Genomic DNA, 69084 nt, shown 5'->3' with positions numbered 1-69084 from the left:
TCAGTTTAAAATAACCGACTCCGAAAGCCAGACACAGGTGGCGTTTTAAAACAATTTGACTCGAAAGCTGTGTCGTTACCAGGTAGTAGGTGCAATAGTATACTTGAGCACAATCAAAATGTTTTAATAAAACACAAAGTCCAAAATCCCAGTGAAATTTTGCATTAGCAAATAAACAGCAAACTTGTGTATTAGTCTCTTTGGTTTATATCTATGTCCACATAATGACTCAAATAACTTTTAGGAAACGGAGGTAGAAATAAGTACATATATATACATATGCATATATATGTGTGTGTATTTATATATGTAACTTTTAAGAAACGTATATATATATATATATATATATATATATATATATATATATATATATATATATATATATATATATATACTTTTCCCCAAGCTGGTATTAAAGTGATGCCAAACTGCTCTTCCGATTTAACAATTGTGTGTGTATATATATATATATATATATATATATATATATATATATATATATATATATATATATATATATATATATCTATCTATATATATGTACATTATATATATATATATATATATATATATATATATATATATTATATATATATATATATATATATATATATATATATATATATATATTCTAAATACAGAAAACAATAATTTAGCATCACTTCCATGCCAGCTTGGGAAAGGGTAGAAATAAGTTCTTATCCCTCAGTTTTACTCTTCGTAAGACCCCAATTTCCTGTGGGCCATTCTCAAAGTGTCTGATGGAAAACCCCGTCACTGTAAATTACAGAAAACTGTCGAAGTGTACCGAAAATTGTTATATATAAAACACTGGTTACGTAACGGTTACGTAAGGAAGTCAAAGGAGCCGAGTTCCTCCAACTCATAATTTTAAAGTGAATCTATAAGATCATAAAAATGCCAAACTAATCAAATTAATTCAACTACAAATTGTTCCTTGACAAAGTTGTTTGTTGGAATTTCTTCTTTGCTGACGTATCGCTTTTTATTTTTTCTCGGGTTTTAAGAAACCACGGTAAATGGTCGTAATTACTGTGCTGGGAAAATAATAATAAAAAATCTGCCTGTTGGATATAGAAAATTGAAGAGGTGCGCCATAAAGTGATATATGATACTCGTTACGTAAGAAATTTATAGACGACGCTCCTTTACTCATAATTCCAAACGGATCCTACAAGAACACAGGAATGACAAACTGGTTGAATCAATTTACTGATACATATCAAATTGTAAGGATTCTATTTTCAATTTTGGGGGTTTTGTGTGTGTGTTTTTTTTTTTTTTTTTTTGTGGTGATCTGCTATTTTCTAAGACATTTTTTTCACATTTCTTTCTTCCTTCATGAATATTCCATGAGCCTTCCTGCTTGCAATAAATATCTCTATCTACTATACATTTCAGTCTCTGAGATCATGCTACCACAATCTCTTTTTCTTCTTCTCCTTCTTCTCATTCTTATTCTTCAGTTCTTAGTACTTATCGGAAAATCTTCCTCTAGCACCCACCAACCTACTCAAGGTTTGGTCGTCGCTGTGTGGCTCAGTTGAGAGCTTTCAGAACTTTCTTAAACGAAGTTCTTCCAACCTTTTTCGATGACGGTTACGTAGGCCGAGAGGATAAATTGCAACGATAAGTATGAGAGGCTGTGAAGGGAGATAGCTGGAAGAAGCAATCGCACGTAGAGAGAGAGAGAGAGAGAGAGAGAGAGAGAGAGAGAGAGAGAGAGAGAGAGGGAGTGATCGAGGTCGATAACAGGCAGGAACAAACATTATCTGATTTATTTTTTATTGAACTGATGAACTGAATATAGAATTTAGGCCAAATGTCAAGCGCTGGGACCTATGAAGTCATTCAGCGCTGAAACGGAAATTGAAAGTAAAAACGTTTGAAAGGTGTAACAGGAGGAAAACCTCGCAGTTGCACTATGAATCAATTGTTAGAAGAGGGGTGGTCATTCATAACTAAAAGTAAGATGGAAGAAAGAGAATAGAGAGAAAGGAGGTATAGGAAAAGTAAGATAAAGAGAAAAGAAAGGAGGTTGCAGTTCAGGGACCGAAAGCACGCTGCAAAGAACCTTAAGTAATGCCTACAGTGCACCGCATGAGGTGCACTGACGGCACTACCTCCCTACGGGGGATTTCTTTTTTATTTTCTATGTGGACTGAGCTGACCTTAAGCCATCACAGGGTCTTGCTCCTAGAGTAGCCCGTAATAAAAGATAGTAATAACTGCAGTAAATCTGTATTGTCTCCACGGATTTTCTTACTATACAATCTTTTCCATCCGCGAGTAATAATCGCACTATTGATGGAAAATAGTCATCCTAACTGTCTCGGCCATTCATGTACAGTACTTGTACAGTTGGACTAAGGCAGTGGCCACGCTGGGCGTATGTGGGGTTTTCCTTTGCTATAATATTTTTGTTGGCTTCAACAATACAAATATTCGTTGTACGGCTTGACCTTTAGTGGAAATAATAAGACAGCAATCGCCATCAAAATCATCATCATAATCATCTAAGCCACAATGGAATGTGAGACACAACAGGTGTATGTTTCAGATAAACCGAGTGCATCTTTGATGGACTGAAGAAAAAGGCCATAGGAAGGAAATGAGAGATCATGCCCAAATCTCAAGAGAATGCTACACTGCATTACTTTGGTGTTTATAACTTGCTTCTTATATGTAATAAGGCTTCAACATAAGAGTTCCAGAGTAGCTTTAACGTATCCAAAAAGTTATTGGATGAGATTTCATCTTCAAGTTACTCCATGTGACACCCCATACTTCACACACATGCCTATATCTGACCAGTACAAGGGAGAGTGAGGATATACCCATAAGAGACTGGCACGAGCAAGCTTGCATCCCGGAGAAAGGAGAGGACAAGACAGGAGGGTTGGAGGAGCGCATATGCCTACTCAACCTTTCATCAAGATCCTCTTCTAGCCTACTGGAAGGCTCTGTGAAAAGTATGCTGCACGAACATGTGTAGCACTGAAATCACGTATATATGGATCTAAATGAACTCCCCTAATACAGCAACATTTTCAGTGGGTTTGATGGTTTATTGCTTGTGAGTTGCAGTTTTCTGCCATTCTTGCTCCAGTTTATGATATGAAGAAGTCACCTACAAAAAGTTAATGAAGAATGTCCAGGAAGGGTAGAGGGATGATAGATGGTATCGTATTTAATACACGAGAAAACAAGGCCACAGTCTGCACGCTACCCTGGGGAACCCCTTCCTCCAGACATTTTCTATTAGACAAAGTACTGCCAACCTTAAGCCAAATGAAGCGGAAAACCCAAAATTATTTGAATAAGTAACAGTAATTCCTGTCTCATTCTGAAATCATTGACAGTTCTAAGGATCCCATACTTCCGGGAAGTGTCGTATGCATTTTTGAGGCAAAAATATCTTGTTATATACAGTAGTGTTGCTCAAAAACAAATGCTTCACATGTAGAAGAATCTAGATGTGTCCATACATCATTTGTTGAATGCTTTCTTCTATAGCCGCATTGGATTGGCAACAAAATATATACCTCACTTTCCCAAGTGCAACACCAGTACTGAATTGACCATCTTCTCCATGATTTTACATACATAACATACGGTGGTAACTTACTGCTGGAAGCTGATCCTTGCTTGGTTTTAAAAAAGCTAAAATAATAACCAGTTCCCATACTGTTGTGTAACTGTTGTCTCGCCATATTTTATTCATAATGTTTAACCTAACTTAGAAGGCTTTGGTATCCTTTGACATGCTCTAATGAATTAGTTCCGATCTGTTAAAATTATTTTCTTACTTTATAAAAAAAAAACTTATTAGAATAAAAAAAAATATCAAATTCAAAAGTGTAAATCCCACCTTATGAATCGGGAATTCCGTGTAAAGATTGGTTAAATTGGCAGATGCTCGCTGAATTCACAATACATAGCAAGTTAATTTGGCACTTATGTATTTTAAACGAACGAATGAAACCGTGAAATTTAGGCCAGATGGCCCGAGGCTGGGGACGAATAAGCCATTCAGGGTCATCATCGCAATGTAGAGATGAAAGATTTTTTATTGAAAAAAAAAAACTTTATCAAAAACTCACACAGATTCTCAAATACCAAAGCATAAAAATTATACATATTTACACATTCATGCATTTTAAAAAACAGCTATATTTAAAATCAACTGTTTAAATTTTTTTGAAAATATCGTTTTTTTCGCATTCCATTGTTTGTTATACACCAAGGTCCTTTAAATATCCTAAGAGTATATTTAAAGGGCCTTGGTTATATCTCTTCATTCTGCTCGTATGTACCTGTATTATGATTTCCTTTAAAAAATTAAGAGATAATTTTTTTCAAAATCCTTTTCAAGTGAGAGACCAATATGTAAATGAAGATTCATTCACCTAACTCTGCCGCACTTTTATGATACGTGCAGTGCATATGAGTCTACCACTTGAAAAACATGCTATGAGCCATTATTTAAATTCCACGTAAATCGTAACTGAAAACCGAAAATTTTCAAATCGAGATAACATCGTTCTTTAACGCTATGACCTTACATTTTTTTTCTTATAGAAGCTAATGCCATGTACATTACGCCTACGTAACAAATTTCTGAATCACGATTATTACTCTTTTAAATATCAAAAATGTGTAAATAATGTCTTTTTTTGCACAAATTCCATCGTTTAAACACTAAAATGTGTTTTACCACATTTTTATGGTATAAAATTCCCAAGATATTGATTCAAATGCCTACTTTATGTTGTTTTGCAATGTTATATGATGATGATAAAAAAATTTCGCATGATACCCGCCCCTAAATTTTTTTTAACAAAATTCCCAGTCATTTCCAAATACATTGTCACACACAGTTAATAAACACCAATAAACATGGATAAACATGGCATGGAGCATGTTAATAGTAATCCTACCAAACATGTGAATAATGATCAACAACAAAGATAATGGTAATTAAAGCAAACAATTTTTCAGAAATAGTTATTATGGTCACAGACACCAAATAAACATTGTTATCAATGTTAATAATAATCATAAAAAACTGTGAATAATGGTTAATGATGAAGATGATGGTGATTAATGCAAAATTATAAAAGAAAACAAAAATACCCAAAATAATAACATGTCATACATAGTTATTAAACTTTGATAAACATGGAGTATACTAATAATAATCCCTAAACACTTTGAATAATAATTACTGACGAAGATAATAGTGATTCGTGCATAAAAATAATTACTAATGGATGAAATGGCATGAAAAATGGATAATGGCAAAAAATGGTTGTACTCACCAAAATTTGGGGAGTTCTTGTCTTGTTTATTATTTTTTTAGAGTAGACAGTTGCACTAATCCGTAGATAGGCATCAACAAGGTCATCAACAAGGAGTGAGGGGAAGCTGGCAATGTTAAAAGACGAGGGCATAGCATGGTCTGCTGTAAGACCATGGCAACACAAACTCAGACGTCGTCACAGAATTTGGCAGTCTTCATGGCACTGGGAGCCATTGATATTTTTTCACCAAGTGCCTTTTGTTATTGTTGATGGTGACAGACATCTGTTCCAGCTTGCATTCCTGAGCCACTCACAGGTGTTGCTGGCACCCTTCTTCAGTGTGACTGAAAATCTTGTCATATTTTAACTTCACCACGGCAACATCAGAGTGACTTATATCCACCTGGGCGTAATCGAGGAAGTTTTCGTATTGCGCTCTGATGCTGAGGTGGGGCTCCAAATATTGCCATTTTGGGGTGTATTGAAGGGCATAGTGTTGGGTGCATTACCCTCAGGTCTTTCATTGCTTTACTTTCCTCAGACAACTTTTCCATAGCAACTTGAGTCATCACAGCAGTTATTAAATAAATTGAGAGGAAGGCAGCCTTGTAGTTTGTTATACCCTTGCCATTAAGGGTAACGCTGTAGCTCAATGCCCACTTCTTCTTGCTTTCTTCGGCCTTAGGTCGCCTTCTAATGACGTACTTCCTGCGAATATTTTTTGGGGGGTATGCTGTCTGCAAGGTGCTGTGCACTATTGACCAGTATGCCTTGAAGATCACATTAATTGCCCCAACCCCCACTTTGGAAAAACACTCGAATCTTGCAACTGCACGGGGATAGACCTCCTTACTGGAATAGTTTCCTTGGTAATAATCTCTTGAACTAAGCTTTGGTAGAGTAAGCAAAGGTTCTTTTTGTCTTTTAGCAACATCAGTCTCTTCAATAGAAGGTTCCACGTGTTAGGACTACCGCTGGTGATGGCACTGGCACCGACTTCAAAAGTCATGTGGGTGGCACACTTGGCCACACGTGGGGGGTTGCTAGAGGAACAACGAGAAGGATCATCCCTTTTTGCGTTGCTATGACTGCTATAAGCCTAGGGATAGACCCACTCGTCATCTTAGGTGTCACTGTCACTGTCGTCGTATTACTAACATCTTTTTCTCATTCTTTTCACTATAGGAATGGAATGGAATGGAATGGAATATGTGATTTAGGCATAAAGCCAAGCGCTGGGACCCATAGGGTCATTTAGCTCCTCCTCACTATACAAGTCTTCCTCTTATCTTTTCCTTCTTGTCTTTACCACTGCTTTCCTTTGTCATCCTCCACTGTTAACACTCCCTCCTCTATAACAACACTATACCCAAGATCTGTTACCGGGAGAGGCTTATCAGCATCACTATAACCAACGTTTAAACACGAAACATCATCCAAAATTGCTTGACCTTCACCTTACGATGTAAGCCACCGACACTTAAATTTAAAAGATATTTCCCTTTTAGTTTTTTTTCACTATCTGGGACTGCCTGACCACACAAATGCACTTTCATAGAATCTACATAGTCTATAAGTTATTATAGCAGTAATAATAGTGCTCTATGATTAATAATACCGCCGACAATAGAGATAAAGTTATTCATTTACGGATTGGTCCAAGCTTTGTCTGACCGGCGACCGGCAACCGCAACGATAACAAAAGAACGTGTTGGCTAGTAATAGTAGTAGTAATTGCGAAGACTCTCATGGACACGGCTCCCTCGCGCGTTCTATTTTAAGTTTGGTTGTGCTTATTTAAGAATATTTTTCTATAGTACCATATATTTTCGATAAATTTTTAGTCGTCTCTTTAGACAGATCTGTGAACAGTAAGATTTTAGCCATTAGTTCTTCTTTATCTTCCTTTTATGGCTGCTGCACGACTCTAGATCTGGTCCTAATGTTGGTGTATGCTGGGAAATAAAGTCAGATATGCTATAAGACAAACTTTCGCTCACTTCTTCACTGTATAACAATTTATTTTCATTCCCCTTTAATTTTTTCCTGTCACTTAGGTCTAGCATGTTCTGCTAATCAGTAATGTTTTTGTTCGGTGTTGCCATACCAGTTTTGATCTCGATTTTCCTTAATACCGTACAGATTTTCAATGTTGACTTCATTTATTTCTCTTTCCCATGCTTTTTGTCGTAGTATTTCATCATTTTTTATGCTTTCTCCAACCCATACAATTTTGCTTAAATTTAAGATTAACTCTTTCATGTGCTGCATTTTGCAAATTAGCGGTGTTTTCTTGTTTACGCATTGGCCTAAGGTTATCTCATAGCGGAGAATACTCCTGTTACTGTTGTAAAACACAATTTACTGTGTACCATGAGTATTAGCCTGTAAATTTGGTTATCTGTTTTTTTATTCGTCAATTTATTTGCTTTTTGCTGACCTTCAATGTTTATATGGCATAAATACACGGTGGCATTGCTAGTTCCTTCCAATGCAGCTTCCCTACCATCACCCTGCTGCAACTTTTACTTGGGACTCAGATAGCCTTGTTTGTTATCCGTTTTCCGTTGATCCAGGCCATTTTCTGTTGTTGTCTGAAGCATTCAATTGTGTTATTGAATAAAACTTAGTATTTTATCTATTTTACTATTTGTATTCCTTGAATCTTACTGCATGTATTCTTCGTCGTCTACCCCGTAGGGATTATTGCTGTCAGTGCACCTCACGTGGTGCACTGTAGACATTACTGGAGAGTGGTTGCAGCATCCTTTCGGACCCTAGGTGCGTTCACTTTTTAGCCTTTTACTCAACCCCCTCTTATTAAGTATTGCTGAGACATAGTATTGTTGTATCATTTGTGTATTTCTTTGCAACCATTCCAGTAGGGTAGCAGTGCCATCAGTGAACCTCACGTGGTACACTACTGTATAGGCATTACTAAAGGGTATTTACAGCATTCCTTTGGCCCCTAGTTGCATCCACTTTTCAGCCTTTTATTTTACCTCCATTCTTGCTTCTTGTTTTCAGTTTCGCTGTCCAACACCTCTAACAGTTGCTTCTTGGTGCAGTTGTGGGATTTTCTCCCAGTTCTACCTTTAGATCATTGTACTTCATATCTTCTATTTTCCGGCTCTTTATTTTGTTGTCCAACCACTCCAACTTCCCCCTTTTACTGAAAAAAGCTCTGAATGGCCGAAAGTGACCCATTGCTTGGTTTGACAGCCTAAATTTCATAGATCAGTTAATCTTTGCAACTGCATTTATAATTTCTACGTGTAATCTATTTCATCATGATCTCAAAAGGTTTCATTCAATCCACTTAGTCAAAACCTTTCTAGAAATCTGTTAATAATAATAATAATAATAATAATAATAAATAATAATAATAATAATAATAATAATAATAATAATAATAATAATAATAATAATAATAATAGGTTCTATTGAATATTATTGCTGCTTCAGCTGCATTTATTTTGTAGAAGACTTTTTTCTATTTTCCTTATTGCGGACTTCTCTTCAGTGGAGTTTAACCTGCTCGCCTATATTTGTCATTTCATGGGGGAAAAGTCAAAATCAATGCTTCTTTATATATTCTAATGAAATGACAAATAAAATTAAGATCCACTGAAGAGAAGTGGGAGGAAAATAGAAAAAGTTAAATAGCAATAATATTAATAAACCAGAGGGTCTGTTGCCAAATAATAATAATAATAATAATAATAATAAACCCTTTAGTTGCTATAGAGAGATAAACAATGTATAATAAATACAGCACATAAAATTAAATAATGGATAATAGTTATAATAATAAAAGCTGTAATAACCCGTTAATAATAATAATAATAATAATAATTACCGTTAGAGGTGGTATCTTTATAATAATAACTTACTGTTAATTATCTTTACAGACGGAATCTTAATATTAACTACAGGCTATTAATCACCGTTAGAGACGGAATTCATTTGTGGTTTTGTTAAAAAAGAAGGGAGAACAGAAATCACAATAATAATAGAAGGGCCATCTGGATGCCATTGAGTTTATATTGCAGTTTCTCAATTTCTCGCATGAGTGCCTTTGTAGGAGCAGATATCACAGCTGTCCAAAGTTCATTTATTCCTCGACGTTTCGGTAGTATTCTCTAACATTTACTAAAAGGCTCGAATGAAGCCAGGAATTGTCGTTTGAGATTAAATCAGCCTTGTGTTGGCACGGGCTCTTACTCCTAGAGCAGGGGTACAAATGAACCATATTTATACCCGCAAGTAGGCTTACAGAAATTTTAGGCGATATTTTTTATTTGCTGTCAAAAAGGTGGGTGGGGCGGTGGTCTTGCTATTGGCTGGGAGTGGAATGATACTTCAGCCAGCACTCCCTTCAGTCAGAACATCCTGGGTCTCCAGTGCTAATTAGATGATCTTCAAGTTCTGGAGAGAGAGCAAACTAGAAATTAAACATCGTCTTTGGTCTGCAAGTTGCTTTTTGAATTGGTAGGCATGGCAGTAGTTAGTCCTTGAATTGCCAGGGTTGACACAAAAACCATGCAGTTTCTACCAAGATAGTGGCCATACCAAGATAGTGGCGGACGAGTGCTCTCTCTCTCTCTCTATCTCTCTCTCTCTCTCGAGAGAGAGAGAGAGAGAGAGAGAGAGAGAGAGAGAGAGAGAGAGAGAGAGAGAGAGAGAGAGAGAGCACATAGTCGTCCGCCACTATCTTGGTGGAAACTGCATGGTTTTTGTGTCAACCCTGGCAATTCAAGGACTAACTACTGCCATGCCTACCAATTCAAAAAGCAACTTGCAGACCAAAGACGATGTTTAATTTCTAGTCTCTCTCCAGAACTTGAAGATCATCTAATTAGCACTGGAGACCCAGGATGTTCTGACATGGTATCATTTCCCAGCCAATAGCAAGACCACTGGCCACCTTTTTGACAGCAATAAAAAAATATCGCCTAAAATTTCTAGCCATGTATAACCAATCATTTGTCCGTGCCAACACAAGGCTGATTTAATCTCAAACGACAATTCCTGGCTTCAGAGCCTTTTAGTAAATGTTAAGAATACGAAACGTCGAGGAATAAATTAATTTCTAGATATTGTTCTAGACACTCTAGTTTGTTCTAGAACTTAAGCACTGTACTTCTTCAGCATATTAGTGAATTCTTCGTCAGTAGGGCATGGCCATTTTTAATCCATTAGTTGCTAGGGTGTTTATATGAGAACCATGCTGACTTACCAGGTTAAGATACCCATACACAAGAGCGTAGGACACATCTGAACTTTGTTGATGGGATCTGACCCATTTTGATATACCATACAAACGGAGATGTCGTTACAAAACCAGAAATGCTGTTAGGACTGAAGGACAGGTAACATGAGTGATATATGAGCTGGTGTACTGTCACTGGCTGCTGGGCCTGATGGCTAAAGCTGGGTTCAGCGGTGATGCTTGGAAGCTAACAGCCTGAAGTGCTGCAAAAACGGCTGTCCTTTACCAGATTTATCTATAAGTGTGCTGACTTTCATAACACTGACTTAAGCTGTTATGCTGGTATGGAAAATCTTGGATACGCTTGTGGCAACAATTTAAATGCATTATAATGCATAAAAGACTTTATCTGATGGTGGGAATATACATGCATGCATAATCTAAATATTGATAAATGATTCTCCTTCTTGATTGATATATCTCAACATTGCCTATGAAATCTCTCCAGGGCCTGAGGCAACATTATTAGAAGGTGGACAAGCCAAATCAAACTCATTTTCAGTAAACAGTTGATTATAGGATTCTATCTTATTTGTTGTAATATCTAGTCATTTTTGTTCCTTTCTTTGTCAGTAACGATATCCTTGAATGACTTTGGACTCGAGTGATACACCTTCAGAGTGTTTAGCCAAAGTATTGCTTCTGATTTCGGAGGCACTATTTATACACTGGTCCTTTACATTTCATATGGGGATGGCTTCGGTATGAATTCCCCCGCTATTTTCTTTAATTTCCTCCAAACAGCAGATGATGGAGTTCTACTGTACACTGAAGATACATAAGTCACCATGATTGACATTCAGCAGCCTTCTGTAGGTCAGAACTGGGCTCTACGTTTCTTGCTTATAACAATATTTTCTTCACTATGGTGTCAGCAGCATCTAGTCGGTGATTTTCACGTTAGTCTGCACAGGACAAGGAACTGTTCGTCGTCTGGATATACCTGCAGATTTGGGAATACAACTTGTACCCACGGTGTGTGGAGTTCCATTAAATATGTCAGTTCCATTAGCTACTGTCTGGAGCTCTCCTTCAATGTCATTCAACTCCTAAAACTTTAGCCAGTGTGCTTTTCAAGGATTCATCTTCGTGACTTTGGTAATGGTGGATCATTATTGGTCGTAATAATTAGAACAAGTGCAAAGTCACTTGTACGCCAGTCATCTACCATTTGCCAATTAAAATCAATTAGGCAGCTGGAACTTGTGTTTGAAATATCAATAGTTGATAGACTGCCTGTTTGAATCTGGAAATGAGCAGGTTGGCCCATGTTTAGTTAATATTCTCATTTCCTAGTATTATGTTACCATTCTTATTTGATAGACATCACTCAACGAGAGGAATTTGCCACATATTAATATCTCTATATAGGGAGAATAGTTAGGGGAATTGATGAATCAACTCTGCTGCTTCACCACGCGATATATTATAATTCCAAGCTGGGTAAGTGAACACACAGGATATTGCCTTCCAGGATAAACTTGCATTGCTACTGCATGAAGAGAAATAACGGAATATCGTGGCACGCATATTAAACACATCCACCATGACATCATCTTTGTGGGTCGTATGGAGTCCTATAACCAACACGTTCCCTAGGAGATGGGTTATTGCTGTCTCTCTTGCTCTCCAGTAGACAGATGACTGAGGGTAGAAGTTCTTCAACCAAAAAGTTAAGCTCTTCGTCTTTTGCCCTCAGAGCCTGACAATCCCTTTGGGGAATAGAGGAGAAAGTTACCGATTATTTTCTGAAATACTTCTGAAGCAGGGTCTTTCCATTTCTAGAATTGTGGTGGTTATTGTCTACTGTTTCAGTCAAATATGTGGCTTTCCAGTTGTGTTGCTTTCTTTGAAGCATGCAGAGGAGCTGGATGGATCTCAAAATCTTCATATGTGTTGAAGTTACATGATGTCACTTTTTCATCTGGGTGGACACAGTATTTCATTAGTGTTGCTACATGGCAGAACACTGTAGGTGTTACATAGCTATTTTCGAGTGTCTGAATAAGAAATGAAGATTTACCAGAACTAGATTTATTCACCATGACTGGTGCATTTGGTAACTTTGTGCTTGTAAGAATCTCCCCTAGATCAAGCAAACACATTGTATGAGAAATTACTTTAAGGCTGATGCTCGAAGAAGGAAAGACTGGATGGGGTTGACAATGTTTTGGTCTCAGTGGAGGCTGGAAAAGCCTAATGAGGCAGTTCTCCTGCCTTCTCATGCTGCTGATTTTTCTTAAAGGGCAGCCCTTTCATCGTAAGAGGTCAACAAACTGATCTGAGTATAATGGCTGTTCCTTGTTGTAAATTTCCTCTTGGTTGATTACTTTTGTATAGTCTTTGGTCTTCCTTAAAAGTCTTATAGCATATGCAACGATCGTGTCCTGTGCTGGATTTGTTGATGGTTGCTTCTTCTATTTTGTACTGTTGGCAGTTCCTGTCACTGGGTTTATAATTTATGTTATGATTCAAGCAATCTTAATCATCAGTTTAAGAATAAGTGTTACAGAGCCGTTCATTTTAACGTATGCGAGGAGATTACCGAAACTAAAACAACAGTAACATTTCATCGGCTCCTGTTTAAATGGTAAAACTTCTATGTTCATTTGTATGGTAAAGGACACCAGGGCTTTCAAAAGAAAGTTGACTATTGAAGGCCCAGGGACCTCCATACACTTCACGAAAGTCATACGGATCCCTACTAAATGCAATATCCCTCCCATAGCTGAAATCTAGACACGGTTTAAATTCTACTGTCATTTCACATTTCTTCTTAATACAGTCCTGATACATCTCCCTACGGTGTTAGCCACTCGAGCCTTCCTTCTCCACGGAATTCTATTTTGGCATCTATGTGTTCTAAGGCCTGCGATTTCATCTCTCTCTCTACGATGTGACGTCATCTATTTCTCTGCCTATTACTTCTACCCTCCGTGGTCATATCACAAGCTTTCTTAACCAGAGCATCATCATCCTGGGAATGATACCACCTCACCCTACTTTCCCTGGCTTTATCTGTTATTTTACAGACATCCTCCCTTTATTCTATTTGTTCACCTTCAATTCTTTCCAGCAATGACATTCCCTGAATCCAGTTTAACATCCTCATCTCTCTCATTCAAGGGCTCCCTCCTCTAACCTTCCCATTGCCCCATGTTTCTTCACCATACAGAAGCATTGGTCTGATCAGTTTAATGGACCTTAGCCCTAAGTATCAAAGAGATCTTCTTATCAAAGTTCACCTCTAAAACCTCTCGTAATTTAGCCCAAGCTGTTTTAATTCTCTGCAGCATATCCATCTCACGTCCAATCTCTTTGCTTATGACAAAACCCAAGTACTTCAAAATATTTGTTTGCTTTAATTCCTCACCAGTTCTAATACTTATACACAGGTCCTCTCTTCCCTCACTATTGTCGAATTTGAAAATATAAAGCGCTGAACCTAGTATTTAACTTTGTTTAGATGCTCGTGCAATTCCTTCCAAAATGAGAAATGTCCCCAGCTCTAATAAACTTTTTTTTATGCAGGAATTTGCACACTAAAATAATTTACATTGGATCCTTTGTTGTTGCAACTGGTTATACTAGTAGGTATGTTTTCTTGGGAGGGCATAATTAACTAAAAGTTATTTTCATTAATCCAGTTTGCAGGCCAGTAATTATTCAAACCATTTGGTACTCTTTCTTTCACATACAGTACCCATTCTGTATGTGGTGCAGATTTTACTATTCATAATGCTCAAAATGCCTCATTAGCTTTCACGTGGCTTTTAGATGAAATTTACTCATATTTTCCTTTTTGGCTTTTAATATTCATTCTCATTCCATTATATTACCATATGGTTTAAATGAATTATTCAGTAGTACCTCAATATCGGTCTCCAAAGGAATACAGTAAAACAGAGAATCCTTAGTTGTTTGTATTGCTCATATCAACAGGCTGTTCATTACTGATTCTATCTGCTTTTATCAGGCTATTCCATTCCGTGTTACCAGCACACCTGTTACCAACAGAACAGTTGTGTTGGTAACACGAAATGGAATAGTTTGATAAAAGCAGATAGAACCAGTAATGAACAACCTGTTGATATGAGCAATACAAACAACAAAGGATTCGTCCTTCCAAAGCTGCTCCTGTGTCCTGACGGGGGGCCTGGGTCTCTTTTGCCATTCCTTCATTAAATATGGTCATGGCCCCACATTACTGTCCCAAGTGGTTGTCAAAGGGTCCAGGTGTGCTAAATTCGTTTGACCAGTGGTCATCATATTGTTAAAAAAAAAAAAAGGCAAATTTTGAAAAGTTATTAAACTTTCATGAAGTTTATTCCTCCACTAACGTAGCACAGGCAAGAGGTAACTCCCAAATGCCCATTCCCTACCCCACCCCAAAGGTGGAGGGGCTATATCATATGTAATTAAGAGGCCCAAGTTTAAGCAAACCCACTTACTGAAAGCAAGTATTGCAAGAGTATAATTATCCCCAATCTAATTATTAGGATTGGATGGCCTGACAAAATGCCAAAAGACCTCACTTCAGAATGAGCCCACCCTGGAATCTATGGGTCAGTCCTAAAGGATAATTCCTTCTTTTAGGTACTAACACAAGTATTTGTGTTGATATCTTAAGCTCTAACATCATTAGATTGTAGACAACCCCACCAACACTGTAACTGTTAGCTGCAGATATGAAAACCTATCCCAGCCAAGATACCCTTTCTTAGTAGTCAGGTCAGCAGAGAGTTAGAGATGCTGTACAGAAAGATAATGATAAGAAAAATAACTGAAGTAAAAGATTTTAAAGGCATAATTATGGTAAAACCATGCAGTTACATAATGAAGTCACAGAGAGGTTGAACAGTAATATGGGAGATAGCGGAGAAATATTTAGGAGACTGAAGTAATAATGAGAGAGAAAGTGTATACTGTAATAGTTTTAGATTTGAACCAAGAAACAGAGATTCCCCAAGTTCAAGAGACCTGCAGCTATCGGATGGCATCAACAGAATATAAACACTCCAAGTTGAAGCCATGTGACTTTGTCAGACAATGTATTCTGACTGAGAGGACTCCCATCCGTAACATGCAAAGCTTGCCACCTTTTATACAGAAACATCTCTAGGTCCTAAAGAATACATGTAGCAAATTTGATGCATTAGTCAGCTGTCACAATTTCATGTGATAAAATTTTTGGGTGAAGATATGTACTGATCAATTTCACCCTTCTAATTTTAAGCTGTTTGAAATCATATTAAAGACAATTTCATTTCATTATTTAAAGATCACTAAAGTGAGGGACAGAAAAAATTAGGGTAGTGGACAGCAAAAACAAAAGTTAACATTGTAAGGAGTAATTTCACACAAACTGGGAAAAAGGAATTCTAATACTTCTGTAAAGTACTCCAACCACACATAAGAATTCCTCTTGAGAGTAAGTTAATAATGAGGGAAAAGTTATTTTGTCAATAACTTTTTATTCTCTACAGATATAATAATATGGTTAAGCTGAAAAGAAAGGATAATTTAAAGGTGTATCTGATATGGCATCTTTATTTCGTATCAAAACCTTTAATTAATCCAACACATTCATATGAAATATTTCATACATTTACATAAAAATTATTTTCAACCCTCATAAAGCACAATTTTTACGTGGAAAATTACCTACCAACAAAGATAAAACAATGATAACACAGGGTTGACAGCTCTGTTGCAAATACTTTAGCTTTGAGCTTAGGTTACAAATCATGTGCTACAAAGATACATTTTAAGGAGAAATTATCTCAAAAGAGTCATCATCAACGCTTGTCTTGGCACGAACATTCCATATGTGACAATGCAACAACACGCAAGCAAAATTTTGCTAATATGTGTATATATATATATATATGTTATAACAGCATAGGGTGTTCTACATTTAATAGGCAATTTACACAAGGTACATACATACATTCATGAGCATTCATATAAAGTAGAGTATTGTTAGCACCGCTGGGTACTCCTGAATAACGTGGATCACGATTATCTGAACAAAAAACTGAAAGATGTCAAAATAAACTTTAGTCCAAGAAAGCTGGATGCTAAAACAGGAACCAAATGATTGCTGTTAACAAGTTATCAGGATAACTGAATAAATGACTATAACAAATACAAGTCAAAGGAATTTCTATCAAACAGGGAAATAAGTACTGGTCATATGTAACATAAACGTAGTCTGGTACAAATAGCAGAAATAACATCACCTAATTATCCTAACCACTATAAAATAGCATTACACCTTTTAAAATAAAGGATCTCGTACTAAGAATTGTAGTGTCATTTTGTATTTCGTTTTATTCGAGATAAACCGTAAAAAAATCTTCAGTTTCAATTGAAAAGGGGGAATTTTGAGAACTGCAATAAACAAAATTGAGAACACATTACACCAATTGCAAGTGAAAAAACAGGGTAATTTTTCCTTCTAAATATACCTATCACCCTCCTCATTCATACACATATTAGACAATAAGATATACAAAATTACATAACATCCAGTTTCAACATTGGATTTAAGAAAATAGTCAAAGCAAAAGTCACGACAAAAGAAGAGACTTTAAGCACAATTCAAAAAGATGATGGGTAACCAGTCAGAATGTTTGTATTGCAATTAATATTAAATATAATAAAAGTAGGAGAATAGGCAATAAACACAAATCCAACAGCAAAAGCAAAGGTCACTAAGGAAGAAGAGACTTAAAGCATATTTTAAAAACATGATGGGTAACCAGTCACAATGTTTTTATTATAATATATAATAAATATAATTAAAGAAGAATATGTACATAATACTGTAACCACAAATCCAACAGCCAAAGCAAAGGAGATTAGACAATGAACACAAATCCAACATACATCATAAGCCTAAGATCTGGATACATGACTATACATGGGGGGGAGGAGATCTGTCACTCTCTTAGAAAAGGACCTCTATTATAAGTAACGTGTGGTTTCTTATCCACACTTATATTTTTCATCCACAGCAGATCCTTTTCTCTGGAAATCATTCTGATAATAATTAAAACCTCATAATACATTAGATTCCTAAACAAATAAGTGATTCGATACTAAGCAAAAAAAAATAAAAAAAACTTACATAAGGCATTAAAACCTTTCTGAAATATAAAACTCCACATTTTTCATTACTATTATTGTTATGAGAATTAATTTATGAGACTGCCAATCCACATACTTTTAGCTCAAATATACATTATATACTTTATTTAGCCTAAAACTGAGACAATGGGCAATATGACAGCACAGTAACAAAAGTTATTGCAATATAAATGCTGATATGCTAACGAAACAGAATACAATGGAGCACAGAGAATAAAATTCATCCATTAAATAATATTCATAAGAAATATGCAGTTAATACACAAAAGAAGCAATCAATCATTTTGCAAAATAAAAAAACTGCAACAAACATGAGATTCAGACTCTAAAATCATACAGTTCATTTTCCCAAGTTTTCACAAGAAAAGCCGATTACATACGTTATAAACTTAATATGACCCTATGACAGTTTTGAAACTTCTTGTAAAGTTCCAGAAGATCACTTTTATTGAGGCATAGAAATGGCATGCAAACACACCATCATGCCACTAAATTATATATTGGAGCTTTATACAATTCATAATGTCAAAAGTAGTCACTAACACTGTTTTGCTAATACTACTGTGAGCTGTAATTAACCATCTCCTCTTTAAAGTAATAACTCCTACAAATGACCAAAGTTACCACCATGCAACCAGTACTATATGAGTTTTTTTTTGTTTTTTCCTAAGATCAACTGACACTAACAGTACAATTACAAATTAAAAATAAAACTATTACACAGTAAATTAAGTGGACTGATAACCTCAAAATCTTACCTTCTCCAGCAAATTATATTTTCCCTGCTCTAACACAAAGCATTAAGTAGGAAAGCCACCTTCTTTTCATATTTTGCTAAACCACGCAACCCTAATTACACATGAACAACATAAGCTAAAGGAACTATAAGCTGCTTTAACCCTTAATGGACGGGCACCATCATAAGAGTATCTATAACAGGTTTTGAGTGATGGACAGGCTAATTCATATGAGTATTAATATTACACGCCATACGATTTGGATGAATTTAGCATGAAATATGTTCATAGCAATTGTCAGTAAATGACTTATGGTAGTTGTAGTAGCTCAGCACAGGACAGAGGGGGATTAGTGTGCCTTGAGACTTGATGGGGGAATGTACTGCCTTTTTCTACTTCATGATGTCTTTTTATTTACTTGCTCATAAATATACCAAGGGATTGCTGTTGGTTTTAGTCCTTATCTTTTATAATAGTATGTCAGTTATAACTGTAATTTTGCACACAAAAGTGCAAAGAAATATTAGAAAAAACATGTATACCTCACAAAAAGTTACTGCATCTCCACATCTCAGTAAATCTCGTAAATATTTTACAACAAACATGCTCAGAAACTGTAACTGATTTTAGTTCTTACGTGTTATGATATTGTGTGAGCTGTAACTATAATTTTACAAAATAAAATAAAATAAATCATTAGAAAAACATGTATGACTTGGTAAAATTTGCATATTTTTGCAAGTGTCTCATAAAAGAGGCCCCATACAGGGTTGTAAACAGTCACTTTCAACTTCCTGTGAAAGGTAGGGGAAAATTTTTAGAATTTTTTTATTACGCAATGTGCATTTGCATAATATCTCCCTCTTTCCATTGATGTGTTTTTTCTTAAACTGGCCAACCTTAAAGTTTGCCCAGTCTGGGGGTGTGTTTAGTATACTGTATATTTAGCCCATCCCTTAAGGGTTAAAGCTACCATCATGTAACCAGTAATTAAGTTTTTTGGTTTTCCTCCTAGGATCATCTGATGCCAAAAGTAAAATTACAAAAAACTCAGATCCAAAATAAAAATACAACTATTACTTAATAAAACAAAATGTGAAATGACAATCTTACAATCTTGAATGAAGACAGCAATTGATAAATAAATTCCCTGTTACCTTCTCAAGTAAATTATATTTTTCCTACTCTGATACCAAGCATCGAAAAGGCAAACTGCCTATCTTGTTTTACTTTGCTAAGCCACATATGAGACTAATTACTTACACACAACAACATAAATTTAAGGGCATACAAGCCGGTTGAATCTTAAAGCTACAATGGATACAGCAATATCTTGAAAACCCTATTTCTAGATTTATTACTTTTAAAAATGCATCATATCATACTTTTGAACATTTCTCCATTTCATACTAATACCTTATCAAAATACTCTTATAAAGCTTTCATAAAATTCCAATGAAGTTACCTCCCATAAAGCCAAACAAATTTAAGCTGTCCTAATCAAGCAAAGCATGATGAAAAGAAACAATATGTTTAGATAACATTTAACAAGAACTACATTACATTCCATAACTTATCACAGCCTATGGCCAGAAGGACTAGAAACAGAGTAGTTATAGCAGCTATATATATATGTTACATTTAAAATCTACTACAGTATATCTAATAAGTGGCAAACCTTGTCTTTGTCCTCTCAACACCATAATACATAAGAAAAAAATATATGTGAATGGGTAAGCATGGCACCTGGGAGTTAAGAGAAGAGCGTGGGGTAGCAACCTCATCTTTTAACACTTGCTGAGAACAGACAGCTTTACCATTCTGGCAGACCCAAAACCCAAAGAAGGAAAAGGTGAATGGAAAAAAAAAATATGTATATAAATAAACTGTGCACATTTAAAGTCTTTTCTTTCACCACAATATTTTCAAGGGACAGTGCCAGAAGGATAGAGATTTCCAGTCTTAAGAGATGGGGTTGCTAAACCCAAACTCAATTTTTTGACTCCCAAGTAGAGCTGGTACCCGTTTACAGCTGGCCCAACTGGTGGGTGACAGGCTCGGATAGAACCATGGACCTCATGCATAAGACCCAAAGGTTCTACAGGTGAGCTACAACATGTACACATACATGCACACACACACACACTCACATCCCACACACACACCATTAAGACTATCCCCTAAAAGGGTGGGGCTCCAGTTGGAAAACAATATCCAGTAATAGTTACTGTTATGTTCATATTTCAGATGCTGAACCATGGATAAACCCATGCAAGAAACTTCCACAAATTAACTGCTTCATACCCCACACATCACGCCAAACTCACTTCCATTCACTGCACAATTCACTTTGTAGGTCCTACTTCCTTCCTAACACTTTTCAGTAGTCTATCCATATGGCCAAACCACCTCAAAACACTGACATACATTTCCACGTGCAACAACCTTTTTACCAACTCTACCATGTATTTCCAGATTTCTTAGCTTTTCAGTTCTTCATACACAACATATTACAAGCAAAAAATTCATCTCAACAGCTTCTACCTTTTATTTTAATTCACAATCAACAACCCCATTTTATCTGAGGAAAAAGAGCATAATGTTATCAATTCAGCTCACCATATACTATTAAAAAGCCTAAGCTAGACCTCCACCACACAATGCACGATGGAATAGGGAGCCACCACAAGAACTTTATATTTTTTTTGGTTTCATGGCATCTTAATAAGGATGCAGGCCAAAATCTGAGTTTATAAAACAACTGCCTCACAGAAAAAGTAATTAAAACATTCTATGAAAAAAAAGATACGTTCTGCAAAAGAAATGTTACCTCAATGACCCATCATCTTTTTAGAGAGAGCACACATGACCAGAGTAAAGTTTCTGACAAAACAGATTTTCCCTATCACTTTATGAATTGAAAAATGCAAGCATAATTAACTTTTCTTCCCTCCAAGGTTACAGTTCCTTGGTAAGCTCTGAATCAAGAGGTCTTCTTGGCCAAAATGTCATTTCCTGAAGCTTTGTGCTTGCTGCTTGGAGCTTTTGCAGTTTGGCCAATGTTGGCCTCAGGTTGAGAGAGATCCATTCTTTCACAGTATGCTCATCAAATGTATTACTCAATGCCTTTTCTGCATCTACCACTAACTGAGTGAAATCAAAAAGAAGCATAGAGAGATCCTGAAGACCTTGTTCTACATGCTGGGGGCTAGCAAAGTTGTGCTCAATATTATAATCAGTGACCCATCCAGTAACATGTGGATTATGCATCATACTATCAATGTCTTTCTTGAGAATGTAAAGTTTTTGGGACATCTCATATACATCACTTCCAGGGAAGTCACATTTATTGGCATACTCTAAATACTTCAGATCTAAATTAAGGAATGAATTACACTTAAGCAGACTACCAACTTTTCCAAGAGCAGCATGGTCTGCTTTCCTCTCATTGATATACATCAGATTCACAGCAAGTGAAGGAATAGCTTGTGGTAAAAGTTCACATAAGACAGCAAAGTGATCAAATCTCTGCCACCCAGTCAGTGTAATTCCTCTGAAAGGGATAGTGCTCTTATACATATCAAAAACTTCCATCCATTCTTTGTGGTTGGTTAGACGTTCATTTATATCAGTTATATAGCTTTCAGGAGAAGCTGCACCTTTAAAAGCACTTGCTAACCATATACCATTAAATGCTATTGAATACTTTTCCCATATGTCAGACCTTAAGTCAACCATAATTCCCTTGCTGTACTTCCATACCATTATTTCAACTAAGTTACCAATGCCAGCATCCTGAATGGCACGCAAAGGAACTTTGCGAAATTCATCATCCCACATGATAGGCTGTATATCGTAAGTGTCCTTGACATACCTTGCTACTTTTTTAATATGATGCAAAAACAAGTCACTCTTTCCATACCTCTGATGGATCAAGTATTGCTGACATCGAGGACATTCTCCTAAATTATAAACTTCATCTGACCCAATGTGCAACCAGTTGATCCCAGGATGCATTTCTAAAATCTGATCAATCATCATCATTATCAGGGGCATGGTCTTATTATGAGTGGGACAGATAACCTGAGGATAGTTTGGAACCTCCCGCACTTCTGCAAATTCTTTCAACTTCAATACATGTTCCATGTGACCAAACGTCTGGACTAGAGGTATGACTTCTAAATTACTTTTACGAGCTATTTCCATTATATCAGCAATATCTCCTTTAGCATAAGCATTTTGAGCTGACAAAAATTCAAGCTTGCCCCAATATGGAAACATGTCCTCATACTCCATAAGTAAACCTGTAGCCCCTAAAGAACTAAGGAGTGGGAAGAGTTTTTTGAGGTATTCAATCTTAGGAGGTGCTCCTTTCAAATCAAGGTGAACAATTTTGTGCTTGAGCTGGTTTTCCATCACAGCATTATTTCGAAGGGCCAAGTCTTGGCCTTCCATGTCACGAACCCTACCAAGGCCATCTAACAGACCTGGAGTTTTATGCAAAATAACACCCAGAGGATCATGATCCATTTTGCGCTTCAACTGCTTGTGCGCTGTCATCTTCTGAATGTTAGCCAAGATCCTGCTTTCATACTCCTTTTGCTTTCTTACATGATCTGGGCTTTGAGTCATCAGTTCATCATCATCTGAATGAGCTTTCCTAGTTTTGACAATATCACTTATAGGCTCTGGTATTATATGTTTAGGTTCTTCATATGGAGCCGACAGGTATAACACAAATATCACAACAACAGAAAGCAGGCAAAAAAACAGTAACCTAGTGCTCCTTCTTGGAATCATTATTGCTATAATAACTTCTCCAAGGTAAAAAAACAACCAATAGCTGCCTCACAGTGTTAAAGATCCTTCGGTAAATTTTTGTCATTCATTTTCACAGGTCTTCTACACAGGTTTGTTGTCATTAGCAGTGCTAGGTTGAATAGCAGTCAGCATTAACATCTACCCAAATACTGAAGTCTTCACCAAACCTGAAAAGAAAACAGCTAATTAGAAATTGAAAATTCAAGATGTTTAATTTTTTCCTAGATTTATAAACCTGAAGCACTCTTATATGGATGTACCTTCAGTGAAAGCTGCTGCAGTTACTGATGCTAAGGAACAAGGTAGCTAACTAGCAGCAACAGAGAGCAGGGGGGTGGGGACTCACTTACTCACCCAAATGTCTGCATCACTGTTACTTCTGGCAACAGACAAATAAGTAGGAAAAATGCAAATTCAGTATCCTGACTTTGCAATTTGTTCCCATTAGAATACAAACCTGTCTTTTATCTGAAGATTCTCTTTTGGTGACAAGAACTGTCTGAAGAATATAAATGGTGTTGGTTTTCCCACCCAGAAATGACAGTGTCCAGGTCACATATGTGAGCTCTGAGGGTTGACTGCTATAACCACCTGCTTCACTTGGCATACATGACATCAAGGCTGACAAGGGCCCTGTGCCAGAGTTTGCCTTCCGTGAAGCCTTGCTCTGGAAATTTCCCCACTCCCTTGCTAGGATTGTTAAAATGTTAAAAGAGGTGAAGGGAGTCAAATCCACAAACTAAAAATGAAAGTCAGAGAAGATACTTTGGTGTGCTACTCACCTGCATTTGGCCAGACCAGCATGTGCAACATCATCACTTACTGGAGAGAGAGAGAGAGAGAGAGAGAGAGAGAGAGAGAGAGAGAGAGAGAGAGAGAGAGAGAGAGAGAGAGAGAGAGAGAGTCCAATGGAAATTGGGCAAATACACAATATGCTGATTAGCCACCAATGATCTTAAAGAAATGGAGTCCAAGAACTTGTGGGCAACATCCCTGAGGTAGGAGGAGGTAAAGGTGGTCTAAAGGCATCAGCCATCTATCCTCAGTGCCTGAAGAACTGAAAATTTCTACTTAAACACCAAGGAAGGAGCACTACCCCTGACCTCAAGAGCCATCTCCTGGGGTATGGAGCTGTCACCCTATGCCAGTGACTTATACGCCAGCTTGATGATCCTCAAAAGATAAAATGATTTGGTGCTCTTGAATAACTCCCTCTTGTGCCTAGCAGTTTTAAGTCGTCAATACTTAGGCCTAAGATGTGAAGTGTTGTGCAAGTAGTACCAAAAAACTCTTGCCTTGTCTGATACACATCAGGTGTGGACTTATAAGCAGTACAGGACTTCTCATGCAAACCTACAAGAAAAGCTTCTCTCTCTCACATGAGTTGCAAGATAGTCTCCAGGCATAAACTGCATGTCAATTCACAAACTGGAGGCAGCAGAGATGTGGTTACTGAAAAGCAAGGGCCTCAAGAATAACTCTCAGTTTGTGGCCAATGAGAAGCCACTAGGGTTACCCTGAGACCCAGTGTGACCAACAGGCAAAGTGAATGAAACATGCAGACGCTGAGGTTATCCCATGGATGCTAAAAAGCAACCTCCACTGCACCCCTTAGACCCAGAATGGGAGAGCACAGAAACCAGGGACTTCCTGTTTAACCTAGTGGTGACTAGGTCAATTACAAGTGTTCATCACACCTCGAAAGGACTTTCTCCCACAAGCCTATACAGGAACCATTCCAATTGTACAAAATGTCATGAAGTGTATCTGGCTGATGGCCTGATGATTTTATCAACATGCCCCAACCTTATCTCAATGCATTTGAGAACAGAAGCACCTCATGAGGTGGGAGGTTAACAGAACTCCCACAAGGAGATTCCCATTATCAAACCACCTATCAAGATCACCCTTCCCCTTCTGGTTGAGGGACAAGAAGTCTTGGAGGATTGAAAGCATGTGGCCAATGCCACTTCAGACACCACTGAAGCAAACTCAGAAGCAAAGACAGATAACCAAGAATGATGTACCAAATTCAAGTACGTTACTCCTGTTGAGACAGGAACTGCAAATACATTTCCCTGAACTTGCTGACATACTTTGTCTACTATTTAGGCTGAAGGTCCAACTTTTCCCATTTTATCAATCCCAAGATTGTGAAAAGGCCCAAGCAGACAACAGGGTGAACAATCACCTAAACACCTGTGGTACTTCTGAAAATCCTGAGGGATGGGTATCTGGACACATCCTTCAGATCTACTGAACGGCATGAAGTTGCCTTCTCGATAAAGTCAACGAGAAACATGGGATTTCCATCCTGTATGGAACTGAATGGTCAGCAGAGACTCTGATGACTAGCCTCCAGCCACTGGTTAACTTCTCAACCACAGTAAGCTGACCCTTGAAGCCTCAAGAGTAGTCTACAATAGATGCAAGCCTGTACTTCTCCTGCATTGTCTGTACTTCTGCAGACAAGGTGAGAGACTTGGATATTTCTGAAGAATAGGCTGGGAACATGATAAGTCGGAGAGCACTGTTCCTTAGAGGGTAGCCTGTAACTATCCCAAAAGTCTTAGAATACCCAAGGGTCTGCTTACCTCTGCCTTCAATGTCATATTCCTCATTGGCATGATGGCCTTCGCCACATCACAGCAGTGGGAGAGACTTGCTAGTTTCAATGTACTCATCCCTTCTTCCAATTGCCTATCTTTCGGATCTAAGCTTAAGAGGAACACTGAAAGGTCTGGAAAAGGTCCTAATCCTACAATAAGAGGAAAAGAATGGGTGCTCAACCAGACTTTAGAAAATTCCTGACCACTACTCATGTCCAATGTTGATGGTGCAGCCGCCCCGTAAATGCTTTGGAATATAAAGTTTAGGCCAAAGGCCAAGCACTGGGACCTATGAGGTCATTCAGTGCTGAAAGGGAAATTGATAGTAAAAAGGTTTGGAAGGTGTAACAGGAGAAAAACCTTGCAGTTACACTATGAAACAATATTGTCAGGAGAGGGTGGAAAGTAAGATGGAAGAAAGAGAACACAAATGGAGGCAGAGTAAAGGAATGAAAAGGGCTGCAGCTAAGGACTGAAGGGACACTGCAAAGAACTTCAAGTAATGCCCAAAGTGGACCGCACAAGGTGCAGGGCCCTACCCCCCACCTTAGGAACTTTAAATTTTTGGCTGCAGTTCCCTTTGCAGACCCTGGCTTTAAATGAAGCTGCCTGGTGGATACTGGAGTCATAAACACCGTAACACTCTTCTCCAAAGCTGCTACAACCTTATCGTTGGATAGACTGGTCTCAGCCAAAACCCATCTTGAGAACAGCCTACAAATGGCATTGCAGCACCTGAAGATCAGGTTCACCCACAAGTCTGGAGACTAGTGTGACAGGAAAGATAATGCCCTTCAACCTGGCACCGGCAACTTCGAAAGGTCAAATCCCAATGATTCTTGGGATAGAGCCATGGTAACCAATTCCATGGTTCCTGCTTCTGCAGCTGAGAAAGCAATGTCTTTTGCAGGAGCCACTCTAAGGGAGGGTTGTTCGTCAGTCTGCCAGAAGATGAGCCCACTTTGAGGGGGCAGGTCTCTGTGTCCCATGGAGTTTGTATCTTCATTGACATCAGAAGAAGAAAAGGTATTTAGAAGAGTGAGTATACTATAGGCAAGCAGGTTCTCCACTCTGGGGGTCAGGAAATTTACCTCCCAAGCTATAACACATGTAAACAGAGACTAGGGAAGCCAAAATGATGGTGAAGCCTCCAGGGTGAAAGCCAGTGTGCTCAATGGAGGACACCAAGTGGTGAGGAGCCCTGGTCACTTCCCAGGGCCACTGCACTCATATGTAAGCCCTATGATCTCTCAGTGCCCTCCAACTCAGCCTGTAGAGGTTCCATTGGCAAGGGACCTTCAGGCCTTACAGGATTTGCCACTAAATGAGAAGGAACCAAAGCAGGGGGAGAAAATGTATCAGTCTGACCCTGTGCCTGCTACAGAGACCTTAACAAAGAGTGCTTGGAAAGAGTTCTGGACACTGGACACTGCGTCATAATCCAAGGGTGTCAAGGGAGAATCCATCCTGTGCTTCTGCCTGCCCAGAGACAGAAGATTTGGGGATGAAGAGGAAGAAAAGGAGGACAAAACATACCTACGTTTCTTCAACCTCTCATGACCATGGGCCTCTCCAACCTCTCCCAAGTCCACCACATACAGAGTCAAGGCAGGCATCCCCAAAGAAACAGGAGTTATCAAAGCAGTAGTGTCCTCTGAGACACAGACAGGAACGAGCTCTTGCCCATAGCCAAGTGACCCTAGAGGGCAATATAGGACCAATGCACCATTAACCCAGGAGGAGGCCACACAGTTTTCAGCAACTCCTGAATTGTTGGTACAGCAGAAACAGAAGTGGAAATGGGAGAAGGGTTAATGGAAGTCCAAGGAACTGCCATTACACTGTCCAACATTTCATCCTCAGTGCATCCAGGTCAGACATATTCTGGCCAAACAGTACCCTACTTAGACCAAGCACAGGGAACAAGCAGGCACAGAAGCTGAAGCAGGGTCAGTGTAGATGAGCACTGAAGCCTAGTGGGGGAGAATGTAGCTGTATTATCCTATGAAAATACCAACAGCTCTTCTTTGACTTCTTCCTCTTCCATTGGGCAGGCAAAGAAAACAGGCAACAGCTCATAGATGCAAACAATACTGACTTCTGCAAAAAGAACTAACACAATGAGGGGGTCAACCTTCACAGGTGACATAAAGCACCCACACATCCTTTCATGCACCGAACACCTGAGGTGATAGCCATATAAATATCTGCGCTAACTGGACTTGCTTATAGGTGAAGAATCAGGCATTGTAATGTGTAAAACATGCAAACACATTACTACAAGACAAGCCATAGTCACCAACATAAAGTCAGAAACAGGAAAAATCTATTAAATAATAGCTGCCATGACAGAAGTCCAGCAGCAGTGAAGGCATCTGTGGGACAGGAATTGCCAAAGCAGTGACGTCTTCTAAGACTGGGACAAGATTAAGCTATTGCCCATAGCCAAGTGATCCTGAAAAGCAACAGAAGTCCAATCCCCCTTTAACCCAGGAAGAGGCCACACAGTTTTCAGCAACTCTTGAACTTTTGGCATAGCAAAAACAGGAGCGGTGGAAATCGAAGAAGGGTCAATGGAAGTACCAAGAATAGCGTTAAACAACTGTCCAACATTCCATCCTCAAAGCATCCAGATCAGCTATCATTTAGCCATACAAAACCCTCCTCAGACCAAGCATAGGAAACAGGCAGGCACAGTCACAAAAGCTGAAGCTACATCAGAGTAGAGGATCACTGTTGAAAGCTGGTGGAGGAGAAGTTAGCTGTTATCCTAGGAATATGCAAGCAGCACATTCTTTGGCAACCAAGACAGACACTAGCAGCTCACAGAACAACCAATGGTGGCTTATAAAAAAAAAAAAAAAAAAAAAAGAGGCATCAATGTTCACAGGTGCCCACACCTCCTCTCATACACTGAACACCTGTGGAGATCTCCCTGAACATCTGCACTAACCAAACTTGCTCACAGATGAAGCCTCACTCACCATAACACATGTACAATAGGCAAATGCATTACCAGAAGACAAAGTAAAGTCATCAACAAAAAGTCAAGACTCACTTACCATAACACATGTACAATAGGCAAATGCATTACCAGAAGACAAAGTAAAGTCATCAACAAAAAGTCAAGACTCACTTACCATAACACATGTACAATAGGCAAATGCATTACCAGAAGACAAAGTAAAGTCATCAACAAAAAGTCAGACGCAGGAGAAATCTATTAAACAACAGCTGCCATGACAGAGTCCAGCATCAGTGAAGACATCTGTATAACAGTGGACACTGACACTTGAGTGAGTGGGTGGGTACCCAACTCACTTACCACTACTTAACTATCTTGTTACCAAACTACAACAACCAGACCAGCATTTGCTAAGGGTATATCTATATAAAAGAAAACATTTGTATCCTCATAGGAACAAATGTGCATATTCTAAATCAGTCCAGTACAAATTAAGTATTACCATGAATTTTAAAACATAAAAATGATTCCATACTAATACAACCTGGTGAACAAGTGAGCAAAGTCTAAATAACTTCACTACAAATAAACTATTAACATGAATTTCAAAACCTAAAAATGGCTCCATACTACTGTAATTCAACCTGCAGCCTTAAGCTGAGGCCAATTTCAACATCATAAGAGCTAACCATTTTTAACGGTTTTCATTAAGAGATAACTTTAAAACATCTATATAAGAACTTGAGAATCATATTAAAATTTACATTATTAACATTCAGTAGTATGCAAACAGATGTTCAGTTTCCTTGCATGAAGACTGGAGGAGTCATTTTTATTGGCTGTTTAGTGAAAGACCTCTACCATTTGGGATCATCTTAAGGGATAGATGAAGACCTAGACATAACAGGAGTTCAGGCAAAATGAGCAAAGGATAAAGAAGTGTGGAGATAACTAATTTTACATGTCTAACCCCTTAAGGGGAAAAGCAGATGTAGGTTATATACGACAAATATCCATTAAGGATATGGAAGTAGGCGTCAAGTAACAATAATTTTGTAGGTTCAGATCAGAGGTAAGAACCTTCATTCTCTTCAAGCCTTTGTATGTTCTTTAGTCTGCATGTTAACCTCACCTTGACCAAGTGACCTTAAAGAGCTTAATATAGACTCCTGAATGTGTGGCCAATGGAGTAGTGTTGCTGTTCTTCTTCATGATGGTATATACGGGCAGTCCCCAGTTAACGGTGGGGTTCCATTCCCGGCTGAGTAATACTAACTGAAAACCTGTGATAATAGCACTAATAACCTGCTTAACGGCACCATTAACCGGATATCGGCAACGCTAACTGGAGATCTCGTCGCCATTATGCAGAGGTTGGCGCCGAAAGTCCAGTTAACAGTGTTGCTAGACAAGCGCCATAAAACAGGATTGCCGTTAACCGATGCCACCGGTATGCAGGGACTGCCTGTGCTGTGTCTCTTAGAATGGTGACCATACAGTATAGTTAGGGTCATGTTAACTGATGGCTTTGTTGAAAAATAAACTTTGTTTAGGGAACATATTTTCACAAAAAATCCTCTATTTAATGCAAACCCATCAGTTTTCTAATGCTTATCCTGTGTGTTCAGAACTCATCATGCACACTACACGAGACGAATATTAAAAGAACAGGACACAAGGCAGTTTTCTTTTTCCTTCCCAGCCTTTGATTATAATGGTTATCAGGAAATGCAGTGTGCACTTAGGGAGACAGGAAATTGTCTACATTTTGGTGACAAAGTCTCCATGAGTCTGAAGAAAGAAGGGAAACAGTCTTCAACATTACCTTCTTAATGAATCTTTGCCGCAGGGGCTCAACAACCCTATACGTTGATCTGTGAGAATGGGAAGATATGCGCACTTCACCTGTTACAGGTACAGTAAACCGCCAGTGTTCATGGGGGATAGGTACCACAACCCCCCCGCAAATAGCTAAAATCTGCAAATGCTTTACACGCCCAAATGCTTATAACTGTATACTGTATTTAAACAGGTCTGACACCAAAGACTACATGTAAAAACATTTATGACTGCCTATTTAATGGTTCAAACACCAAATGTATACCTTAAACTATCATCCTACAGCAAATATACCTTAAGCTATCATCTTGAAACACTTTAAAATAATTTCAAAGTCATCTTACAGCATTACCCTTATAAATATATGGCTTACCAGTAAGTGTGAAAGCTAAACTCAAGTCCCCCCTACATTCAATCAGAGCCATTTTCTCTCATAGAGTACTGAGGCTGTCTCATTTTCCTTTTACAGAACAGGGGAAACACTAGGAAAAACACTAGGAAGTCACAAATTCAGTATGTACTTGAATACACTGATGAAAAAAACACATTTTATGATAATATGCTGTGTTTACTTTTTAATATTAATATCTGAAAATGAGTAAATCATGCTTTTATTATAAAAAAATGATTTAGTCATGAAAATAACATCAAATTACACTACATTCAATCAGAGCCATTTTCTCTTGTAGAGTATTGAGGCTGTACCATTTTCTTTTTACAGAACAAGGGAAACACTGCAGTTCACAATTCAGTACAGTACAGTATGTACAGTACTTAAATGCATAAAATAAAATACATTTTATGATATTATGCTGTGTTTACTTTAACATTAAAATATCTGAAAATTAGTAAATCATGTTTTTAACATAAAAAAAAAGTGTATTTAGTCATGGAAATAGCATCAAAACGCACTAATCACTGGATATTTCTTGATGAAAAAGTCCATGAATTGCCAAATTTCTTGCAAATAATTTGAGGATATGTTCCACAGAAAAATTTGCGAATCAGTGAAGCCGCGAATTGTGAGACTGTGAATAGTGGGGGTTGACTTAGCTTGTGTTTTGTCAACAATTAAAGGCAAGGGAGAGTTTATGTAGAGGTGCACATCTACACAATTGCAATGCATGCCCAGAATGGGTATGTTCATGGCTCACAGAGGACTGAAAGCCTCTCATAACAGAAGAGTCGTGAAAGTGACCACAAGCTCCTGTGGCTAGAATCAAAGTCCTGCTTAGGAATACCATAATCACTAAATCCTGCCGAGCTACTGGAGGGCATGAGACTAAAGACTTCATATGCAGTATACCACCGGTATTCATAGGGGTTTAGGGACCACAACGACTCACAAATAGCTAAAATTCGTGAATACTTGCGATTCCCCCTCTAAAAATGCTTATAACTGCCTATTTTAATTGTTAAACACCAAATATACCTTAAACTATCATCCTAAAACACTTTAATATAATTTCAGAATCATCTTACAACATTACCCTCAAAAATATATGGCTTACAGCTACGAGTGAACACTCCTACAACTGTTGTTCTTACCAAAGGCAAAAACTAATAAGTTACCCCTATATCCAGGCACATACATTTTCTTTCATAGTATTCATGCCTTACCATTTTCTTGTAAGGAAGATGGGGGTAACATTGGTACATCGTTTGGCAAACATTTTTTAAGAAGAAAAAATTGTATTGAAATTTGCTGCTTATGTTAATGAACCAAACAAAAACTTCTTTCAGTTTTCTTCTGATGATGGAAAGAGAAACCCACAAGATTCCTGTGTATAACTTGTTTACTTGTAAATATTTACATGTTACTTTTAAACTCGAGTACTTTCAGGTCCTAACTGTGACCCTTTTTCAAGAGATCAGCTTATGGGATCTTCTGAGGTAAATCCTTTGTTTCCTTCTATCACTTTAATCTGTCTGATGAGTGCCCCTTCCACTACCCTCCTATGTCTGATGTTATTGCTTTTGTATATAAGCCTACTGTTTTTAAAATCCATCCTATGTTCCTTTTCCCAACAATGCCTAGCTATAGCACTCCCCTGCGAGTTGAGCTGTACTGCCCTCCTGCATTCTTGGATTCTAGTCCTTATTCCCCTACCTGTTTCACCCACATATTTGTCTCCACAATTGTTGCAATTAATTATGTATACTCCCCCTATATCATCTGCATAAATTGGAAGGAGAAGACAGTAATGCAGATGATATAGGGGGAGTATACATAATTAAGTGCAACAATTGTGGAGACAAATATGTGGGTGAAACAGGTAGGGGAATGAGGACTAGAATCCAAGAATGCAGGAGGACAGTACAGCTCAACTCACAGAGGAGTGCTATAGCTAGGCATTGTTGGGAAAAGGACCATAGGATGGATTTTCAAAACAGTAGGCTTATATACAAAAGCAATAACATCAGTCATAGGAGGGTAGTGGAAGGGGCACTCATCAGACAGACTAAAGTGATAGAAGGAAACAAAGGACAGACTAAAGTGATAGAAGGAAACAAAGGATTTACCTCAGAAGATCCCATAAGCCGATCTTTAATATTAAAAGAAGCTAAGATCGACCCTTCTGACCTGGAGGTTAGGTCTCCTGCCCAACAGACCGATGGTAACTACTCACATACCACAAGGGTTAATACCACTGACCATCAGATCAGGATATCAAACCGTCAGGAGGAGATTAACAACTCTCAAGAGAATGGAAACCAGGACAGCCATCATATAAATGACAGCACAGGGAGAAGAAGTTCCAGAAGATTGCTGGGCCTTGAACCAGCCTGACTACCTCATCTCTTGAAAAAGGGTCATAGTTAGGACCTGAAAGTACTCAAGTTTAAAAGTAACATGTAAATATTTACAAGTAAACAAGTTATACACAGGAATCTTGTGGGTTTCTCTTTATATTATTAATATTAATATTTGATTAGTAAATAATTTTTTTATTATAAAAAATAATGCAAGTTTTTTACTTGAGTTAGCAAAACCAGCTTCTTTGTTTTAGCTTATGTGCCAATTGGAATAGTTTCAGTCTGCATTTGTAGACTTGGAAAGTATTCCTGTTGAGTGTGCTGCATTTACTTTTGTCTTATAACCCGATTTTTCATGATAAAACAATTAAATTTCAGGTATTACTTTTCCTTTGTACTGTATTCTTTCACAAAGCTGGAAAACATGCTAACTGTATGTATTTAGCTGAACCTGAGTATACAGTGAATCTGGATTTATGTTCCACAGAAAAATTCACGAATAGGTGAATCCGCGAATCCTGAAACGTGAATAGTTGGGGGTCGACTGTACTGAGGATTGGCACCTCTGAAATCTATTTCTGTCTGCCTCGAAGTCCTTTCTCAAATTACAGGAATGGCTAAAGTCAGGAGACACAACCAAAGACAGTGGGTCATGTAAGAAGTATGGCAAGGGGGAGTCTAGCAGCAACTTGAAGAGTGGAAACACCTATATGCACTTTACTAAAGGAGATTTGAAGATAGGAGTAGCCTGTGTCTCTATAAAAACCAAAGTGTTCTGAAAATAGCATTTCAATGACAAGATTGAGAAGCCTAGGCAAAACTTTCCAAGGTTGCACGAATTACCAGAGAAGTAGTGAGGGCCCCCAAGAGGTAGTAGTCCACTCATTAGACATTAACTGGTGCAAAGGGAATACTTGCAGTGATAGTGCCACCTGAAGTAGTAGGACTCAATCGGCCCCACAGACGCAAAAACAGAGGTCTGTAAAGCACGGAGACCTTAGTAGAAGTAGTAATCATTGCTACGGCCCCAGGAGAGGATAATCTCCAGTGGTGGGAAGGGCTATCATCATCAGGGCCTGAGGGAGGAGCTAAATCCTAAACTAAGTCCTCCAAAAGCTTATATAGGCTTTTCTCCAAATGTTTTTATCCAAAACTTTTCAACTTTGTGCTTGCTAGGGACTTTGAGGCGGTGGCTGACACTGAAGGATCTTACAAGACTAAGAGAATGAACACAAGTCCCTAAAATGATATTTTAATAATAAAATAAAGTTTGTTCATACTTACCTGGCAGATATATATATAGCTGTATTAAAAAGTCCGACAGAATTTCAAAACTCACGGCACACGCAGTGGGCCAGGTGGTTAGTACCCATTCCCGCCGCTGGGAGGCGGTATCAGGAACCATTCCCATTTTCTATTAAGATTTTCTAGTGCCACTGTCTCCTGAGGGGAGGAGGGTGGGCACTATGATTAGAAACATATCTTACAGTTTGTAAAGTATGAACAAACTTTATTTTATTATTAAAATATCATTTTGTTCATGAGACTTACCTGTCAGATATATATATACTGAATCCCACCATTGGAGGTGGGAAGAGACAGAATAGATTTAGGAAACAAATATATGTAGGCGATTGGCCTTGGTTTCATACCTGTTAGCATAGCTGATTTACAGTGAAACTGTCACCCAAGCCTGCTTCTGCTTTACTAGAGTCTCCAGCAAGGTAGTGACCTATATAGCTGGTGAGTTCTAGATGATCTGTCCAAGATGGGCGTGACCACAATGGGACTAGATCATAAGACCATACTGTGAGGGCAAAAAGGAGCAACGACCAACCACCTGACCGAGCCTATCTAATTAATAAAACTTAGTATAAGCTAAAGACTGGGACGTCCACCTCCATCATCTTAACAACCATAAAAACACAAAATCAAGAATAAAAAATACTTCCTAACCTCTAAAGGATAGGAAGAGTATTGCTCTCTGCCCCCAAGAATAGCGGAAACATATGGTCCCTAGCGAGTAGCAGTTTTATATGTCGTCTTCACGTCTCTGCAAGAAATGTGAAGCGAACACCGAATTTAAATAAAAGGTGGTACCCAGAAGATCGCTTTGGACATGTTCTTCTGGAAAGCCACCGAGTTCACGATAGCTCTCACTAAGTGAGCCTTGACTTTCAGGAGTCTCATGTCGCTGTCTTGGCAGGTAGAATGAGCCTCCCTGAACGTACTTCTTAAAAAAGAATGTCAGAGCATTCTTGCACATCGGAAAGTCCGGCCTTTGACAGAACACCACAAATTGTCTGACGGGCCTCTGGGCCTCCTTTCGTCCTATCTAAGAAGAAATTGAGAGCCCTGACAGGGCACAGGACTCTCTCTTATTCTTGCAGAAGAATTTCTGCTATATCCTTGATCTCAAAACTCTTGGGCCATCTTTTAGAAGGATTCTCGTTCTTGGCTAGAAACATAGGGCTAAGGGAGCATAAGGCCTTATGCCCTCTAAAGTCTATGTGCTTGTTGATGGCTTGAACTTCACTAACTCTCTTTCGTTGTCGCCAGAGCAGTTAGGAAAAAGCCTTCCTTGTCACATTCCTGGGCGATCCGAATGATTGTGTTCGAATGTAACCGACTTCAAAAATTCTAGGACGATATCCAGGTTCTAGGAAGGCGTCCACGGATGAGGTACCTTAGAAGTCTCAAAGGACCTCAAGAGATCAGAAGATCTTTATTGTCGGTTAAGTCTAAAACTCTATGTCTGAAGACTGCCGAGAGCACATTTCAATGTCCTTTAATTGTCAAGACTGCCAGCTTTTCCTTCTCCCCAAGATGAAGAAGGAAGTCTGCTATCTAATGCACAGAGATCGAGGTTGAGGAAAATCCCTTGCTTCTGCATGATTTCCTGAAATTGGCCCACTAAGATTGGTACACCAAATTGGAGGAGGGTCTCCTGGCGCCTGGCGATAGTTTGCCACTGCTCATGAAAAACCCCTCGCTCTCGCCAATTTCAGTGATAGTCTGAACGCAGTCAGACTCAGATATTGGGAGGTTTTGTGGTACCTTTAAAGTGGGGCTGTCTGAGCAGATCGGTTCTGAGAAGCGCTCTTGGGAAGTCCACCAGGAAGGTCATGACCTCTGTGAACCACCCTGCCGCTGGCCAAAGGGGGTGATCAACATCATTGGCGTCCCTTCTGGCGCTGCGAACTTCCTGATGACCGCCCCAGAATCTTGAAGGGAGGAAAGGCGTAAAGATCCAATCCCTTCCAATCCCAGACAGGGGCATCTATACAAAAACTGCTCCTGGATCTAAGTACGGGAGAGCAGTATAGAGGAAGCCTCCTTGTCCTGGATGTCGTAAAGAGATCCACTTGGTGGGACTTCCTCATAATCTCCACAGCTCCTGACACACCTACTCATGAAGGGTCCACTCGGTCGGCGGAAGATGAAGCTGACCGACTGAGTAAAGGTCCAAATGGACATTCTCCACTCCTGCCACGAACCTTGTAAGGATCGTGATACCCCCTGCATGCGCCCAAAGCAAGGAAATCCTACGCCAGTACAAACAGGGGACTGGGAGTGAGTTCCTCCCTGTTTCTCAAAAGGTATGCCAGGGCTGTGGTGTTGTCCGAGTTTACCTTCATCACTCGGCCTGAAGCTTGGCTCTCGAAGAAAAAGCAGGGCCAGCAGAATCGCCTAAACTCTTTGAGATTGACAAGGACACCTGTTACCCTCTCCAGGTGCCTGACACTCTTCCCTCCCCCTAGTGTTGCTCCTCATCCCTCCCTGGTATACGCGTCTGGGGAAAACAACACTAGATCGGGCTCTGATGGTGCAGAGAAAACCTCTTCTGCCAACTTTGAGGGACGAGCCACCACCTCAGGAGATCCTTGACTATGGAGAGATCCTCAGGGACTCCTTTAGATCCTCCTAGTTTATCTAGTTTTCCGCCAGGAAAAACTGGAGGGTCTGAGATGCAGTCTTCCCAGGGAAACCAACTTCTCCAGCGAGGAAATGGTCCCCAGCAAACTCAACCATTCCCTCACCGGGCATGTTTCCTTCCCCAGGTAGGATGGGACTTTTCCCAAAGCATTGCTGCCGTTCCTGGGACGGAAAAGCTTGAAAAGCCACTGAATCCATCTGAATCCCAGAACACTATGGACTTTCGGGATCAGATGGGACTTCACCCACTTTTACTAAAAGTCCTAGGGATGTCAACTTCAAAGTCGATTTCAGGTCCTCCAGACATTTTGACTGTGAAGAGGCTCGAAAGAGCCAATCGTTCAGGTAAAGCGAGATCAAATATGCCCGCTAAGTGAAGCCATCTCGCCACATTCTTCATGATGATCGTGAAGATTATAGGGCTGTGCTTAGATAAGCAAAGAGCTCTGAATTGGAAGTACTTCATCGTCCCGATACAAACCTCAGGAACTTCCTCGACTGGGGATGTATGGGGACGTGAAAGGAGGTGTCCCGAAGGTCCAGCGAGACAACCAATCTCCTGGTCTAAATGCTCCTAGAACAGACTAGGACGTCTCCATCGTGAACTTCCCTTCGCCATGAAGCGGTTCAGTCCGCTGACATCTAGGACTGATCTCCATCCTTCCGACTGCTTTGGAACTAGGAACAGTCGGCAGAAGAATCCCGGGAGTCCAGCTCCAGGACTAGCTCCACAGCTTTTTCTCGAGCATTTGCACTAATAACTCGAAAAGGGGCTGTTGCTTCTCTCGATGGTAGAAGGGCGACAAATCCCTGGGTGGCAATGCACAGATGTGGCGTGTCGAGAAAGGGGATCTTGCATCCTCTCGATAATTAGGAGGGACCAGGAGTCCTTCATAGTGCATACAGAGTGAGGATCTAGTTTAAGTCTTGGTAGCCTCACCTCAACACTTTCTGCACAACATACTCTGAAGCTGGCAGAACTAGATCCAGACATCATTCAAAGAGCAATCAAAATCAAATCCAAAAACAGTCCACAAAAGCGTATGCCAACTCACAATCCAATCACGATGCAGCCGTGATAAAACCAAAAGTCAAATCGAATACTTAAGTGAAAAATAACAAGTTTTTTAAATCCAAAGACGGAGGTACTGAAAACAGATGTTGACAGTACCGGCGACAGAGAAAAATCTGAATAGAAAACGGAATGGTTCTGATACCCGCCTCCCAGCGGCGGGAATGGGTACTAACCACCTGGCCCACTGCGTGTGCCGTGAGTTTTTGAAATTCTGTCGGACTTGGAGAATACAGTATATATATATCTGACAGGTAAGTCTCATGAACAAAATGGAAATTTACTATAGTTATTGGGCCTCTTGCTAATATATATACTGCAGCTCTTTGTGCTGGAGTCCAGTTCCTGAAAAATGATATTTTAATGATAAAATAAGGTTTGTTCATACTTACCTGTTGCAGATATATATATAGCTGTATTTCTCCGAAATCTCGACAGAAAATTTCAAAACTCATGGTCACGCTAATATATGGTCAGGTGTGATACGACTCATTCCCGCCGCTGGGAGGCGGGAACCTGGAATCCATTCCCATTAACAACTAATCATATTTTCTAGTGCCACTGTCTCAAGAGGGGAGGCGGGAGGGCACTAAAAGTAAACAACAGGTAAGTATGAACAAACCTTATTTTATCATTAAAATATCATTTTTTCATGACACTTACCTGTTGTATATATATAGCTGATTGCCACATTGAGGAGGTGGGAAGAGACAGAATAGGGATTTATGGAAAAAATAAATCAGGCTAAGAAAAACGTCTTAACTTTGGTTCCTTACCTGTTAGCATAGCTGTTTTGAGGTTATCTGTCACCCAAGCCTGCTTCTGCTTATCCAGAGTCTCCAGCAAGGTAGGGAGGTTATAAAGCTGGAGAGATCAGATGACCTGTCCAAGGGCGTGACACAATCAGACCAGATCATGTTACCATACTCAGGGAGAAGGAGCAACGACCAACCACCTGATCGCCCCATCTAAGGTAAAAAACCACAGCATAGGCTAAAAAATTGGGATGTCCACTCCATGGCCACCTAACAACCAGAAATAAACAACAACAAGATTAAAAATACTACCTAAGGAAAAGGATAGGATGAGTATTGCCTTCTTCTCCCAACATTGTGTCAGACGGAAATAAAGGGTCCCAGCTAAGAGCAGTCTTCAAATGTCGTCTTGGACATCTCAAGATAATGCGAGGCAAAAACACTGAATTATCTCTCCAAAGGTTGAACCAAGAATATCATTCAGAGACATATTCTTTTTGAAAGCCAAAGAAGTCGCGATAGCTCTAACTTCATGAGCTTTCACTTTCAGAAGTCTCATGTCACCTTCTAAGGCAGGAGGAATGAGCCCTCCTGAATCAGTTCTTCAAAAAGAATGCAATCCCATTTTTGGACATGGGAAGTTCAGGTCTCTTCAGTTGAACACCACAGATTGTCCGATGAGCCTCTTAGTATTCTTGGTCCTGGCAGATAGAACTTAAGAGCCCTGACAGGACACAAGACTCTTTCTGACTCTTGCCAAGGAGTATTTCCGTCAAACCTTTGATTTCAAAAAGATTTGGGCCAAGGGGTTTGAAGGATTTTCGTTCTTGGCTAAGAACAAAGGATTTAGGAAGCATACAGCATTAGGACCCCTAAAGCCAATATGTTTGTCCATAGCCTGCACTTCACTAATCCTCTTAGCTGTCGCCAGTGCCAAGAGAAAGACAGTTTTCTTAGTCACGATTCTTGAGGGAAGCAAGAACAGAGGTTCAAAAGTATTAGACATAAGAAACTTCAGGACAACATCCAGATTCCAAGAAGGTGTCCTAAGTTGATTTGAATTTTGACAGTCTCAAAGGATCTCAGTAGTTCTGCAAGATCCTTGTTGTCCGAGGAAAGTTCAGGCCTCTGTGCCTAAAAACTGCCGATAACATACTTCTATACCCCTTAATAGTCGCTGACTGCCAATTTATTCTTATGCCTAAGATACAAAAGAAAGTCAGCTATTTGGGTACAGAGGTCGTAGAAGTGGAAACTCCTTTACTCCTGCACCATCTTCTAAAAACAGACCACTTGAACTGGTAGACCGCATTCGAAGAAGGTCTCCTGGCATTGCCATTGCCTTTGCCACACTCTTCGAAAAAGCCTCTTGCTCTGGCCAACTTTGAGATAGTCTGAACGCAGTCAGACTCAGAGCTGAGAGGTTTTGTGGAACTTTCTGCTGTGCGGCTGCTTGAGAAGGTCCACCCTCAATGGCAACCTTCTTGGAAAGTCCACTAGGAAAGACAGGGTCTCTGGAAACCAATGATCTGCTGGCCAGAAGGGGGCTATTAGAGTCATCCTTGCTCCTTCTGTGTGCTGCAAACTTTTTATCACTTCTCCCAGGATCTTGAAGGGAGGGAATGCGTAAAGGAAGAGGCCTTTCCAGTCCCAGAGGAGGCATCCATGGCTAACGCTCCTGGGTCTAGGACAGGAGAGCAATAAAGGGGGAGTCTTGCCGGTCCTGGACGTGGCAAAGAGGTCCACAGAGGTCCACTAGAGGACGTTCCCAAATTCTCCACAGGCTCTAAACATACTTTCTTGTGAAGAGTCCACTGGTCGGTATGAGCTGATTTTGCCGACTGAGAAGGTCTGCTCGGATATTCTCCCTCCCGCAATGAACCTCGTGAGAATAGTGACCCTCTATGAGCATGAGTCCAGAGCAGGATCTCCTCGCAAGGATGAACAGAGGAAGGAGATCGAGTGCCCCCTATTTTTTGAGGTACGCTAGAGCTGTGGTATTGTCCGAAGTGACTTGGACAATTCTGCCTGCAACTTGGGCTTCAAGAATTGAAGAGCCAGAAAGATAGCCTTCAATTCCTTGAGATTTATGTGCCAGTACACCTGTTCCCCTCTCCAGGTGCCTGACACTTCCTCCCTCCTAGTGTTGCTCCCCATCCTTCCCTGGACGTCTGAAGCGCCGGAAAACAACATCAGGTCGGGGCTCTGTCTCAGCGAAGAGAAACCCCTTCTGCAAGCTTGGGGTCGAACCACCACTTCAGATGATCCTTGACAAAAGGAGATATCGTCAAAATCTCTTCCAGATTCTCCTTTTCCCTCCAGATCTCCTGCCAAGAAAAACTGAAGTGGTCTGAGATGGAGCCTCCCCAGAAACAAACTTCTCCAGCGATGAAATGGTCCCCAGCAAACTCATCCATTCCCTCACAGAACAATGTTTCTTTCCCATCAGGACGAAACTTTGCAGCAAAGCATTTTGATCCTTTCGGGATGGAAAAGCCTGAAAAGCCACTGAATCCATCTGAATCCCCAGATAGACGATGGACTCTTGAGATCAGATGGGACTTTTTTGAAGATTTACAAGAAGTCCCAGGGACTTCGTCAGAGAATTCAGTCCTTTGAAAGTCAGGTCCTCCAGACACTTCTCCGAGAAGAGGCTCGTATGAGCCAGTCGTCTAAGGTAGAATGAACACCCGCCAGGTGAAGCCATTTCGCAAGCGTTTTTCATGATCACCGTGAAAGATCATGGGGGCGGTGCACAACCGAAGCAGAGAGCTCTGAACTGGAAGACCCTGTCCCCAGCACAAATCTCAGGTACTTCCTTGATTGAGGATGAATGGGAACATGGAAGTACGCATCCTGTAAGTCCAGAGAGACCATCCAGTCCCCTGGTCTTAAAGCCCCTAGAACCGACTGAGTGGTTTCCATCTTGAATCTGTCCTTGAAGCAAATAAAACGATTCAAGGCGCTTTACATCTAGGACGGTCTCCATCCTCCCGACTGTTTTGGAACTAAGAAAAGCCTGTTGTAGAACCCCGGAGAATCCAACTTCAGAACTTGTTCCACGGCTCTCTTTTCTAACAACTGCTCCAGGAGGTCCAAAAGAATCTGTTGAGTCCCTCGGTGGTAAGACGGCGACAGATCCTGGGCGAAGACTTTGCAAGGGGTGGAAACATGAGAAAGGGGATCTTGTAACCTTTCTCTATGACAGTTAGTGACCAGGGTTCTGCCCTTTTGTTCTCCAGGCTGCAAAACGAAAAAAGCCTGGCTCCTACAGGTGTCTGGAGGTGAAAGAAGTCACTTTTTTCCCTAGGTTTAGAGGGGGCCGCTCCTCTGGTGAAACCTCTTCCTCTTTGAGACGATCTAGAGGAAGAAGTTCCTCCATTTAAAGGGCTTCTTCTTCCTGGAGGACAAAACTGAAGCAGAAGAAGAAGAAGAAGGAGCTGGAGGACGTCTAGAAGAATGAGCCAACAGATCTTGCGTGGCCTTCTCCTTAAGACTAGCGGAAATGTCCCGAATCAAGGACTGGGGGAACAGATGGTTGGACAAAGGAGCGAACAATAATTCTGCCCTTTCGAAGGAGAGACAGACTTAGCAGTGAAGTCACAAAACAAGGCCCTCTTCTTTAAGAGGCCCGTAGCAAAAGTGAGGCGCCAGTTCTTCAGATCCATCCCTAACTGCCTTGTCCATACAGTTAAGGACACTAGAGAGCTCCCCCCCAAGGTAAAGAGTCCGACTTTCACTATCTTAAGATCTAAGGCTCCCAAGCACCAGTCCAAAAAATTAAACACCTCCATGGTGCGGAAGAGACCTTTGAGATGATGGTCAGTCTCTGACAAGGTCCAAGAAACCTTAGCAGTAGGCAGATGAGACCTTCTGGAGGGCCGACAAGACTGGTAAAATCCCCCTTGAGAAGAGGAAGGAACTCTAGGGCTGAGATCTTCTCCCGTCTCATACCACATACCAGCCTTGCCTGAAAGTTTAGACGGAGGCAAAGCAGAAAGAGGTCTTGCCATGGGACTTCGTTCCTCCATCCACACGTTGACTTTCTTGAAAGCCCTCTTGGTCGCCAACAGACAGAAGTCATCTTCAAAAACCTAGAGGAAGGAGCTTTGGAGGAAGCTAGCTGAGAAGGAGGAGAAAGAGGAGCGAAGGTTTAAACTTGTCCCGAACAAGTCCTTCAAAAAGTTTAAAACTTGATAATCAGAAGAAGAGGAAGCAGACGAGAGCATCGACTTCAGCAGGATCCGAATGGGCAGACACCTCTCCGCCACAGCCGGAGAAGCAACCGAGTCACCCAACACTTTAGGGAAAAGGCCTTGAGGTCCAAACGAAGAAGGATCTTCTTTTCTCAGATGAAACGGAATGCTCCAACGCCCTGAAGAGCAACCAAGGAACGCGTCCTGAGGCGTCCTGAAGAGCGTCGACAGGCGTCACGAGCAAAAACCGGAAGATCCTGTAGCCAAAGCGTCCTGAAGAAACTACGGTAGCGTCACTAGGAAGAACATTGCGGCGCCCTGATGACGTGTTGGCGACGCGGCGCGCCAGCAAGAGAGCTAACAGGGCGACAAGGCGACGACACAGGAGAAGGAGCGCGACGAAAGCGGAGCAGGAGAAGGAGACTTCCTTGATCTCTTGACAGGCAAAGTCAAGTCCTTGCGACGACGAGGAGCAGAGTCCTTCTCTGCAATAAGAGAAGGAACTGTGAAGCTGCATCTCCAACAAAATCTTCTTAGAAGGAGAAGAATCATGTCCAGGAGAGACAATCCTTATGGGAAGACGATGGGCGAGGGGACGCCTTCTTCTTCCTCACTTGGGATCCAACAAGAAAAGTTCTTCCCTAACAGAGAGGATCTGGCGCTCGAAACATCCTCATCAGATCCAGAATGCCTGAAGACTTCTTCTGCGGTGGAAAAGCTTCAAAATAACTACAAGACGGAAGAAGAACGACGAGAAGTCCTCTTGAACACAGCTCCTCTTGAGAGGACGAGAGTCCTTCAGAATTCCACCTAGACTTGCGGGGAGGACGCCTCGGAGGACGAAACAGCAGTCCTTGAGAATGCGCATCGCTTTACGATCTCTGGCAGCCTGGCCTGGGACAACAGGACCTGTTAGAGGGAGCAACGCCAGATCGGTGGGAAGCCCCGTAACCTTCTTGCGGCTTTCGACATGCCTTCTCCCTGAGTCCTGGGAGTCTGACAGCGGTCCAGGCCTAGAAGCATTATGGGGCCGATCTGTCGCCCCCTCCACAACACTGGGGGAGCACTACACTTCACAGCACTTTGGAGAGATGTCACTTTGTTCTCGAGAAAAGAGCGGATAGAACCATGATCTGCGCCAGGTCTGAACCCTCCACAGACACAATATCAGGGCCCGAAGGCAAAACCACAGGGACAGGTGCAGGGGTAACGTTAGGATTATCAGGAGAAATAACCTGACTCTACACACACTCTGGGAGGAAGACTCCCTAACCCTGTCACGCTCCAACTTCTTAACATACGAATCTGATAAGACTTCCAGCAATCATCCGACAAAGGTTCACACTCATTACATCGATCATCTATAAGACAAACATGCCCCCTACACTCAAACAAAGAAGAGTGAGGGTCTATGTTAGACCGAGAGCCTCACCTTACAATCACTCATACAACATATCGGAAATTTGAGAACTAGAACCAGACATAGTTAAAAAGGTCAAGCAAAATCCAACAACAGTCCTGAAAAAGCGTGTGCCAATCCACAGTCCAAGAATCAAACCAAAGTCAAGAAAATACTTAAGTGGGAATAAGCAAGTTAACGAAATCCAGAGGCGGAGGTACTGTAACAGATGTTAACGGCCGGCGACAGAGAAAATCTGAATAGAAAATGGAAATGGTTCCCGATTCCGCCTCCCAGAGGGCGGGAATGAGTACTAACCACCTGACCATATATTAGCGTGGACCGCCAGTTTTGAATTTTCTGTCGGATTTCGAGAAATACAGCTATATATATAAACAACAGGTAAGTGTCATGAACAAACTTCATGTTTACTATAGTCCGGTGTGCAAACTCGGCCATTTACACATGCTAAACAGCGAATAGCATTGCTTACTGGAACATGCCATAAACCTCTGGACTGTTTACCAATAGCATACCAATACATCTACATTGTCCCATAATGAATTACCAGGTAAACAAAAGGTACAAAATCACATAGCTAACTGCCAAGAAAATAAGACTGAAAATCCTTATAAGGTATGTGATTATGATATTTACAATGATATTAATGGCACACTCAATCAATACCTACACTTTATGAAAGAGCATGGAAAAATGCTCAGTTGATGAACAAAAAATACAATAAATTGTACAGTGTAAGAATATTATGCTAAACAAAGCAAAATGAAGAAGCAAATACTAGGCTGCACACAAAAATACTGGCACTCAAAAGAAAGATTGTAAAAACCTCAACTTAATTCAAGTCTGAATCAAATAAAGGAACGTAAACAAAAATAGTGAAGAATGGTTCATCAGAAAAAATATCTAAACCAATGAACTGTGCGGTTCATAGAAGATTGGTGGATTAACATTTACCAGAACTATTTAAACTTGGCACTTACAACACATTTGCTGAAAAGAACCACTCAATGAAAAGATCACCAGGTAAGAAAATACAGTTTCTGCAACCAGACTAATTTTCTTTGTACAAACTAATCACCTTCTGATTACCTTCAGATGTATCGGCTCCTTTTCCTGATCAGCTCACAATCTAACATCCGGGGTCCCAAGTCCTCCTTTTGGCAGAATTCAAGTTCTGTGAGGTTGAGAAGAGGGCAAACTGCCTCACAATAAGGGTTTGTAAAAATAAAAAATAATTTCACAATTATATTTGTCTAGACACTAAAAAGTACCACTTTTTGACTACTTCTAAAGTTTGTTATTTGTTCCAGTAGAAATACAAACCATCACCATCTATGTGGGAGATTCACTCCTTATGTGGGAAGTCGTCTCTCAACTGACTAGAAAATTGGATCTCCATCTGGAATTTTCAAGTTCTCAGTTACAATTGTAAGAACTGATTCCTGTAAGATTCTATTTAGTCTGGCATAGTGATGACAGAATGATAGGGCCCTGAGCTCAAAAAATCTAGCTGATATATAATTGATGCGTTTAGCTTAAAGCTTCTGAGTTTTTACTCACAAACTTAAGAATAAATGAGAACAAAAGAGATCCCCAACCCTCCAAGTGCTGGACAAGTCCATGTAACTTGCCAGAACGTTTCATCAAGACAGTCTTGAGTGTGAGATCTCAGTCAAAGGCCTCCCCCAACAGCCCAAACAATGCCATAGTTAGGCTGTGGAGGATGAGAGTCACATCCAACTCTGGAGCTAAAGCTCCCAAGGAGGACAAGACTGCTCTCAGTTCCTCATGAGCATGGATAACTCTACCAAAGCAAAAAGAGCCATGCCTTTCACTCTGAAGACCTAGCTTAAAACAGAGCAATAGCCTTTCGCATGGTCTCTGCAACTTGGAAAATAATGACTACCTAGCTAAAATGGAGTCTGATTAAATTAACGAGCAGATAGTGACACAAAAATAATGAGTGTTAGTCCAATCCATGCTTCAAAGCAACACTTTATGCGGCTGGATTCCCAAGTTGAGAGGGGTTTGCCTTGATGAAGTTAGATGAGGAAGTGAGTGATCTGCTGAACAGAAGCTATGACACCAATCACAAATGAATGCCCATTTTCTCTGGAAGACAGGATTTTGGAGGTACTATGACATTCCTTGTGCAATCCTATAAGAGCCTCCTCTCTTGCAGGAGCTGCTGGATAACATGATAACTTCAGAGAGTGTAACTGAAGGGTTTGCACAGTCTGACGGTACCTCTGAACATGATGATGAAAGAGCGTGGGCCACAATGGAATCCCATTTGGTGACTAAACCAAGAGAACCAGAAGATGGTCTCATCCTCTGAAATCAATCTTGAAAGATGGCCTACATATCACTCAGGTGAACGCCCCACCCCACCTTCAATGCATCTGAACATCTCTGGAGGCTAAGAGTTTGAGGGGACTCACCAAGGAGGTTTTTGCCATCCTTCCATTATGCAAAATCCTCCCTAATCTCTCTGCTTAAGGGGAAAAACTGAGAGAGAAGATTGCTGAGGGTGAAGCATGTTGCTTCAGTTGCTACCATAAGGTTTGAAGGAGACTGCAAAGTGGATCAGAGATTCCCAGCTGTAGTTGTGTCTCTCCTCCACTCCCGCCTCTACCTTACCCTTCAAAAATAATACAGAAATGCCCAGAATCAACCTATTCTGTAATGAGGGATTACTCTCCATGGAAACAAAGTTAACCCTATGGCTAATAGCCAGTGGCTGCAAAGTTCACTTGTTCAACCAAAGGTCAAGCCACCATGCTTCCTGCTAGGAACCCATGGCTCCTGACTCTGCCCAAGAGGGTTGTATCTTCAAGATGGAGTCTCTTTGGGGGGAGGCTGTTCATCAGTGCCCAGAATGATAAGTCCAAGTAGCTTGTTTGATCTGCTAGACAGCAGGGAGCCCTCTGAGGCAGAGACCACACAGTATGTACTCAATCAAAGTCATCATCCTTGGAGCAGCAAATGTGATAGGGTTGGACGGTGGCGAAGCATACACACACATACAGGTCTTACCTAAGGAGCAGCCAGCACAAGCAGCTGACTCACCACTAAACGAGAGTGCATGTTGATGACTCACCTTCCCAAAAGTAGTTACTTCAGATCAAGGAAGCAGTGTCTGTTTGGAAAGAGCAGGGTGAATCAGTGATGTCACAATGGCTGGCAACTGGCAAGGATAGGTGTTGGGGGCTACAAACAAGCTTTTGGAAAAGGTACCTTAGGTTCCAGAAAACATAGGGAAGGCTAACAGACTAGTAGCCTAATTATAGTGTTTCTATTAAGATGCCATATTCGCATGACCTCATATTCCTTAGCAAATAACATCTTTAATACAAATGATTCCATTTGAAGGGGACTGTCCAATACATTAACAGCATCAGATTCTGAGAGTTTCAGAACACCCAATACAATGGACAGACATCTCTTTCCAGTCTCCTTAATCATGGGCCTGACTTAAGAGACTGCATGCTACAACTACTTTGAATAGTATGAGATCTATCTCAATATCCCCTAGATGTTTCTACAGAAATACAAACCATTTCAGAATTTCATTTAATAACTTATGGTGTCCGAGATCAGGAAAGCTTTCCACCCTGGTAAGGACCATGCACATAAGATTAGGTTAGTTTGGGAAGGTTATGCTACAGTGAATCCCTGTACAGGCACTCCCCGGATTATGGGATCTGTTGTAGTGTTACTGTACAACGGTGATAACGATAATACTGTACACAATCAGCACAAGTCATAATCCATATTTTTAATTTTGATTTTTAAACGGAGGATATACAGTATGATAATCTCTAGTGAATACTGGCAATACAAGCAGCATAAGCACCCCTCATCTCTACCAAGAGTTACTAGTGCCTACACCCTGTGTTGCTCCTATTTTTTAGGTTGCCTCCTGTATCTACATTGTGCTTTTTAGCATCCACCATGTCTACAAAACACCCATCTTTGCCTTCTCCAAGTAAGAGGAGGAAGGCAATTATTCTTGAGGAGAAGCTTACAATAATTGCCAAGCAAGGAGGTTGCATGCCAATAATGGCCATTGCACAGGAACTTAGATTTTTGCACCTGGTGGTCTCAACCATTTCAAAGGATGAAAAACAAATTAGTGATGTGAAACCTTCAGCATCAGTAGAATCCACTGTCATCATGAAGGAAAGGGCTGGGTCAATCTAAGATGGGAAAATTAATTGTTCCATGGATCGAAGACCATAGTATGTTGCTTAGTCTATTGACGATCCAGGATAGGGCAAGTTCTTTCTAAAAACTTAAAGAGTGCGTCAATGACCTATGTATGCGAAGCAGTTTACAGCAAGTCACGGGTGATTCCAATGTTAATGTAGGCCTCAGTGTTCTTAGCATGTTTAAGATAGGCTAGGCTAGCCTAGGCTATAATGTTCATTAGGATAGGTGCATTAATAAGCATTTTTGACTTACAACAGCAGGTTTACTGGAATATTACACCATCATAACTCAGGGAATGCCAGTATTTTACTCTATGACTTGTGGTGATCTATGTCAGGTTTAGGGGAGGTAGGATGGGTAAGAACCCAGAACCCAAGGATAAGCTAGTTTGGAGATGGTTACATTAGGCTATGGCACATCTCTGTACCTGTTCACTTGAATTTTCCTGCTTTATAAATTTTCGAGTAATTGTACCGATGATAAGCATGAACTTTGTTTTCTTAATGGATTCCATAGTGATTCATGCACTTCCTACCTTTCTGACTAGTGAATGGCACTAGCCTAGTTATTCTGTTTTCTTCCACCCACAAACGACCAGGTTTCTCATTGGGTCTCCACATACTTCTTGGATATGGGAGAAGGAAAAACAAAAATGGGTTGTTTGCATCAACAATAATGGTTAGAAATCCATAAAAGATAATAGAAATTAAACAGTCGAAAAAATATGTCATGAAATTGCTTAGGAAATAAAGTACCAGAGTTTCTGCCAAATTTTTGGAGCAATTCAAGAACTTCATAAAATTCTGACCCTCTACACTTTCCGAGGGCCAAGCCAATCAAGTTTGGCTAACCCAGTCTCGAAGGACACACACCTAGCCTACAACAGAAGCTACCTTACTTTGTTGCATCTGTAGGATGATAGTACACACAGGTTTAAACTATAATCAGCTAAATTAGTTTAAATTGGTTACGACAGAAATCATTAATACTAGCCTAGCCTATGTCGGCTGCAGAAGCTTCGAAGGGCTTGGCTATGCAAACGCTGATCGAGCGACAATTTAGGGTGTCATTTCAGAAAAACCATGGTCCATTTACATGGTGTACTAACCATTTATCAAAATTCCTTACCTATAACCTTGGCTGTTCTAACGCCAGTTTATAATTTGAAGTCGACCTATCAATTTACGGCCGCACTTGACTTTCACCTTTCATGGTAGCCTCGACCATCTGCTACAATAACAACAATCAGAATACAGGGTACGTTCACTTTTACATATTTCGATTAACGCTCGTAGAATAGGAAATTTATTCATATAATCGTAATTAGTGTACATTCACAGTTTTATTACCAATTACCATATAAAAAATAAATTATTTTTACTAAATTTAAGTGTTTTTTTCCAGCATAAGTTAAATTAATTACAATTTTCCCTAGGAAGATATACGAAACGCTTCCTATCTGTCAGACACAACTGACGTCACTCATGTAAACAGTGATCAATGTTAATAGTTGTTTTACTTTCCTTTCCAGCATAAAAAAAGATAGATGTGTTAGAGATATTTGGACAATCTAGTATTCTGCAGCAATTACTTAACCTTAGAGAGGGATACCATTTTCTCTGTGACAGGGAGGCACTCTTGTTATAAGAGTTAAAACACTACCTTCGTCAAATGATTGTATTGTTTTATCATAATCGATATAGGGAGTCTACTTTATTATATGGTGATCCCTAGCTGGAAAGGCAAATCTGTAGTTACAAGCCATTTCGTCAGCTTGGCCGCTTGCCATCTTCACGAAAGTACGCAGACAGTCTACAGCTCTTCCTAAATGTATCCTGTTTTGCTTGACTACCATTGGATGTGGATTCTTTTGATAAGAAACAAAAACCTACATTTCGTCTTATGCTTTTACTTTTAAAAATCTCCATCAATCCAAGCCAGATGAGATGCATAGAGGAGGTTCTCTTATTCAGTTGCTTTCCTTTCCCCGCGATGAATTCGGAAAACAGTCACAAATCACACGATCGAACCCTTCCTTCATCAAGGCACAACACGCTCTTATCCATAACCAAGCTATACTTCTCCTGCTTACCACAGTACATTAAAAAGTCTAGCTCTGAGTTTATACCTACTTACTCAAAGATTTCAAGTATTTAAAGCTGAAATAATTTCGAGTAGGTTTTAAAATTAAATAAATTTGTCGCGGGAGTGCGCTTTATCTCTTCGACAAAAACTTTTGCAATTTAAGTATATAACATTGTTTCGCTGTTAGATTTGGTAGCATATTGCTGTCATTCCAGCTCGTAGATTATTCAGTCAAGAAATAAAGGGTACTGAACTACTGAAACTGCATACGTGGCCGGTTACGTATTGAGAAGTAATTGCTACTAAGGGAAAATTATGAAAGACATTCGTTGTGAACATTGATCCTAAAATAAATAATTCTTTGCCTATGTACAGAAGTCAAATCCTTACCTTTTATTTACGAATAAAGGGCTGACTGGCCATCCGGTACACGGGACAAATATATAATGCCGGTAAAAATCATCCACATGCACACTTGCCGTACAAGGGACTCACATATGTTTCTACTAACAATATATAATTTTATGAAGGAAAATATTAGCCTATGGCAACTAGTGCAGGCGCAGATCGTACCTCTGGATGCTGCATTTTACGGTTTGTTTGTTTCCAGAGGAATTATGGGTTATCATGTAATAAATTACATACTCGCAGTTTAAAAAAAAAGTGTCTATAAGTATGGAAAAAGAAAATTTTTCGTTATGTTTCATCTGACAAAAGTTTTGACATTAACTGAAGATATTTTCCAATTATACGAAGATAAAAAAAAAAAAACTATCCTACGGCCAGTTTGCTCATTTACTTGAGATACTTTTTATTCAGTTTAAAAACGTATATGAGATTTTTGGAGATGACGAGTCTGAACTGATTTGAACTGTGCCAAAATACAAGTAAATAGTGATAATGTTTAAATGTCTAAGGTAGATAAGATATGATTTGTTCTGAAGGCGTATCTGTGTTTATAATGAAGATAATTTATGGTTTATTCTATTTAATACAGTATATAGTGATAAAAACCATTATTTTTCTTAACGGTTAGGTACAGAAAGTCTTTTATCTATTAAATTCCCCGTAAAGCATTTCACGGTAACCCTCCGCGTCATACAACATCTGAAGTGTATCGTCAAAAGCTGCATACGAGTATTATCTAGATCTAGCCAGCTTTGTACTAGCACGGGCTCTTACTCTTCAGCACCGAGTAAAGAGAGCAGCATACATATGCGTCCATGTAGGTAAGCTTTCTTTCTCTCTCTCTCTCTCTCTCTCTCTCTCTCTCTCTCTCTCTCTCTCTCTCTCTCTCTCTCTCTCTCTCTCTCTCACACACACACACAACGCTTCAGCGTTTGGCTTGTCATATGATGACCTGACATTTGTTTATGATGAGAGCCAAGAAAATTATGCATAACAGTATATTTCGTATATAAGTAACCTTTTACTTTTAAACCATTTTCGCATTTTCGAATTACAAATATAATTTTTCTGTGGTTTAATATGTCGAGAATTTCTCGACGATAACTCAGTTTACTGGCTCTTGCCCGCTGTGCTGCGTCTAAAGCACGGTTTACACGCTACGATAAATTGTAGCGATTTATTGTAATGAAAAGGTTGTTACAATTTGTCGTTACGTGTAAACAGGAGATCGTAGCGATTTATTGTAGCGATCTTCTGTTTACACGTAACGACAAATTGTAACAACCTTTTCATTACAATAAATTGCTACAGTTTATCGTAGCGTGTAAACCGTGCTTAATACACAATCTAAAAGAGACTCTGGCTCCGAACCAGAACTACAGGTGGTGGCTACACAAACAAGAGTTCATTTTTAAAAGTTTTACTACAAAAAAATATACTATAACAGAAAAACACCCAAGCTATTGAACTTACGTTACTACAAACTAACAGCAAATTTACAACAATGTTACGTTAATGCAAGATTTAGCTGGGTTCATAACCAAAAAGCACCGACAACGAACAAAGAAAGAATTTCTGGAACACGTGGGAACTGGCAATTAAGATTCAAAAAGATTACCTCATTTCTGTTGCAGATCACTAAAATCTCAACTTGATCTAGCCTACGATTGTAGTGTTACTACTTGACGCGATACACATCAAAGCAAAGCAAAGATCGGCGTCGATCAAGTTGGATTAAACACCGGTACAATTACCTAATGTTTCGAGAACGATCTGGGGAGTGTCCGGCCGGCAAATCGGCATGCAAAGTTGCAAACCTGAAACACATCCTACTGAAAAACAGACGCAGTGGCATGGCCAAGAGCGTTCTTTTCAGAAATTTCAGATTTACAATTACATTACTACAAATAAGTTTTTTAGTTCCAAAACTCTATATAACTAAAGGTGCAACGTACAGTGCACTTTTCAAGAATAAAGGACATGCAACAAATGAAATAGTACTAGCATTTTCCAAATCAGAACCATCGCGTAATATCCACGTCGTCATTGCTTGACACGCAATCCCTACGTTCGCTAATTCTACTTATATCTAAAACGACGAGATAGGAGGTTTTGACAGCAAAATCCCTGCAGAAGATTTTAGCGACATACTATGTGGTTTGAATGTTTCTGACATTCATTTCAATAGCAAATGACCTAACCAACCACAGCTAACCTAATCTAACCTAGGATACCAGGTCCGTACCCTTGTGTATGATATTAGCTTGGAAATATTCCATAAATCTACTTTAATATGACCATGTATTTCACTTGTTTTTTGTTTCCACCCACCCGAAAATTTCAGTTCTACTGTGGTCCCCCGAATAATAGGATATAAGGGAGGAGTCCATAGTCTCCAAAAGTACTCATTCCTAACAAAATTAATTTCAGAAACGTTCCAAGCGCACATAGAACACAGTAAAATTATATTTTTAAGTCCAAAACTCAGTTAGTGTTTAAATTAAAGTATCATCGTCCTTTAAACTATCATTGGAGTTTTTATGCTGTGATAATGTCTCTTAATATTAGTAAGAAACTCATGCTCAAATACATGGCAAATTTACTGTTACTGAGACAGTCATCGTCTTTTGTTTGTTTTACCATTCATTCCAGTGGGGGTGGTACTGAACACTGCGCTCATTAGAGTGGTGCAAGTAGGCCTATTATTGTATAAAACTTTTTGAAAACATATATATATATATATATATATATAAATATATATATATATATATATATATATATATATATATATATATATATATATATATATATATATATATATGTATGTATAACTGAATCACGAAAATATGGAACGTGATGAATATATAAATAAAGATAAAATCCACGAAGGAAATGAAACACTGGAGTGCTGCAGGAGGCCTTTCGACACTAGTCTGCTAAATAAAGGACTAGTGTCGAAAGGCCTCTGCAGCACTCCAGTGTTTCCATTTCCTTCGTGATTTTATCTTTATATATATATATATATATATATATATATATATATATATATATATATATATATATATATATATATATATATATATATATATATGTGTGTGTGTGTGTGTGTGTGTGTGTGTGTGTGTGTGTGTGTGTGTGTTTGACTGATTTTATATGTTAGCAAAATTGTTTAATGATGATTCGATTAGGATTAAGATAGGATATGAAGATTAGAGCACGCGTGCTTGAAGTTCATAGTTATCCTAAAAATAAACTAATTTTAACGTTTTCTAAAATGAGTATCAAAAGTATTACAGAAAACTAAACATCATTTTTAAGGGTATTCTAAGATATTTTGAGTGATTTAAGTTTTTTTTTTTTTTTTTGTCCAACAATTTTATTTTGATCATTTGAAATTACATTGAAAATGAAGTATATAATAGATACGAATCGAGCTTTGTATGTGAATTGGAAATAAACTAGTCATTATAGGAATATAGATTTTAGGCTAAGCTGACATACTCTCGGTGGGAACTGAGGAGTGCCTCTTTTGTTTAAATCAGATAGCACCATCACTTGCTGCCCAAAGGAAAAATCCACCGTAAGTAGTTTAATTAGAAACTTGTTTTGCGTTATTCCTGTTTTCATAAAGCTAAACTGGCTAGTTTAGCTTTTCTGTCCCGTGAAACTAACTTTACATTGATGTTCACAGACAAACACTGCTAATTACTTAATGGTTGCATATTTTTATTCCATTAGAAAACTGATGGGATCCTTGTAACGTATTTACACTTGTCCAACTTATTTATTCCTTTTAGTCCTCCTTATAGACAACTGATATATCTAAGACTCATATAACAGCGAAATGTTAAATTCTAATAGTTCTCAATATAACCGTCTCTTTCTTTGCTTGTTTTCCAACCTTTTGCTAAATGCAATCTTCTATAAGTCCGATGATTTTGTAGCCAAAGGCTCTAGCCTTTCCAAATCCTCAACAGGCCTGTTCACATTGTGTCTGTCACCTGTCATTAGTGTGAAGACTTACATCGTGAACTCTGACCCATTAAGATTATCAATATCAAGTCTCATTAAAAGAAAAAAAAAATGCATGCCTGTGTTTTGTAATGTTGCCTCTCAACTGTTAACTTGGAAAGTAAAACTGTAACTTGGATATTGCATACCGTACATCACCAATTTAACGTTCGCTAGGGTGACTTATTCTAATGCAATTGCTCATAATTTCCCTCGCTGAACAAATTATTAGTATGTAGGCATATAGTTTGTCATGTTGCCTCTTTTATGTCTTAGTTGGAAAGTAAGGTTGAAATTAGACATTGTCATTAGTAATAATGACTGAGTTGCCTGTAAATCATTTAAAGTTTACTTGTGACCTGGTTTAGAATTGAGCCAATCTTTCGGTATTCGGTTCCTGTTAGTACGCTCCTCCCCTCTTTTAAAAATAAAGTTCATAGATATTAACGTAGAATTGCTTGTCTTTCCAAGTGTTTGAATGGATTCAAACATAAGAATTCAAGTACCAAATCAGAATGACCTACCAGTCAGTCTTTGAAATTTCAGTTAGTGTATGCGACATCATCACAGTAAAGATAAGGTTTTCCGGACTGATATCTTTGTCAAATTTGTACGTTGCTTGTGCTGTCACAAGACTCCTGGAGTTTCTGAAGAATGGAGGAAGTGAACGCGCTGGCTAAGAACCCTATATTTGGTGTCTTCTCTTGAAGTTTACGGGACTTTTATTCAGGAGTTTGATATAAGGATGTTTCACCATAAGTGGTACCTCATGACTTGCCAATTACCAACAAGTTTCTAAAACTCCCATATTATCTGAAGTCTCTGAACTTTTGTTGACGTAGCGTTTGAAGGCTCATGCTGAAAGTAATTATCTCTCTTATAGTTTGCAATCTGGGTTTCGCAGAGACCTTGGTATTCTTTTTCTTTTAGTCTCATACAAAAATGTTAGATTCTAGTCATGAAGTCTGCATAATTGGTAATGGCTCCATTGCTGGTGTCTTATTTTGAAAAACTTAGATAGGAGATGGGGGGGGAGGGGGTTATTTCTCAATATTATTATTGAGAGATTTTAACTACTATGGTAGTGTTCTTAGCCTACTACTATTAATATTATATATATGCAAGATATGTATTTTTTCTTTGAAGGCAAGCTTATCGCATATGTAAATCATTTTACTCCATGTCCATCGATGCCAAAGATACCTGTGTTACTGAATCTCTCAACAGAGATTTAGTGGAGTTTAGTAAATGGTGCAAATTACGAATGATAAAGTTAAACCTAACTAAACTCAAAGTACGATTATCAGCAGGTCTTTGGTTTTCCCAAAAGCTTCGTTGACAGTGTTTCTCTAACTAATTGAAACATTTAGAATTCCAGGTGATTGATCGTAAATTCACTTATGAGAAAAATATACGGTCTATTTCTTCTTTGATTACTCAAGAAAATCAGTTTATTGAGAAAGTTTGTCAAGATTTTCAGAGACCCGTTTATTCTGAAGAAAATTTTGATTCTTTTATTTCGCTATGTTTTGAAGACTGTCCTCAGGGTTCGTCTTCAGCAGTCCACTTGCATCGTTAATGGCTGGACAAAACCTTGATTTCAGTTAAATTTTTATCCCTAAGTAATCTTAATATTAATTTCTGGCAACGTCGTTTACTTAGCTCCTTGTGTAGGCTTTGCAGAATTTTTCATAATTCTGATTATTCTTTGACTTCTGATCTTCCCAGAAACCCATTCACCACGTTGTACTTGATTAAGCCATTATTCTAATTCTAAAGATGTTATCTCTTGTTTTGTAGAATTTCAATACCACAGTTTTCTAGAAGTTTTATGACAGATGCAAATAAGTTATTGGATGATCATCCTGTTCAAGTTGTTGAACAGCTGGAACTTCAGAAGTTTAACCTGGGTATAAATGCTCTATTGCTAATTGCTAAACTGGCTTCAGTGAGTCCCATCTCATCCATCTCACAGTATGTTTCGTATTTTTCTCCCCTTTCTCTTCAGCGTTTGTTTAAAGAAAGCTAGATACTTGGAGTCTTTAATAATATGTGAAATATAATCATAAGACCATTATTATTGTATTCAGAAACCTCTTCTTAACTGCAACGAATCTCAAAGGTTTTCTTCACGTGTTGTAAACAAAGGAGGTTTACAAGCAACGTTTTACCAACTTTGCCAGCTTCCTTAAGTGGTAGCAAATTCATTCTGGTTCTCTGCTGACGTCTCTTCAGGTGTGTCTATTTCATTTTCTGCTCCCTTATATTTATGCGACTTTTCTCTCTCTCGACTCTTTCTCTCTCTCTCTCTCTCTGCAGGCTGATTTCTCTTTGGAGCTCTCGTGGGTTTGTAGTCTGTTGACTGTATACAAGTGTTTTCAACCGAAGATTTGAAGAAAGAAAGAAAGAAAGAAAAGTAACTAAGTTTAGCATGGTAGCTTGTTGGATGTACGTATACTGTAATACATACATACATACATACATACATACATACATACATACATACATACATACATACATGTATATATATATATGTATGTATGACTATCTATCACATCACCGTGATTCATATACAATCAGAAAGCTACAAACGTCCTTTAATATCCAATTCGCTCTACCTCGGAAATAATATATTTTCATATATGTTGCCGAAGGGGAATTTTTTAGTTGATAATAAGTCCACCGTCCCGTGGGGTCGAACCAGCGACGGACGAGGAATCAGGACTACAGTGACGCACTAACGCAGTCGACGGTGGACTTATTATCAACTAAAAAATTCCCCTTCGGTAACATATATGAAAATATATTATTTCCGAGGTAGAGCGAATTGGATATTAAAGGACGTTTGTAGCTTTTGATAATATGTATATGTATGTATATATATACATATATATGTACAGCATATATATATATATATATATATATATATATATATATATATATATATATATATATATATATATATATATATATATATATATATATATATATATATATATATATCATAGTGACGCAAAACCTCTACAGAACAAGTTTAACAATAGCATTCTTTCCATAGAGCAGTTGACTGAAAATTAGATGATACAATGAACATTCAGTTATGGCCATCTGCAAGCTCTGTTCATCCTTTCCATTGGCTTTTATTCAGTATCTGGCATTTCATTATCCGGTATTGTTCCTATAACACAGCGTTTTCTTTAATAATCATAGTACAAACTGGACAGACGATGAGAAAGCAGTTTTTTCTATTAATATGTTACAGAAAGTTTTGACTAGAATATGATTATCGGCCTTGATCCATTTACTTGAAAGCAATTATGTGAGATATAAGGCTTTTAAACAGTGGATTCAAGCCTGGTTTGAATGACAACGAGACGATTCGCCTGTTATTTTCTATTGAGAAATAATCCAAGAAAGTGAGATTTATGAAGTGGCATTCACTTTCTTTTAGAAAAGCTCCACCTCTCGCTTCTAAGCGTCAGCTGCCTTTTTTACTGCTGAATGCTTTCGTGCGCTATGATTTCATCCTTGCATATGTAATTGAAATTTCTTCTTGTATTATTTATCATTTGTTTTGAAAATGGTCAAACAGACGAAATCAGTCAGGATGATACCCTCTGTATCATTTTTCCTTGTAGCATTCTCTCTCTCTCTCTCTCTCTCTCTCTCTCTCTCTCTCTCTCTCTCTCTCTCTCTCTCTCTCTCTCTCTTTCTGTCTATCTATCCATCTAACTATCTATCCATATATACATATATGCATGTATATATATGTAATGTATGTATGTATGTATGTATGTATGTGTATATGTATATATATATATATATATATATATATATATATATATATATATATATATATATATATACATACATACACACACACATATGCTTAATTGACTTCTCACTGTTCACTTCAAAATAAAAACGAGTATTGTAACATATCAAAAAACCAATAAAAATTTTTGCATTAAGAATAGAATTCCTTAAGACAATAGATATTGTACTGGAAGTAGGGGGCTTTTGTGTTCCCATTTTATTTCAAGTTAATATTTAGGAAATACACAAGACGTTGGCAGGTATGAACAACTGCATTCTTCTCTCTCTCTCTCTCTCTCTCTCTCTCTCTCTCTCTCTCTCTCTCTCTCTCTCTCTCTCTCTCTCTCCTCGCGCGCTCACTCACAAACAATAAATCAAATAATGAATATTGGAATGTACTCCCAGAGGCAATACTAAAATGGACGAAGAAGAAAACGAAAGGAATGTGATACTGCCATAAAATGCTCCCTTGAGCTGCCATGTTATATCCAATTTAAGAACAAAATACAAAACACGATACAACCATAAATTTCATACTACTCGGAGGCAAATCCTTTTTTATTGCCCAAGAGCAGCTGTTTCTTTTATTATATTGCATTACCTTGTATATTACATAAGTTAGATTTATAAATTCTCGTGCGTGAATTTATGGATGTATGCCTTCAGATACTTATTTACCAGGTATTTTAGTCTATGTATATCCTGCATATACATATACAGATACGTTATACATTCTACAGTATATTTCGTGAGAATAAATTGCCATAAGTCATTTGAATCTCGTATCTCGGAGAACTCCCTTCATAAATCATATTGTAATTCGACATAGAAATTCTATCATGTTATTCAGATTGATCAGGTACGTTTTTACGATTCTGCAGCTTTGAAAAATCCCCATAATGTACTGAGATCACGTTTTTAGATTCACTTTCAAAGGCCTCAGTACTCTGCAGTTTCCTGTACCACTTGTGTTCTCATTTCCATAAGGTATTTTTCCCTCTTAAAAGGATTGTATCTTCGTCTCAGAGTAGTCTCCTGGAATATAGCTATCTATGCTATCGTAATTAGTTAATATTTTTCCGAAGAATAATTTCATATGCTAATAAGAAATAATGAAACAAAGACCTCGAATAGTGGGGGTCGAATTATTTTTAAATTTTGGGCCCTACTTTTTCACGTTTTTTTCTGAGCAAAACTGCAGAATAAGATGCAGAACAAGTACGCATTCATTCATCTGAATAACCATTTGATTCTGTCTCTATACTTTTAATATGGTGGGGGGGGAAGGGTTAGCGAAGGACCAGAGAGCCACTGAAGCTCATTTATAGATCTACAGGAAGATGGATAGCGTGCGCAAGAAGAAAGGGCGAAAGAAAATGAAAGATGGAAATGAAAGTCGAGAATGAATGAGCGCAAAACTTTAGGGAGAATAAATGGTTCTGTTGGGAAATTATTGCTAAGAGAAAGTTCATAAACAAATGGATCTCAGAATAAAAAGATGGTAATGGAGATTCACTGTCTGAAGCGAAAGCTGTCCTAGCACTATACCAAGTATTCTAAAGTACTAGTGAATACTGAGGACAGAGGAAAGGCAGAGCTAAGTGATGCAAGAGTGGATGGTATTAGTTTAGGTTTGAAAATGCCTATAGAGGTGAATGTTGGAGCTGAAAGGCTGAAGAATGGAGAGACACCAGAAGCATCTTATTTATAAAATAACATGCTGTGGGACGCTTATGAAAGTGTGATAGTGACTGACCAGAATATGTAAAGTGTGTCCGGACGAGAGAAAGGATTCAAATGAATAGGTTGGGGGAATAATTGATCCTTTGTATAAATATAAAGGTGACAGAGAACGCAGTTAGAATTTCCAGTGAAAATACGAGATAATAAATCAAAGACCTCTAATAGTGGGGACGAATTATTTTAAAATTTTAATAACTACTTTTTACAATTTTTTTCTGAGCAAAACTGCAGAAGAAGACAAAATAAGCACGCATTCATTCATCTGAATAGCCCTCTGATTCTCTCAACTTTATAATAAGAGAAGGACCAGAGAGCCATTGAAGCTTATTTGCAGATCTGCAGGAAGATGGATAGTCTACTCAAGAAGAAAGTGCGAAAGAAAATGAAAGTAAGGTAATGAAAGTAGAGAGTGAATGAGGGAAAATATATGGTAGGGTTTTGACTCAGAAAGTAAGACAGATCACAGACGAATTGCCGGTCTAGACAAGGAAGAGGATGTGTGGATCACAAGCTTGCTTTTAAAAAAAGTTGCATAAATTACACTATAAAAAGCTTATGGCGGAAAAACAGAGAGGCAACATGAAGAATGTTGAGGATACATGAAGAAGAGATAAGCTGTTAAGAGTTATTAAAACCTTTAATGATAGAAACAAAATATTAGCTAGAATATTTAGATAGCAGAGTGACTGGTTTAATGTAAAAGAATCTGAGAAAAGGCCGTGTTACTTCTCCATGTCTGTTTAAAGTCCTGACTGATGGAGTGATGCGAGAAGTCAGAGAAAAAATGCTTTTCCCAACTCCATTTATGACAGGTAATCAGCTGCACGACAAGACAATATGTCGCGAATGGGGTTTGAAGTAGTTTACATGAGACACAGTGTTAATTATGGATAGCAAAAAACTGCGAAAGCTAGTAAAAGAGTTTGAGAGTGTTTGCAAGAGCAGAAAACTGAAAATGAATGTTATCATGTAAAAATTTCTAGGCTGAATAAGAATGAGGATGACGAAGCAGTGAACTGTGATATGGACGGTGGACAAATAGAAGCTATTTATTCATAGCCATACTTTGTAGTAAATGCAATAGACGTTAGTTAGATGACATAAGAGGTAAGTTACAGATTAGGTGAAGTACAGAGGGTAGACGGGTACATCAAAATGCATAGAAGGGAAGATGATTGTCTATGGAAGCCAAAGTAGGAGCGTATGAAGAGATTGTTGATCCATATCTCCTTCGTAGATGTGAAGAATTATTGCTAAATGAAAGCAAATTGTTGAAGTAGCTGAGATGAAATACTGGCTTGGCATAAGTGGAATAACGAGGACTGAGGCGATAAAAAAAAGAAATACACTGAGGAAGTCTTAAAAATTTGTTGTTACCTTGGGTCCAAAGAGTTTTCAGGGCGTTTCGAAATTGTCCGGAAATATGGAGAGAAAAAGAGGTACAATGTTTTAGTAAAGAGAGTGTCACTTGGAAGTACCTGGAGAAGTGTAGAGAGGAAAACCTGGAACTTAATGGACGAGTTTTACGCACATGGTTCATCCTCAGTTCGGTGCATGTAAATCGATTTAACTTTTTGCACAAAGTGAATAAGTTTAAAGTCTTCCCCAGTGTTTACTAATATCTTCCTAATTTTCCACTGGGTAATCTGATGTTTTGCATCACGGAAACCAAAGTAGGAACCGTGAAATAAGGCAGCCACTCCATTCAAGTGGGCCCCCTAAAAAAATGGCGAGATAGTAGAGGCAAATGATTTTATAACCCTCTATGGGGACAGTCGCATGCATGATAACTATCAATAAAAACTCACTCTCTCTCTCTCTCTCTCTCTCTCTCTCTCTCTCTCTCTCCATAACAGCCTGCTCTTTCTCTTAAAGCAGAAGCAAATAATGAGCCACCAACATGCAGATCAGAATCCATCGCCGTAATTGACGTGTAAACATTGAAAACTGCACCGGCGTAGACCCCGCTAAGTGAGGTGCCACGTATGACGCATGCAAGGGATAAAATGTTGTGATTTGCGAAGCAGTGATAAACAAAATTGCATCCAGTAAAAGCATTCGATAGTGCTTTATATCACTCGTAAACAATAACACTCTCCCTAACCACATTACAGCTTATTCAATATTGTACGATTTTTGCATCTGAATTTTTTTTTTTTTTTCGCTCCGACACCAAAGGTTTTGAGAACGAGATTTGGGGTGGGGTGGGTAGCAAAATGTGGGATGGTTTCGCAAACTTTCGTTTTTAAGGTAGTTAATATATGATTTTCTGTTTTTTGAACGAAAAAAAAGTTATTTTGTTTCCCTCTTGTGACACGAAAACAGGCGCGCTAAATTCAAGTGTTAGTTTCTACTTTGATTTCGTAAACATACGCTACACGTATTTAAATCTATTTATAAGTCTAGCTTAACAATATTTTCCTAGATTCTTTCATACCACTTCTAATTCTACGTGGTTTTTGGATGAAGAAGTTAAAGATAATTTCTCCAATTATATTTGAAAACGGTGATTTGAATGTTTCCTCATAAAACCATTAGACAAGCTGAGGTTATTTTATAGGAATTCTATTCCCTGAGATGGCTTCTCAAGTTACTGTAGTTCCGGCGTTGATCAAACCTTTTGTTTGATGCAGTAATAATGATATCAATAATCTGCCCTTCCAATATTTCCCTGGAGCATATCGTTCAACATCTTTTTACAATCAATAAGCAATTTAAACATCACATGAAATGTCCACGTTGCTCTGATGATTAAATTTGTTGATCTGGAAAAGGAGCATGTTAAATTAAACTACATATAATAATAATAATAATAATAATAATAATAATAATAATAATAATAATAATAATAATAATAATAATAATAATAATTCACTTTCATTAAATATATATTTCTTTGAACTTTTATAGGAGTTTTGCATTTGCTTTTCTTTTTGACAGTGCAGAAGCAATTCTGAAGATCTCTGTCTTCAGTCATAATGTTGTTTGTGCTCTTTCTTGTTTATAATTTATAACCTAACCCGTTTTAGTAAGAGTTTGTTCTTCTTAGATGAAAAATAGCGTTCTCAAATCACTCAGTCCTCGGGTCCGTCTCTGGAATTTGGAATTTAATTCCTCTTCCAGTAAACGAGAAAAAAAGGATATGTTACTCGCGTCATCGATCCTTACAAGAAGACTGTTAAATAAATGTTTTTGTACACGTAAGTGCACACACACACATGCAGATATAATATATATGTATGTATCGAAGATCACTCAGAAAATTTTAAACGTTACGCTACATCTCTCTACTGGTTAACCAATAAACATATATGATACTACAAGATTATATATGCAAATACAGTAGGATACTGGAGAGAGGAGAGAGCTTCAAGGACTGAGGAGGATTAAACTTGAGTCCGAGTGGTCTCGCGGGGGAGGGTGTATTAAGTAGTGGTTTACTAGAGGGGCCGTCTTGCGGGGGGTGGGCGGGATGAGGTGCTGGTCCTCTGGATGAATGTGTATCTTTAATAGATGTTTCTTCTCTTGTTTTCTTTTAATTAGGAGGAGCTCTTAAACAAGATCTATTCATTAATTATTCATTAATTTTTTTTTCTTTTAAATAAGTGAGATCTCTTCTTTCTCTGTTACCCTTTACCTTCTCTTACTTCCTAATGAGCATCATATTCTTTGGAAGCTTGAATTTCAAGTCAGTGCCTCCTGTGTGCTTGTTCCATATGAATAGGGTTCATCTTCTGAATAATAATAAAGTGATACAATGTTCAGAGCATCGTATGTTGTGAAAAATTTCCGAGGCTTATTGTGTATATCAGACCGATGATCTCTTGTGTTCTAATAGAGGCTGAGGCACGAAAGGGTTTTGTTAGTTGTGTAAGCTTTGCAGACTTTGCTGATTTACTGATTTAACAGCCGAAATAGGCGGGGACAGTTGATGTTAAATTCCGAGGACAGGAAATTCTGAGTAGAATGCGAATTGCTCTTAGGAGAAGGTTGTTTGACACCTTTATATTTAAATTTTTGTCGCGGTAACTCAGAGAAAGAATTTATGAAAAGAGTACGTCGGTTTTTAGTTATGCTGTAATATTATTCTTATGGACATCCATCATTATAGGTATATATTTATGAATGATAGTTTACATTCACTCTCCCATTCTAATTTAAACATGACGTTATTACCTAGGGAGTTCAGGTTGTTAATGAAAGCTTGCGAAATCTCCTCGTCTTTTATGCTAGTAAGCAGAAACATCTGCAGCGTAAGGAAGTAATACCACTTTATGAAGCCTAGCTTTCATTTGTATAACTTCCCAGTGAAAGAGGAAATGCATTCGCTCATACTTCGTTTGATTAGGTAACTGGTTTTCTTTAAAGAAATCGGTCAATGGTCATTCCATGGTTTTTAGATTACGGGAGAGGAAGCTTAGAAGACCGTCTTTTGGACCTGTAGTTAAAAAGGGACTATACTTAAAAAGGGACTATACGTCCGAACTAATTTATTAGCATATTTTTTTGAGAGGAGTGTATAATTTACAGAATTTCTGGATAAAGTCTCTGCACTGTCTTCATTGTTCATGTGAGTATTACATTAAATACTGACCATTGCGGTTTCTCCTAGCTCTTTAAGCTGTGAGAACTTAATGAACAAAAGAAAAATCCTCTTTACCCTGGAAAAAAACATTAAATACATTTTTGCCTTCTTATATGACAGTGCCAATGTATCAACAATAAAGAATGGAATTCCGTCGGTAAAATCTTCCCACTTACTAGAATATAAATTGACGAGCTTCAGTGCTCATATCCAACACCGTTCTTAAAAACCTGAAGTAATTTCAAAAAACAAGTTTGCATATCTGCTTGGTACGGACAATAAAGAGCAATCGGTGCAGGAAAATGATGTGGAAAGATTGCATTGCTGAGAAGGCAATAGAGAATGAGTGTATTTACCCTTTAGAGTGCATTTAGCCACTCCGTAGAAACCGTCCATAAAAGAATGAGTAGGTACGATAAAGAAAGTGGCGCCGTCAAACAATACCAGTGCAATATCACTCTTAGCAAGCAATATAGCGACCGCCTCTTGTGTACCACAAAACGGGTTAAAAATTATGGGCAGTTAGGTTAATGTTCTAACACATTTCAGTGGAGACTTGGTAAGAGGCGAGCATTAATGGTCAATGGAAAAGAACGCAGCTTCGCGCATAGTTTCGCCCAGGATTGTAGGTTATGTTCATAGTACAGAACTGCTAATTATTTATAGAGATACGCAGAATATCCCATAATAATAATAATAATAATAATAATAATAATAATAATAATAATAATAATAATAATAATAATGAGGACAGTGATAGTACAATCTTCGTAACAGTACTGGAGGTGGTAGAAGACAGAAGAAGAAGAAAAATCAGAATTTGTGGCGACAGTGCCCCTGGGTGCTTGAAACTCACTTATGGCGATATCTTGTTTATTCTTCATAATCGTATTTACCTGCACGGCACTGCTGAATTGACCGATAATGCTCCTAAAAGTGTACATCACTTTATCAAATATAACAGAACACTCAGGCAAGAAGTTTCAAGAGCGGGAATAATGCGACTCGATTTACAAAAGAATTTTAAACTTCTTGAGAGTGTTTAGTAAACTGGAAGGTTGCCGTTAATGGGTCATTTGACGTAACAAAAGTAAAAGGCGTTTGTTTTCAAACACTATTGTCGCACTTAGATGTATGAGCAGCTAATAGCGGCGATTGTTTTTATTGCCCTATGTCGTGGTCTTTTGCTCGTAATGCAATATTGATTTCTTGTAAGCGTTTTGAAAACGCTTTTTCTGCGCATGCTCAGAGGGTCTTCTATGGATTACATTGTTGGATGGATATGGATAAAATCTTCTCACTTGGAGAAGGATTGGGGTTCTCCCCGCGAGATCATCTGCAGCGTCTCTTGAAGGCCAGTTTCAGATTCTCTTTGGAATCTTCTGTCGTTGTCGTAATTATTTTTATAAGTATTAAAAATTCATTTCGGTTAAGGTGCACTTCTCGCTTCCAGCCTCTCTCTCTCTCTCTCTCTCTCTCTCTCTCTCTCTCTCTCTCTCTCTCTCTCTCTTTCTTTTTTGTCTTTGAACGGTAAACTTTGTCGATGATACTACTCGTAGGTATGATCAGCATCTTAAAAGCTAGAAAAATGAAAAGAATTCATTCGGAGAACAACTAAAAAATATTAGCCGGATCTAAACGACTTCAACACAATTTTTAGTAGTACTGTTCAAAGTGCTCAGATCGGAAAACTTTCTAGATAGTGTAGAATGACACACACACACACACGCACACACATATATATATATATATATATATATATATATATATATATATATATATATATATATATGATATATATATACAAATATTTTATTTTTAATATATATATATATATATATATATATATATATATATATATATATATATATATATATATATATATATATTTATTTATATATAATACAAATATTTTATTTTTATATATATATATATATATATATATATATATATATATATATATATATATATATATATATATATATATATATATAAGTAAAAATAAAATATTTGTATTTATGACCGAATCACCTTAACTAATTTTTATTGAAAATATCTCTTTTTATCGGAAGAGAGAAATTGCACACAGCGCTTGCGATTTCAGCACGAAGCTCATTGCAGTTTCTTTGTAAACCATTCTGCGTTCAAAATCAGCGCCATAGTTTCAAAATTAGTGAACCAGATATTTCCTACTACAACACCTGAAAACGTATCCTAGTCACCAACTTGCTGACAACTTCAGTATTCTCGAACTCAATAAAACTTTGAGAGGCTACAGGTGTTAATATGTGCATCAGATTTTGAGGTTTCCCATGAACTGCTTGCTTACCGACATTCCGTGTTCGGAAACGTTATAATTATTCCAGCAATATGAAGCAATACTTCGAGATATAAGCTACAGGATTATTCTTAAATATGCCAAAGGAGAGCATGTAATCATATCTTGTTAAGAAATGTTTTAGGATATATTACTCACCTGATGTCTGAACTAACAAAGGGACATGACATTTTAGGAATTACAGACATTATTCAGGGTTTGTAATTCCTAAAATGTTATATTCATTACTATAAATATGCCTCGCCTTGTACTGTCTTTCACTTATTCATAATATCCCCTGTTCTCTGTAATTCATGTTCTGTGTGTACATCATATCAGATAACTGTCATTATAGCTTGATTACTAGAGGCTTCATAACTTCCACTAAATTATGTTTCCTCCAAAACCTTCTTTGCCGCGCAATAATCGTTACCCGGATACATTTCTCTTCTCAAGATCAAAGTATTATGGCGACTTTGGATCGGTCTATGTGATTTTTTGCAGGAAACCTAATCAAAATTTCCTTACACTCGCACATTTTGTTTTTAGAAATAGCTGTGTGCAGTTTTACTTCGCTAATTAAAAAGGATATGTTTTTCTTAGTGTCAATTTATTTTTGTTTTAGGCAGATATTTTCCCTGTGGATAAAACAACAGAAAATTCTGTAAAAAATGATAAAGGACGAATGAATCGACGTGTGAGGCAATGATAATGTTTTTTATGTAATTTATCCATTTCTGTCAATTAGGAAAAGAAAAATAAGCTTACAGTATCTTTACTGAAACTTTATGTACGAAACTTTGCATATTATCTTTTACGGACTTGCTGGATGGTTAATACGAATCCTCGCTCAGCAATGTCAATTCTTAATTCTTCCCTGGGTATAAATTACTGAAAGTAATTTATACCCAGACCAAAGCAAGAAAAGTAGATTGTTATCCAGGAAATTGTTACAAACTGCGAAAGTTTTCTGGTAGTCGATGCAATATCAAAGAGTGATAACTTACATCAGAACCCAGTGATTTGCATGGCTGATGATGAAATTATCTGTA

At 38.6% G+C, this 69084-nt stretch overlaps 1 protein-coding gene across 2 annotated transcripts; it reads right to left on the bottom strand.

Annotated features, from left to right (window-relative positions):
• Window positions 1–16130: 16130 nt before the first annotated feature.
• Window positions 16131–51653, bottom strand: LOC136853455 (hexosaminidase D-like). 2 transcript variants are annotated; one of them, XM_067129052.1, is made up of 2 exons: window positions 51543–51653; window positions 16131–23473 (listed from the first exon to the last, which is right to left on the bottom strand). In XM_067129052.1, the coding sequence occupies exon 2, from the start codon at window positions 23283–23285 to the stop codon at window positions 21444–21446; it is 1842 nt and encodes a 613-aa protein (XP_066985153.1). In that variant the 5' UTR covers window positions 23286–23473; window positions 51543–51653; the 3' UTR covers window positions 16131–21443. The 2 variants fall into 2 exon arrangements, with proteins under 2 accessions (XP_066985153.1, XP_066985152.1); XM_067129051.1 differs by lacking the exon at window positions 51543–51653 and adding an exon at window positions 50196–50326.
• Between the last annotated feature and the right edge of the window lie 17431 nt (window positions 51654–69084).

This window comes from Macrobrachium rosenbergii, chromosome 27 (assembly GCF_040412425.1).
Source record: "Macrobrachium rosenbergii isolate ZJJX-2024 chromosome 27, ASM4041242v1, whole genome shotgun sequence".
NCBI lineage: Eukaryota > Metazoa > Arthropoda > Malacostraca > Decapoda > Palaemonidae > Macrobrachium > Macrobrachium rosenbergii.
The sequence above is the reverse complement of the archived record's forward strand: the minus strand, read 5'-3'. Positions and strand labels throughout refer to the sequence as shown.

Coding starts and splice junctions, on each gene's coding strand:
- LOC136853455 (XM_067129052.1), bottom strand. CDS start 23,285: ATGATTCCAAGAAGGAGCACTAGGTTACTGTTTTTTTGCCTGCTTTCT.